General features: G+C 41.6%; 4 protein-coding genes across 4 annotated transcripts in view; all 4 read right to left on the bottom strand.

The window, feature by feature from the left end:
* The window catches only part of LOC149281000 (vomeronasal type-2 receptor 26-like), a 6,969-nt gene extending 2,492 nt beyond the window's left edge, over nt 1-4,477 (bottom strand). Inside the window, exons 1-3 of the mRNA XM_089499816.1 lie at nt 4,137-4,477; nt 2,684-2,969; nt 2,352-2,542 (exon numbers count right to left, since the gene is read on the bottom strand). Of these exons, the coding sequence (XP_089355942.1) occupies nt 2,352-2,542; nt 2,684-2,969; nt 4,137-4,477 (818 nt within the window). The remainder of the gene's footprint in view (nt 1-2,351; nt 2,543-2,683; nt 2,970-4,136) is intronic.
* Nucleotides 4,478-26,134: 21,657 nt separating this feature from the next.
* On the bottom strand, nt 26,135-30,101 carry LOC149280999 (vomeronasal type-2 receptor 26-like). Its single transcript, XM_089499815.1, has 4 exons — nt 30,093-30,101; nt 29,368-29,592; nt 28,121-28,244; nt 26,135-27,051 (listed from the first exon to the last, which is right to left on the bottom strand). Exons 1-4 carry the CDS (start codon nt 30,099-30,101, stop codon nt 26,135-26,137), a joined length of 1,275 nt encoding a protein of 424 aa, XP_089355941.1.
* Nucleotides 30,102-30,659: 558 nt separating this feature from the next.
* On the bottom strand, nt 30,660-39,881 carry LOC149280998 (vomeronasal type-2 receptor 1-like). Its single transcript, XM_089499814.1, has 4 exons — nt 39,724-39,881; nt 34,880-35,171; nt 33,932-34,738; nt 30,660-30,758 (listed from the first exon to the last, which is right to left on the bottom strand). The coding sequence occupies exons 1-4, from the start codon at nt 39,879-39,881 to the stop codon at nt 30,660-30,662; spliced, it is 1,356 nt and encodes a 451-aa protein (XP_089355940.1).
* A 9,703-nt stretch (nt 39,882-49,584) lies between these two features.
* LOC149280997 (vomeronasal type-2 receptor 26-like) lies at nt 49,585-58,097 on the bottom strand. Its single transcript, XM_089499813.1, has 6 exons — nt 57,940-58,097; nt 56,356-56,647; nt 55,408-56,214; nt 53,252-53,470; nt 51,031-51,154; nt 49,585-50,501 (listed from the first exon to the last, which is right to left on the bottom strand). Exons 1-6 carry the CDS (start codon nt 58,095-58,097, stop codon nt 49,585-49,587), a joined length of 2,517 nt encoding a protein of 838 aa, XP_089355939.1.
* Between the last annotated feature and the right edge of the window lie 13,992 nt (nt 58,098-72,089).

Below are 72,089 nucleotides of genomic sequence, written 5' to 3'. Positions count from 1 at the left end.
ACAAGGTGCTGGAAACATTCCTCAGAGGTTTTGGTCCATATGCACAATGAAGGCATGATACAAACTGTTCCACCACATCCCAAAGGTGCCCTATTAGATTGAGATCTGGTGACTGTGAAGGCCATTGGAGTTCAGTAAACTCATGGCCATGTTTAAGAAACCAGTTTGAGAGGATTATTATTATTATTATTATTATTATTATTATTATCTTTTATTTCCAACAATTTATGCTGCACTTAATAAAATACATATATTCAAGGGGTATGACAAGACGAGAATTGCCAGACTAACTGATACATGAAGGGGAGAGGGCCCTGCTCGCAAGCTTACAATCTTGATGGAATGGGGTGGAACAAGCATAAGGCACAGATAAAGAGTGTGAGGTAGTGTGGGGTTGTATCAGTGACAGGGAAGTGGGTTTTGAGATGTTTCTTGAATGGTGGGAGGGTGAATGCTGAAGGTTCGGTGAAAGTAGATTCCAGAGATATGGGGCAGCCCTATTCTTATGAAGATAGCTTTGCTACTTGCATTATCCTACTGGAAGTAGCCATCAGAAGATGGGTACACTGTGGTCATAAAGGGATGACATGGTCAGCAACAATATTGGGGTAGGCTGTCACATTTAAACAATGCCAAGTTTGCCAAGAAAATTTCCCCCACACCATTACACCACCCCCAGCCTGAATCGTTGATACAAGGCAGGATGGATCCATGCTTTCTTGTTGTTTACATCAAACTCTGACCCTGCCACCTGAATGTCGCACCTGGTGTCAAGACTCATCAGAGTGGCATATAGGGGTATAAGACATTTCTGGAGGCAGAGTGGCATATAGGGGGTATAAGGCATATAGGGGGTTAAAAGGTATATAATGGGGCAAAGCGGCACATAGAAGAGTATAAGGCATATCAGGGAGGCAGACTGTCATATGGGGGGTATAAGGCATTTCTAGGGGCAGAGTGGCAATCCTGGGGGCAGATGTGCATTACTGGGGGGGGCAGGTTGGCAAATAAAAAGAAATAAAAAAACAAACATTTCTCAATCAAAGCTTTTATTAAATATGAAAAAATAGTTTACATGATAATTAATAATAAATTAATAAAGAAATAAAAGTTTTTTGAAAAGAATATCGTTAAGAATTATGTGATCTCTGTTTTGTTCCACTGAATAAAATGGAACTTTTTCATCTATAAATGTTTGCAGTAGCAAATGTTTTGATTCCAACATCAAAGGAGGGAGGCTAACATTAGCCTTTTTTAATAAAAAAAAAATTTTTGCTGCTGTGGATTACTCTTCCAATGATGCTCAGCCGGCATTATGGTGGACACCGGGCTGGCTGAGAATCATAGGAATTTTAGTTCACAGCTAGCATCTGCAGCTTTACTGTTACTGCACTTCCCATGACGCTCAGCCAGCATCATGGAAGTAGTATATCTGGCTGAGCCTTATGGGAATTCAATTCAATGTGTTGGTTATTTTTAATACGCATGACTGTGCTGACAAAAATGAAGCTTGTTTTGATGGCGATGCGAACGCGACATTTTAAAGTGTGATTGCTTGTATTGGTTCCACGAGATTTAAAAAAAAAAAAAGTGCCCCTCTTTCACATTTTGAAATGTTGGGAGGTATGAGGTGTAAAGGCTGACCAGAATTCATATTCTTAAATAAAGCCTTAGAAATTCTTCCTGTATGTCCGTCAGCGTCTGACACGTGAAGCAGTCTGTATTTCATACATACCTGGTGTTTATAGATGTTTTGGATTGTATTTCCTTTTGTTTTCTTGTTATAAAATAAGTGCATGTCATGCAAAGCTTTAGCTAAAGCACTCACTGAAATAAACACCCGAGGAGAAACACCAGCCGTCAGATGATCTTTAACAAATAATTTAGGTTTCCCGCTGCAGTTACACAGAGATATTTCATAGATCTCTTCATAAAGCCTATTCTTTTCAGAATTTTCTGATAAACATTTATAATACAATGTCCATATATCTTCGAGAAGCTTGTCTGCTGGACGGTTTGAAGGATGGATATTATCAAAGAAACTTCCGGTATCCGGTAGCATTAGAGCATTCAGTTCTATGGCCAGACTGCCATTCAGGGGTTCTACAAAGTAATCTGTGAGATATTCATTGTAAGCCCAGGCAGGAGGAAGGATTAATGTTATATCTTTATGTTTGAGACACAGAGTTAAAATGTCAATAATCCTGGTGCTGAAAGAGCCGCAGAGTATAATAATCCGAGCCGATGACATTAAAACAGTTTCTGACATCATTTTCATATTTTCAGAGGGTTCTTGTGATAAAATAATTTTTACAGTGAAGGAAATACAAATTCCATAACTGGTCAGATACGCTCTCAGAGCCTGACTCTCTGTCTCTCCGGTGTCATCATCAACCGTGAGTATTCCCACCCAGGTCCATCCGAAATGTTTTAGAATCTTCAATATAATTTTATTATAGACACGATAATTTTGAACAGAGCGGAAGAAATGCGGATAAACACGTCTATCACTCAGCACATAGTCTGTCGCTCCATAACTGATCTACAAGATGGAAGAGAAAAGTGTAACCATTCTGCAGTAAAGGTTTCTAATAACAGCTTGGAGTTGGACATGGTTGTGATCTCACCATGAAACTGAATGCTAATGTCAGACAATACATGGAAGACCATTCAGTTTACTCACCTGTGCGTATCCATACACCCCTAGTAACTGTGCTATGGGAATGGTAGTAGTAGAATGGTGATCGCCAATAAATCCAGCCACGTTGTTAGAATTCACACAAGAGTAATTAGGGACGGTCATGCCGCGGCCAGACAAAATCTGAAGAATGCTTTTCACAGCTTTTCTTTCATCTAAACAGGAATCATATATATGATAACCCAGGGTAATATTTGGTAAAATGTTTGGGTCGTTGTTCAATGTTTCAATGGCGAAAAGAAAGACCAGTAAATTGATGTAATCCATGAGGCTTGGGCTGTAAAGGTAGATGAATTAGATTAAAGCAGAAGAACATAGTCAGAGGTCTCCCAGATAAAAACACTTATTAAGACTTTGTAGGAATACCATGTTACCATCAACTGACAAAGGTTCTAGATTTAAACAAATGGCAAAACAGGTCATGGGTCAGTAGAGAGTACTAGAATGAGTGCCGTAATTACCCTCACGTATTTATTTAACGTAGGGCATGTCTTGTGGAAGACAAATCAAGGACCTTTGTGAAATATTTCTGTCTCAAGCCCATTCCTAGCCCAGCCTGAGATGGTTGCAAATGTCTGAATACAGTGGACAGTGGTGGTCATGGCTGAGTCTGGTCCCACCCAGTACAACATGTGGCCCCTCTTCACAGATTGAAAATGTCTATTTATTTTTTTTAAAAAGACAAATCTACATAATAAAGACATCAAAAATTCACCTTATACACTTCTTTTGAAGAGAAAAATCTTATCAAATATAGGAATCCTTGGGAGGTACATAGTATAGTCCCTCTATTTCTGTCTGTTCCCTCCTCAAACTCTCAATCTCTTTTTCTCTTGTGCATTCTAATGTGTTTTAATTTTCTTGCCAATTCTACATAGTGTCAGTCCTAATGTTTCACGTGTTTCAAGAATTGGTTTAATAAAATAAAAAATAGTCAACAATTCGGTTAACCTTTGTAGCCATTAGCATGCATTTATCATGTTCTCAAAAGGGGATGTCAGCTCCTTTGTGTAAAACACAATGACCTCTGTTTTACAGATACGTATTTTCTCCAATATCCTCATAATATTTTTTTAAATCTATATGTGTAGATTTACAAAAAGATATTAACTCTCCCAATCAAGTCAACAGCATAAAAGTCATAATATAATAAGAAAAAAACACATCTTACATTGTGTAAAGTTAATTTCACAAAACAGCCTAATAAAAAGTAATAATAAAAAGTCATAAATATGTATATATTTACCTCAAAATAGCACTAGAGCATGTGTGCAAGTTATACCACGCAGGGGGAAATAAAAAATATAATGTATAAAAACAGCTGGACAGCAACTGGATTAACCGCTTAACATAGTCACTTCCCTTAGTAGTTTTGGGCTCTCTATAAAATGAATTTGTTCTGCAGATATTATTTTTATGGTTAGTTGTGGGAACTTACATGACACAGACTATTTGGGGGGAAAAATGATCCTGTCCAGAAAAAAAAAAATTCCTCATTTGATTATTCACCGTGAGAACTCCTCCAATTATAATGTCCCCATCTTTAAAATACTCAAAGTCTTCAAATGGTTCGATGACTTGCAGATGACAGGCCGGTGCTGGGCTCTGGATCTCAGATTTGCAGGGCGTCACACACAGGAGCAACAAACAAACGAGACGTTTCAATGGAAGAGACCCAGCGATCAGCATCATGCAGCCCAGTAACCTGCCGAGTGCCAGAGAGTGTCTGCCGGGTTCGGTGGAGTCGAGCACCGTGTGGGTCAGTGCCATCTGCTGCATCTGATATCATTGTAATGAACCTGAACATCTCGGCTCTTTTTATACAGTGCGGTCTCATACATTGCAATGGAGTCTCAATATAGATGCAGGACTTTGTGTTTTGGGATTGCAATTCTATGTTGGTTTTAAATTATAAGAAAAACCGCAGAGCGCCGGTAATTATCTGCATGGACAGAAATATACAAACGCAGACTTTAATCAAATGTCTTTAGAGTATTAGTTAGTTTTAGAAGGAAGTTTCATTCATCGGCAGTTTTATGCCCTTTAATAATATTTATCGTTTTCTCAGATGTAAATGTTATTCAGCACTTTTAATTTATCATTGATTTTTGTGCATATTTTTTTTAAATTTAATTCACGGAGGTGATTGGATATGATTTTATTCTATTTGAATTTTAAATAATATGATTTAATACAGAAATGCACATTTGTGTTAATGTACCTTTTGTATTCTAGTTATATTCATATTATCCAGCTCTGACATCCACCATTAGCATAGCGGGGACATTTTTTTAATAAAATGTCCGTCACTTCCTATAATCCCCAGGAAGTAATAACCCACTTCCTGGACTCTCCCTGCATTATATCAGAAGACTGAGCACAAGCCTATAGCGCTAGAGGTTGTTTACTTTGTGAAGCTGTTTCCAGAAATATCTTTGGTCAAAACATCAAACAGCCATCACATTCAGCACTTCAGACGTGTCTTTTAATTAAGACTCAAGTTTGCAATGTAAGCAAATTGATAACTTGAGTTGCTGTAAGAATTTAGCAGTTAGGATAGCGTTCTGGGTCTTCTCCAGATGAGTGAAGCTGGAGCCTTTGTACAACTTCTCTGGAAAAAAGACTCACTTGAGATGGCAGTCATAACTGTGCTATGGGAATGGTAGCACCTGATTGGTGATCACTAATAAATCCATCCACCTTATTATCATTCACACAAGAGTAATTAGGGATGTTGCGGCCATACAAAATCAGTTTTTGGAAACACCTCATATGCCTGTTTTTTCATTTATTTTGGCACTTACAGGGTTAAATATGAATGACGCGCATCTCTGTTTCTTGGGGAGTTGCACCCCAATAGTGGCCAAAAAAAGAGAAACTGCTCAACAAAAGTATATATTTTTTGAAAGATGACATCCCAAAGTATTTAACTTGGGGCATTTCAACACTTTATATTTAACCATTTTAGTGCAAGTCCGTCCTAAACATTGCAGTAACATTTTTTTTTCATTTTTAACAAACCCATTCTATCCAAACAAAGTATTTCAGTATGTTTTACCCTGGTTACATAAAATTACTGAAACAACTTGTGATTTGTATTCAGAAACACCCCTCGAGTACAGGAATACCGCATATACATTATTATTATTATTATACTTTATTTATAAAGCGCCAACAGATTCTGCAGCGCTGTACAAGGTAAAAATTTTACAGATAACGACAAGTACAAAATGACAAGCAATTGACATACACAAACAGGAGGAATGGAGGGCCCTGTTCCTGTAGGAATTTACATTCTAGGTGGATAAGGGGTGAGAAACAGGAGGTGAGGACTGCATGGTAGTGAATTATGTTATTGTGGGGCAAGATAAGGGTTGTAAGTGGGTGTCAGGATCAAGGTGAGGAACCCGATATCCAGGAAAACCCAGCAAGGTCCAAATCAAACCAAAGGTTTAGCAGCGTAGCCGGTAACAATAGCCAGAGGGTCAGGATAGGAGACAGCAACGTAGTCGGTAACAATAGCCAAAGGGTCAGGGTTGGAGATAGCAGCGTAGTCGGTATCAATAGCCAAAGGGTTAATAACAGGAATCAGGAGAGAACAACAAAGTATCTCTTAACAGCACAATAACTGAGCACTGAATGATTCTCAGTGCTCATTTTTAAATCTACCACCAGAGGTCGCCCTTCCCCCTGTACGTGCTGACGGTGGTGTGTGTTCCCCGCCCTCTCCATTCAGGAGTGAATAAGGAGAGGTGGGGGCGCGGGCACGCGCGCTCTTTGAGACCGGCATCGTGGCAGGAGCGGTGAGAGCGGCGGCGTGGGAGCTGGTACCCGCCGTCAGCGGGTACTCAGGTGAGTGACTGCGCTGGGGGGTTTTCTGTGGACCCTGACAGTGGGTGAGAGAGAAGTTTTGATGTTTATATCAGTGGTAGGCTTCCCTGAAGAGAAAAGGTTTTAGGGAGCGTTTGAAGGAGGGTAGAGTTGGTAGCACGGGGAAGAGAGTTCCAGAGGGTTGGTGCTGCGCGAGAGAAGTCCTGTAGGTGGGCATGGGAGGAGGTGATGAGTGAAGATGCAAGGAGCAGGTCATTGTTGGATCTTAGAGGGCGGGCTGGTGTATATTTGTTTCTGAGGGAGGACAGGTAGAGGGGAGCGGTGTTAGTGAGAGCTTTGTAGGATAGAGTGAGTATTTTGAATTTAATTCTGCTATAGATGGGGAGCCAGTGGTGGGACTCGCAGAGAGGTGCGGCAGATGCAGAGCGTCGGGTGAGATAGATTAGCCTGGCAGATGCATTGAGCACAGATTGAAGAGGGGATAGTCGGGAGAGAGGGAGGCCGGTAAGTAGGTTGTTGCAATAGTCTAGACGGCAGATTACGAGGGAGAGGATTAGTTGTTTGTGGTGCTGACAGTCAGGAAAGGACGAATTTTTTAAATGTTACGCAGTTGGAAGTGGCAAGATTTAGAGAGTGATTTGATGTGAGGGATGAAAGATTGTTTAGAGTCTAGGGTCCCTCCGAGGCAGCGGACATGTGGTGATGGCACCATCAACAGTGATAGAAAGGTCAAAGAGGGGAATAGAGTTAGAGCGAGGGATTAGAAGGAGCTCAGTCTTAGACATATTTATTTTGAGGTGGTGAGAGGCCATCCAGGAAGAGATGTCAGGGGCAATTTTTTGTGGATGTAACAGGCTGACAAACACCTAGGTGCCAGGACAAATTTCTCTGTCGCCATGGCGACCTGGCGCCTGGGATTTGTCGAGCCCTGCCCTAGATGACCCCTCTCTCTTTCTAAGGCAGGATCATCCAGGGGCTGTCGTAATGATCAGATTACTCCTATTGGCCAGGAGTGATCTGATAATCATCTGCCCACTTTTGACAGTTTTTAATGCTGCAGTTACTTAACTCACAGCATTTGACCTGGAATCACCCTGGACATTCAGGTCAGTGCTGTTATTTTGTTAACTCAAGCTTGTGGGGACAAATATTAACCCCTGCAATGCTGCGATGGCATTCAACAACACAGAACACTCACCCCAAAACGCATTGTGACCACTCGGGAGAGCACAACCACCATTGCGAGTGATTTTGCCACTCGCAATATGGCAGCGTGTCCTTTAAAAAAAATAACAATGTGCAGTTTCAATACAGGTACTGCATTCAACCATGCAAGTCAATGGGGCCCAGCTTTCTAATCATAATGTGATTAGTAAAAATTTGAAATAATAATTAAAAAAACATAAAAAATAATTATGCATCCAGTTCCAGCAAAATGTAAAAAAAAGTCCAAAATAAAAAAATAAAGTTTTGGTGAAGTTAGCACTGTATCTTCCCCAAAATCTGGAAAGAGTTAAAGTAAAAGCATTTCAGATACCCAAGGGGTAAATTGGAGTGGCCGGGTTCAAAGATAGGGCGTAGACACAGACTGACCAAAATGGGGGGAAAAGTGCACTTCCCAAATGTGGCCTTTTCACTCCCAAACACCAGGCAAACCCATGCATGGGTGGTATCACTGTTCTCGGGAAATGTTGCTGAACACATATTGAGGTGTTGTTTGATAATAACGTATACCTGGAGCTATAAATTTATACCTATAGAGTAGTTTGTGTGAAAAAATGAATAGCACAAACTATGGCAAAGGCTGGTGGTAGAATCTCATGCATGGAAGGTGTTACAGTACTGGCATTTGAAATACCTTGAGGTGTCTAGTTTTCAAAAATATATGGTTTGATGGGGTAAATTGCATTGGCCAGCTTCAAAGATACCCAAAATAGAACATGAGGGAAGAATTACTAGATTTGGAAACAAATTGGTTTTGAACTAATTGCCCAATAACTTGTAGAAAAAAGCAAAAAAAACCCATGAAAACATTAGGTATTTCTAAACTCAGGACAAATAGTATAATCTAAACATTAGGTCTGTCACTTTAAATCATCCCTGTAACTATGGAAACCAAACATTAACCCTTTTGTACTAATTTGATATATATCTGTATAAATATATACATGGTCATGCATACAAACAAAGGGAACACTGCTACCCAGCTATACATCTCTCCACACCAGCAGCAAACGGGTTAAATATTACCCTAACCGCAGTGGAGCATAAAGCGAGCTAAGAGAATCTGCCCGTCGGATACAATCTGCCCTGTGCAGGAGCATACTCTTCCAAAATGATTGGAAAGTGGTGAATCTCTTCTTTTCATAACCTTATTTCCTGCTCACAAGCTCCTCCCCTGTGACTAGTTTCCTGTTCATACCCACTGACCTGAACCCCTTGCTCTGCATATGTTAATGATATTCCATGTACATTCCATGTAATGATGTTCCATGACCAGAGCTGATACACTACAGGGCCGGAGCGATTTTGATGTTTTTGCTATGTTTTTGTCCATCCGTTATTTCCCTTTTTCTTATTATTATTTATATAAGCTTAATAAAATTTAAAAACATTGGTACATAAATTCTATATGCAGCTAGTATAAATGGGAAAGTAAACCCTAAAATATAGTTGTTAATTTGCCCTGAGGGTCCTTAGGGTCACAAAGAGGTTAATAAAGGGTTGTACCTGTGATTAGCCAGAAGAGGGCAGTCATAAGGGAGCCCACCATAGTCTACATAGACCATCTGGTGTCTCAACACTTTATGCTGAGTGTCGCTACACATGATCGGTCAACGTGAAATCAGTAATGCAGACTTCAGTCTGTCACTGAAAATGTCTCGCTGGTGCAAATATTGATATAAGCTATTTCACTTAAGATGTCATAGCAAACCCTTTGGGTATTAAGACATTAAATTCCGCGATTGTATTAACCTTTATTATATCTACAGATTGTTATTCCTGCTATAAAATTATATAACATTTTGCAAAAGATATACATCCTAAAAGTCCAGCACTTGAAGCCAGTATGGCAAAAATTTCTACGGTCACCATGTTCTTTCCTTTCGTGCTCAGATAGGCCGGGATCATCCAATTCAAACTCTGCAGAACACCAGCATGCTGAAGGTGATGTACTTGGCCTCATTAAAACTGTCCGGTAATGTCCTGGCTAAAAAAGCTATAATAAAACTAACGGCTGCCAGAAGCCCCATATAACCCAGGACACAGTAGAAGGCGATAACCAGGCCCTCATTACACTGAATGATGATCTTTCCCTGATAAGAGTGCATGTCCAGCTCCTGAAATGGGAGTGAAATGGACAACCAAAAAATAAAAATTAAAACTTGGACAGATGAGCCAAACAAGACAACACAACCAGACAGCTTGATTCCAAGACATTTTCTCCAGACACTGCCAGGTTTAGTGGCTTTAAAAGCAACACAAATCATGATAGTCTTGGCCAGCACAGAAGACACGGCTAATGAGAAGGCAACTCCAAAAACAGTTTGGCGTAGTATGCAGGGTATATCCAAAGGACGACCAAGGAACAGAAAGACACAAAGGATGCTCGTCATGATGGGGACCAGGAGGATCAGGCTGATGCTCCAATTATTGGCTTTTACAATTGGGGTATTTTTATATGAAACAAAAATCCCTGATACTGTTAACAGTTAGAAGACAAAATAAATTTGAGATTGATGTAAATGCTATAGCAACAGTATCATCATAGGACAAAAACTCTTCTAATTTGGGAAGACACAGATCCTTCTTCTCATTGGGCCATTCATTGTGATGGGTTCACACCTTTCCTCCCATGTAATGTCTTAAAAAGAGGTTATTCTCCACCCTAAGTGATAAGTTACCAAATTTCAATTTCATACATGTGGATAGGTCTCATATTCAATAGATGAAATCGTGAGCACAAGTATAAGAAAGGACTGAGAATTCAAAATAGTCATTATTTATTAAAAATAATAAAAATTACATAAATCCAAAATTAAAACAGAGTATAACATAGAATGCCTATTAAAGCTTATATGCATAAAAAAATGTAAAAAAACATACCAGTCAGTCTCGATATGAAGTCTAGCTTCAGTGTCTCGGTCTGGGTCACGCATCGTGCGACTCACCTAGCCGTCTCGTCGTCGTCTGCCTGCCGGTGGAGGTCCCGCCTCTATGATGACGGGGGCGAGTCCTCCACCATATGCCCCATCTCCCCGGCAACCAAGGATGCCAGGGGGAGGGCTCAAGTGAGGGGCCGACCCCGACACTCTGTACCACGTCTCCGCGGCGATCTAAGACGCCAAGGAGACATATCAGATAGGGGACCATTCCCCGCAACCCACGTATCGTCTCCCTGGCGGCCCCCACACTCAGTATACCGCCTCCCTGGCGTCTGTGGTTGCCGGGGAGACGGACACGGTTGTTCATGGTCTCCACAGGTGTTCAGGTTTCCTGAATGAACCCTGGACACCTACAGAGACTAATTGCAGCAGTCAGGGGGTGGAGTTCCACCCTTTAAAAACCCTGAACAACTGAGCTATCATTGCTCAGTTGTTCTGTGCTATTTGCTAGAGTTACTGTGCTCCTGTTGTGCTATAAAGCCTTTTTCATGTTACCTGACCCTTGGCCTGTCTTCACCGTTTCCGATCCTGTGCTGCTTGGTATACTGACCCTTGGACCTGTTTGACCACGATTTTTGCCTGACCCCTACTTTATCGAGTTCCTACCAGTATCTGTGCGAGAGCTGCTCCTGGGTTCCTACCTGTGATCCTGACATAACAACTGAGCCCTAACATGGAACCCGTGGATCTCGCCGACGTTATTCATGCCATGACCCAACAAATGGCTGCGCTGCACCAATCAGTGCGGGAGCTACAGCAGGATCAACAACAGCTGTAAGCCCAGGTACAAACCATGCGTGCCTGTGGCTGCTCTTAACCCAGAACGACCTGTTGGGGCTCCCCTGGACCCTGAACCCGCTACACTGTTACCTGATCGCTTCTCAGGGGATAGAAAGTTGTACAGAGGGTTTATGATGGACTGTCAATTATTGTTCGCTATGAAGCCCCGTACCTATCATAACGACGACGTAAAAATCAGAACTGTGATCTCCCTGCTGTCTGGTGAGCCTCGCGCCTGGCCTTGGATGCCTTGTACGAGGATCCCAACCGCCTGGCCACTGCCCAGGCTGCCATACGGAACAGCAGACAAGGCAGGAGGGCCGTGGAGGAGTACGCACGTTCAAGGGCATAGCTATAGAAACCAGATGGAGCGGGATCACTTTAATCGACCAATTCCGGTTAGGACTCTCTGAGAACCTGAAGGACGAGCTTGCACGGGTGGGGGTTCCGAACACCCTGGAGGCCCTCATCCAGCTGTCTATCCAATTGGATCGGCGACTCAGAGAACGTCGACGAGAGAGCCTGTGCATTTCCCACCACCGGTAGAACCACATTCACAGCCTCCTCTACAGCTGCCTCACGTTCCGTTGCTACGGATGAACCGATGCAGATCGGACTCGTAAAGAGACATCTCCACCCTGATGAGTTATCCAGACGCAAAACCAATAGACTCTGCCTTTATTGCGGTAACTCCAACCACATGGTGAGGAACTGTCCAGAAAAAGCAGCCCGTGACGGTAAGGCCATTTTAAACTCGAGGCCGTCCGCCTACCCGTCAGGTACTGCACCTCACTTATCACTCCCTCTTCTTTTACAGTGGAACAAGAAGAGCGTGACATCCACTGCAATGATCGATTCCGGAGCAAGCGGTTGTTTTTGAGACCACACCTATCACCGTCACCATAGGCAGGTGTCACAGAGAGACACTACAATTTGATTTAGTCGCTTCGCCTTTATTTCCTATCATCCTAGGCCTGCCCTGGTTACAAAAACATGACCCAAGCATACAATGGTCCACAGGAAGGGTGTTGTTTTCATCTCACTTTTGCAAACGGAGTTGCCTGTCCCCACTCCGAGCTACACTGCATATCCATTCTATCCTTGACATCAACAAACAAGACAAAAGGGTTATTCTCCCCGCTACCTACCACGATTACATGGACATCTTCGGTGAAAAGGTGTGAAAACATTACCCCCAGGAAGAGACTATGATTGTCCCATTGATTTGTTTCCGGGTGCCCCCATTCCCTTTGGGCGCATCTACCCTCTGTCAGGGCCTGAATTGCACGTCCTCAAGGAATACATCCGTGAACAACTGGCAAAAGGGTTTCTACGACCCTCCACTTCACCTGCTGGAGCTGGCATTTTCTTTGTCAGGAAAAAAGACGGGGGTTTACGCCCTTTCGTGGATTATCGTGACTTAAACAAAATCACATTAAAAAAACGGTACCCACTACCTTTGATCCCCGAATTACTAGAACGCCTGCAAACCGCCTCTGTCTACACCAAATTGGATTTACGGGGTGCATACAACCTACTCCGAGTACGAAAAGAAGACGAATGGAAAACCGCATTCCGGACCAGATATGGTCATTTCGAGTATCTAGTGATGCCCTATGGGCTCTGCAACACCCCGGCCTCCTTTCAGCACCTGGTCAACGATGTCCTCCGTGATCTCCTAGACCGGTTTGTAGTCTTATATCTGGACGACATCCTGAGCTTCTCCTCTTCTCTAACTGAACACAAAAAACACGTACGCACAGTGTTGGAACGGCTACGCCAGCATCACCTCCTTGTGAAACTGGAAAAATGCACCTTCCACGCCACCCGTATCGAATTCCTAGGCTTTATCATAACCCCAGGCCAACTGGAGATGGACCCAGAAAAGGTGAAAGCCATTACCGATTGGCCCCCTCCGCAGAACAAAAAAGAAGTACAAAAGTTTCTTGGTTTTGCTAACTTCTACAGGAAGTTTATTCATAATTTCTCACGAGTGGCCCAACCTCTGACCCATCTCACCAAGAACCAGTCGAAATTCGTCTGGACAGAAGACGCACAAAAATCGTTTACAAACCTCAAGGGTCACTTCACCACAGCCCCCATACTAGCGCTTCCAGATCCTGATAAGCCGTACTACCTGGAAGTGGATGCCTCCGAATTGGCCACCGGGGCTATATTGTCCCAAAGAGGTGAAATGGACGACCATCTCCATCCAATCGCATTCTACTCCAAGAGGCTTAGCCTGGCCGAATGTAATTATGACATAGCCGACAAAGAACTTCTAGCGATTAAGCGTGCATTGGAGGAATGGTGTCATCTTTTGGAGTACCTCAAAACCAGGGCTGGCCCTACAATGGAGCCGAGTGGGGCAATTGCCCCAGGCGGCACTTTTAAAGAGGCGGCACTTTGCCGCCCCAAGCATTTTTTTTTATTTATTTATTTTTTAAAGCGGAGGGGAGAGAGGGGCGCTGTGTGGTTTTCGCTTACCTGCTCGGCACCCCTCTCCTCTGCGAGCCCTCTAGCTCGGTCTCGGTGCCGGCTTGTAATGCTGAGCGCCGGAAGTGACGTCAATTTCCGGCACTCAGCATTACAAGCCGGCACCGTGGCAGAGCAGGGAGACTCGCCGCAGGACTGTCTAACGGTAAGTACAAAGGGGGGGGATAGGGTAGATAATGGAGCCGGCATTATGTCTTGGGCCGGCCCTGCTCAGAACGGCCAAGAGACTGCGCCCCCGACAAGCCAGGTGGGCTCTTTTCTTTTCCCGTTTCCTGTTCCACGTCACGTACAGACCCGGATCAAAAAACGGCAAAGCAGACGCCCTATCCCGCATGCCTTGTCCTTCGAAGTTACAAGACACTGCTCCCGAACCTATTCTCCACGAAGGACATTTCTTAGCCACACGTTCCTGTCTGATGGTGAAAATAAAGAGGATGTCTCCCCCATGTCCAATTCCTTCTCCCAAACCGGGACTATTATACGTTCCTGAACCTGTTCGGATAGATGTATTACGTCATTGTCATGATTCTCCTCTCTATGGTAACGGAGGCCAGAGACAGACCTATGACCTTGCATAACGTTCCTTTTGGTGGCCCACCTTGAAACAAGATGTACTAGATTACGTGAGGGCCTGTCCTGTTTGTTCCCATCACAAAAAACCTGTTACACGACCAGCTGGGCTCCCACAACCCATTGCTGCTCCTTCTCGCCCATGGTCTCATCTGACTGTGGACTTCATAGTGGAATTGCCCCCATCTCAGAAACATACAACGATCATGGTTGCTGTGGATAGACTCATGAAAATGGCTCACTTTATCCCAACCAAAACCATTCCCACAGCCAAACACAGCGCTCTGTTGTTCTATAAGGCTATATTCAGACTCCACGGTGTCCCCGCTTCCATCATATCAGACAGAGGCACTCAGTTCATATCGAAGTTATGGAAAGCCTTCTGCGAACAACTACAAATCAAAATACGCCTCTCCACGTCCTTTCACCCACAAACAAACGGCCAGACGGAACGTACAAACCAAACGCTGGAACAATACCTGCAGTGCTACACAACCCATTTACAAGACGATTGGTTGAACCTGCTTCCTGCTGCTGAATTTGCCTACAACACACATGTGCACAGTTCCATCCACACTTCACCCTTCTTTGTCAACTATGGGTACCACCTGTCTACCCTCCCTGATCTGCAGAGTCCCTGTCCTGTACCATGGGTTGAACAACTGGTTCCCAACCTCCAACAAGGATTTCTCAGAGCAAAACTTTGTCTGCAGGACACCCAAAAGAGACAAAAACACCAGGCTGACAGACATCGACACCCTGCTCCGTCTTACCAGAAAGGACAAAAGGTCTGGCTATCCACTGGCATCTCGCCAGCATCTGGCATCTCGCACTGTCCTGCCCGTCCCGTAAACTAGGACCCAAATATATTGGTCCTTTTTCCATTGCCTCAGTTCTATCCCCTGTGACGGTTCGATTGGAACTACCTGCCTCTCTCCGCATTCATCCTGTTTTCCATGTGTCCCTGTTGAAGCCCTACGTAACGGATCGTTTCACCTGTCATCAACCAACCAACCCTGGTCCTCTCCAGGTCGATGGGGAACCGGAATACGAGGTGGAATGTATACTCGACTCTTGCATCCGTTATCGTCGATTGGAATACCTCTGAAGGGCTATGGGCCTGAGGAGTGATCCTGGGAACCTGCCACGCAGGTGCATGCCCCCTTACGGATCCGCTCCTTCCACCGTCGCCACCCTGATAAACCGGCGCCTCGACACCTCTGGAGGCTGTGTCCTTGGAGGGGGGTTCTGTCACGCATCGCGCAACTAACCCAGCCGTCTCGTCCTCATCGTCTGCCTGCCGGTGCAGGTCCCGCCTCTATGATGACGGGGGCGGGTCCTCTACCATATGCCCCGTCTCCCCGGGAACCAAGGACACAGGGGAGACGTGACGGCAGAAGAGCCGGCCCCCACGCTCAGCGTCCCATCTCCCCGACAACCAAGGATGCCGGGGGGGCTCAAGCGAGGGGCCGACCCCGACACTCGGTACCACGTGTCCACGGCGATCTAAGACGCCAAGGAGACATATCAGATAGGGGACCGTTCCCAGCAACCCAGGTATCGTCTCCCTAGCGGTCACTGACACCAGGGAGGTGTACCAGGAGGAAGATCGACCCCCACACTCAGTATACCGCCTCCCTGGCGTCTGTGGTTGCCGGGGAGATGGACACGGTTGTTCATGGTCTCCACAGGTGTTCAGGTTTCCTGAATGAACCCTGGACACCCGCAGAGACTAATTGCAGCAGTCAGGGGGTGGAGTTCCACCCTTTAAAAACCCTGAGCAACTGAGCTATCATTGCTCAGTTGTTCTGTGCTATTTGCTAGAGTTACTGTGCTCCTGTTGTGCTATAAAGCCTTTTTCCTGTTACCTGACCCTTGGCCTGTCTTTACCGTTTCCGATCCTGTGCTGCCTGGTATACTGACCCTTGGACCTGTTTGACCACAATTTTTTACTGACCCCTACTTTATCGAGTTTCTACCAGTATCTGTGCGAGAGCTGCTCCTGGGTTCCTACCTGTGATCCTGACAGTCTGCCCCAGAGTATAAACAAAGGTCTGCATGTATATAAGGTTTTGTAACTAGACCTGCGTATCGCTACCTCAAAAAGAGTACTAACAGTCATAAAATACTCAGGAGAGAATCAGGAGAGGAAAATCACCAAGGCCAAGCTGTTGATCATTTTTACAGAATAGCAAAAACATTCTAATCTTAAAACATAAAAAAATCTTATGTAACAGAAACTACTAGTACTGCGTAGTTAAATCCTTAACTTCTACTGAGGCCTGTAACAGTCATTAACCTTAACGTCTACTGAGGCCTGTAACAGTCATTAACCTTAACTTCTACTGAGGCCTGTAACAGTCCCTCCCCTTTAGCTGGGCAGAAGAATCGTGATTACTCGGTCCAGCAAATAGCATTAACTTAAACGAATCAACAAAATTAGAATCACCACATTCTAAATCTATTGGTGAAAAAGAAATAGAAAGGTGTTTTTGCAAAATCATGAAACACAAAGCATTTACAATGTGAACACCATACATGATCACAAGTTATATTTTCATGAGAACTCTGCAATTGATAAAAATCACCCAACTGAAATACATAAGACTCTGTATACAGATGCAACAAAGTATTTCTCCATATCCCACCAAAACAAGTCTCATGAGGAGGTCCACTGCAAGCAAGCAAAACTGTGCAACCAAAAGTTCCATGGCTTACAATATTAAGAAGTCCTTCTTGTTTAGTTTGTAATATCAATTGGAAAATGTGTTTGTCTTTATTGACACATTGAAAGAACGATGGATTAGAAAAATTCCTCGAACCCATGAGTTGCCAAAAAATGTAGTTGGTCTTGAGATTCCTCGAAAGTAAAGTTCCCTTCGGTGTCCGAATCAACAACGGACCCACTGACTGTACCAGGAGGTGATATAGGAAATCTTTCATATTCACTGGAGTCTGTATCTTATTCACCGCTGGAGACAGCTGTAGATATGAGTACTCTGCTGTCTCCTGAACCTTGAGATTCTGTCTCCGTGGGACTCTGTGGGAGGCTTTGTAATTCCGTTTGTTGTGAGGATGTGTCATTGCAGCGACTATAATGATTCCAAAGAATGTCCCAATATCTCTGTGATATGATGGGAATTATGACTAATCCTACAAGATTATCAAACACATAAGGATTATTAACGTCACTTATTTTGGTGTTACATATCCTGCAGCGGTAAAACGGGTCATACGTTATGTGACAGGGAACAGGGCATTGTGGTGGATAACATGTACATTTCCCACAAAATACTGCAGTGCAATGTATTTGATAACCCCAGGGAGACTGTTTTGTTACCAGCAAAGTAATGGTAATGTTGTAGTTATGTTTGGGTCCCTGGGGTGGAGCATTTGGAGAGAAGGGAGGGCCAGTGCTCCACTCCACAGTTTACTTGCAGCAGGTGATGCAGCCAGTCCAGGAGTTCTGGTTCAGAGATTTACTCACCTGTTACCAATGAGCAGCAGGGGGCTGCTACAAAAAGGAGCCCTGTGAGTTAGTCAGGTGAGAAACATACAAGCAGTGAGTGAGACTGCATTTTCTCCTAAACAAATCTGCTGAACGCTTCCTAAACGAAAAAGGTCTGTGCTAAATGTTTTTTTGTTGGTAGCGGGTAAGCCGTCCAACGATAGTTAGTTTTTTGTTTGTCAGTAAGTGCTCAGAGAGCAAGGCTTTTCTTTTTGTTTGTTTTATTTATGTTTGTTTACAGACCTTTTAATAAAAAGGACTACAATTCTAAAAATAATTCAGCCTTATGTGGTATTTCAAACCTTAAGACTGTGTGGTTACATGATCCCAGCTCACAGTTACTACATCTGGATTCCTTCTAACTTCCACACCCAACAGGAAGTGTATCCACACATCCACTACTATCCTGGAACTTGTTTACCTTTAGGCAAAAGAGAAAATAATCGCCATATAACACCAAATAAAAATAATCCAAATATTAGCAGTAACAGTGGTTTTAAGTACCCAAAAATACTCAATATGTTACCAATGCTACTAAAGATACCATTTCCCATTTTTCCTGATCCTTCTCCTACAGAAGAAATAGCTTTTCCAATTCCAGGCCATAATGATTTTAAAGCTTTACCAAGGTTCTGCATCCATTGAGGAAAATCTCCTTCATGAACTGCAATACACTCCTCCATCTTCCCCACAACAACTGAAGCCTAAGCAAACCTTCATACTTTGCTAAAAGGTATACAGACTGGACCAAGAGATCGCCATAATTATCTGTTATTTGTTTTCTGTATTGTTATTATAATTTTCCTGTTTCTGTTGCCCTTTTCTGTCTATCTGTGCTTTATGGCCTAGGAATGCCCATACAGTGGGCCCCGGAGACACAAACATCAAAGAAGGGGCCGCATGATCAGGCCTGGATCATGCTAGGGGGGCATGATCACCTCATGGCTAGGTTGCCATAGGTCAAAAGTTTATGGTGGGGGTGGGGTTAAGGGTCTTTAAAAGTGGCTGTTTTCTCTGACCCTCTACCATTTTTCTTTAAACAGGAAGGAGAGGCAGTGAGAAGCGTTTCCCTCCCACCCTCCCCTTGTGTTTTTTCTGACGGTTTTTGGTGTGGCGGGGAACTGAGGTTCCCGTCAGGTTTTATGGTCGGTTTATTCATGGTACGGGGTGAAATTGTCGCGGTTTTCATCCGAGGTATGGAATCCGTGGTTATTGTGAGTTATGGTGGGCCTTTTTTCCACGGGCAGGGTCCCATGGGAAAGGGAGGGCCTTCGTTTACACCACGAGCTAGTGCAGCTTTACGGCTTGTGGTTGGTGTACGCGGCAACATGTTGGTGTGAGTTACCTGTGTTGAGGTATCGATGTTAAGCACTTAGTTGTCGCACGGTCGGTGGTTGTAACCTCCTTGATTCTAAAGGGTTAAGTCTGGCGGTTCGTACGCTAAGGTTGGAGGTTACACAAGTTTAAGAAAATGTATGTTTTAAAGTTTGAATAAAGTTTTTTACGTGTCACAGTATTTCATAAATAAAACTGTGGCCTTTCAAAATCCAATTTGGTGTCTCTGTCGTTATTTATTGAACATACACTCTCCACATGACCCACAAATGTATCTAGTGCCTTGATCATGGGAATTGCAGCATTTTTTCACTGATTTTTTATTTGGTAAAATGTATATGATGCCGGTCACTACTTAAGTGTGTTATATTTTACTTTCTATCTTTCTGCTCCACTAACCCCTTATCTCCTATATCTGCCCTCTTACTGCCCCCATCCACTTTAACACTATTTAACACTCTCTATTACAGCCCTCAAAGCCTGCAATACACTCCTCCATCTTCCCCACAACAACTGACTTTTTGCCCACCCTCCCTGCCCCTCTCCCACTAGCCCCAGTGTTGTCCTAATATATAGACAGTTAATTACCAGACCTATTTAAACATGCCAGTAGAGGGCACCAACACTTTGGATCCCTTCAGTACCCACTTCTCCCCATTAAACCATTCCAAATACCATCCCTCTCCATCTCTCTGCCATCACAGCTATCCCAGTACCTCTACACTAACCTTTATATGTGAAACCTGCCTGAGTTTGCTCTGCTACTCCTGTCCCCCACATATTCCTCCCTATTCCTATCACTCGCAACCACCAAACTTAACCAACATGGTCAACCTAACCAATTATATTCCTATCATCTCCAACCATAAACTCCCTCCAGTCCTTAATTGTTCCCTAACAAAGGCTCTCCTCCTCACTTATCACCTCTTCCTTTTCCCGTCTACAAGATTTCACTCGAGCTGCCCCATATCTCTGGAATCTAAAACCCACTTCTTCAGAGAAGCATTCCACCTTAGCTGCTAGAACTTCCTTGTCATTGAGACAACCACCACACTACCTCTCACCCTTTCTCTGTGCCTTATACCCTCCCACACTACCTCTCACCCGTCACTGATACCCCCCGCACCACTTCTCACCCTTTCTCTGTGCCTTATGTTTGTCACCCCATTCCCTCAAGATTGTAAGCTTGCGAGCCGGGCTCTTTCCACCTAATGTATCGGTTTGTCTTATTCTGTCAATTCTCGTCTTGTCATACCCCTTGAACTTATGTATTGTATTAAGCGCTGCGTAAATTGTTGGAGCTATATAAATAAAAGATAATAATAATAATAATGAATATCTATACGTAATAACTCGGAATGTAACTTTTGCGTTAATACATCTATACATCGAGTATAGGGAGCAATTACCGGATGTACAGTAATTTCACAATCAGCTCCACAAGGTAAAACACTATAAATTTCACCACATACAAGATATCCCATCTCTGTACATTTCTCAACTTTAACATAAAAGTGTTCTCCACATTTATAGGAAATGTAATCATATGGCTGTTTAATTTGCATTAAAGCTAAATCATCAGCAGTATCAATCAAACGTCCAAAGTTATCAAGTTCCCCGTTAGTAGTATAAACATCACCAGGGATAATCAATTCATAGAAAAAACCAATTCCCACTGACTATCATCAGGATTTCTCATTCGTCTATGCTTAAGTTCGTTAATATCATAAACCCTGAGTTTCGATATATGAGCTAAAACTTCAGTTTGTCTTTCACTCGAGCCTAATTGTTTTTGAATCCATGTCACATTTCATAATGTGGTATCAATTTGTTCCCCTTGAAGGGTTAATCTCATAGCTGTTAACTTATTAAGTACCATTAATGCTCTTAGTTCTTCTGCTAAAACAGCAAAATCTGACATTGCTCCAGATATAAAAATTATTAAATGATCTTTTAACAGCAAAACTTTCTTTCTTAACTCTTCATCATTAGCACCGGAGACGTGGCTAATAATAGAAACAGCATCACTTAGCACATGACCAGCTGTTACTGAAACTTTATTTAACAACCGTCGTGTCGTTAACAAAACATTTTCACATTCATCACTTTTTTGTGTAATACTGTGTTGATAATGTATATTTGCAAATGTGTTATTTGTTCCCCACACTGCTTCAGCATATGGCATATCAGCGATATTTTTTGTTTTACACTGTATATACTCACATGGTTTGTCATCAGTACCAATATATACGTTCATTTTATCCTGTATACCTTTTATCACAGATTCCACATTTTGTACCTCAACATGTAGTTTCTTCATCAAGGTATCATAGCCATCATCATCATAAAGTTCTGGTTTCCACCATTCTGAGTAAAGCAAATTAGAACACAAAACAGCACCTTTATAAAGTCTTACACCTCCAGGAAATCGATATTCCTCCTCTTCTGCATCTTCTCAAAAATCAATACGTGTGTCACTCCTTCTGAAGGGGACAAATCCTTTTTGAGTAGTTTGTCCTGTATTCAAATAAAAAATAGGATAACCTTTATATGTTACCTTGTCCTGTGTAGTACATTGACGGGGACACTGATCAGCCTTTATTTCCGGTGTTGGCCAGATTCGTACGCCTTGAAAATCAACAAAATAACAATTTCCAAGAGAAGCATAACACATCTTTTCTCTATATGTTTGTTGTTTCCGGTGGTCCTGTAAAGGCAACTTATATGGCAGGGTAACAGCTTGTACCTTTTTTTAATAAGTACCACTTGGGATATACCCAGGACTTTCTACTCTTCCATTGAGTGTTGGATATGGTTTCCAGTACAGACCTTGTTCGAGTCCTGTAACCTGTACATTCTTTTTTTTTCTTAATATAGTCTTTATTGAATTTTATAGAAAAAACAATACAATAAAAAAGACAACACAGACATATATTACATAAAAGACTAATAAAAAATTCCTCATATTCAGGTATTTACGGGGAATAACCCCAAATATATAATATAGCATATCAAGTATATAAAGCTCTTAATCATACAGTGTCTCCAACTTTATCTTAATAGAAAAAGGCTCCAGGCACTCAAGGGTTCCATCAGACAGATTTATTGAAGGAAACGGACAACAACGTTTGGACCTCACAACGAGGTCTTTATCAACTTGATAAAGACCTCATTGTGAGGTCGAAACGTTGTTGTCCGTTTCCTTCAATAAATCTGTCTGATGGAACCCTTGAGTGCCTGGAGCCTTTTTCTATTTTGATTTACTAGGGAGCTGGCCCTTCCCGGCACAGCTAAGCACCTGAGTTCCTGTGGGGAGTGAGTGCTGATTCCTGATTCTGGTGTCCAACTTTATCTTGACTTTACTACCATACCATCTCGTGTGGCTGCATGAGGTAGAAAAACATATAACAAATAGTGTTGATGGAAAAAACAGGAAATAGGTAAATAGATACAGTCTTACTCGTTGGCCGTTAAAGATTTTCTTTTTCTCTTTGGGGGGAAAATTGTTTCAGTCCAGGGGTTAATTATTATAAGAAAAAAGACTAGATGTTATGATATCATATTCAAACAACTTTCTCAAATCCGATGTTTTTTAAATGATGTGGAGTTATTCCTACACACCCCTAATTCCATTTTAAGTTTAAGTTCTAATTGTTTCTTAAATTTAGTCCATTCAAAATCCCCATTCTGTTTCCACTCTCTGGCGATAATTTTTTTTACTGCCACACAGCTGTGGATTGCAAGGGCCATTTTCGGTTGGGACATTGTAGGCCAAGATAAATGTAATAAAACTGATATAGGGGTGCTAGGAATACTAATGTTGGCTACAGCCTTCAAGTATTTTATAACTCTATTCCAAAATGTTATCAATTTTTTACATCCCCACCAAATATGTAGGTATGAACCACAAGATTCCTCACAACGCCACCAAATGTTATTTGTGGCGGGAAACATCCGGGCTAAAGTGGCAGGTACGTAATACCATCTATTAATAACTTTATAATGTGCTTCCACAAGAGATAGATCGTGGACCCATTTGGTAAGTTTAATAAATGATAAGTGCCAATCTTCTAATGATATCAAAGTATTCAAATCCTTCTCCCACTTCGAAATATTAACATTTGATGGTGATGGGGAATCTTTTAAAGTAATACATTTGACACATTTAGCATATGTCTTTTTAACATCAGGTTTTTGAAATATTTTAGCAATTTCTTCTTTTAGTTCTCCCCCAGAGGAATCCAAATGATTTTTTAGACAATTTTTTATCCTAAGATATTTAAAAATATTTCTATTAGAAAGGTTGTATTGGAGATTTAAAGTTGTAAAGGGCATGATCTTCTCCTCTATTAATAAATCATCTAAGTAGGTAATCCCAGCTTGTTCCCACTCTATAAGTGTAATATCTTCAATAACAGATTCAAGTATATGTATTTTCAAAGATTTAATTAATTTATCCTTTAGACCAATCTTTTATTTCTTTATGGCTCTTTCCGCCATGTGTATATATATATATATATATATATATTACCTATATATTTATTTAATCGTCCAAAATTGGGGTAAGGGACTCACCCACATCCCAAAGACGCCACCAGGGAGAGACCGAGGAGGAAGACAAGGCAGCGGCGGTCAGCACAGCAATCAACACGGCAATAACCGGGGGAGCGAGGATACACCAGCAAGCCGAAACAAACCAGGACCGGCTCAGCAAGGTCCGAGGAAGCGGCGATGGAGCGAGAGGTATTGTTTGGCAATATCTGCGGCATTTACGGGTGTAATAGCCCGTTATCACGGCGTCTTACTCGCCATCCTGCTGGGAGCCATCAGTCAGAGGGGGAAGCAGTCACCCCCGCCTCCTGGAACGTAGCGCGTCACGCGTGCGTTACGTCATCTCGTTCCCTCCCAGCACTGGAACATATTGACCCTGTAACCTGTACATTCACAGGAATATTATTAGACATCAAAGCTCTTTTATGTACATGTTTAGCATTCCCAATACCTGGATGAATTTGGGTCTGATTCCATGTCAGGGTGGTTCCAGGGCCTTGTGTGATAAAATGCCACTGAATGCGAAGAATTGCAACACAGATTGTAGTTATCAACAACAACAGGATGAAAAATGCAAGAAAAAAGTAACCCAGTTTTCTCCGACTTACTGGGGTCTTATTGTAAAATCCACAGACGTGTTTTTGGAGTCTTTGTACAGTATTTGTAATTCTAAACTCTCCATTTTACTGCTCATTAGTCTTTTCTTCAGACTCTGGTGAAGGGGAATCTGAGGTTCTCTTTATCTTATTTACCTTTTTAGTGGCGGCGGGTATAGCTGCGGATGCTGTAACCCTTTCTTCTACTCTGCCCTCCCTTTCAGCAGATCTGTTAGACGAAGCAATTTGGGATCTCTCAAGCTCAGGAGAGAATCAGGAGAGGAAAATCACCAAGGCCAAGCTGTTGATCATTTTTACAGAATAGCAAAAACATTCTAATCTTAAAACATAAAAAAAAATCTTATGTAACAGAAACTACTAGTACGGCGAAGTTAAATCCTTAACCTTAACTCCTACTGAGGCCTGTAACAGTCATTAACCTTAACGTCTACTGAGGCCTGTAACAGGTTTACTTAATGTCTGACTGAGGGATGGATACATGAAGTCTGCATCATCTGAATTCCAATAAGGGAATCTTTTAATTGTTCTGAATGCAGTCATTAACTCATTTATACTGATACGATGGGCATAGACATTATATCTACACTATGTCTATGTAAGGTCCCGGGTTTGTGGTCAGACGGCTACCATGACCCAGAGCAGGGGTCATTGCGCAGAAGCGGAGTGGTCAGGGCCTGATGCAGGACGACCGCACCCTCCAGGGCGCCGAGCACTCAGGGTTGTGCAGCCACATACCAGCACCCTGAGATAGCAGCGGATGTTGTCCAGTTCAGAGTAATAACCTGCAGGCACCCTGGAGCAGGTATGAGACATAAAACATAGAAATGGGCAGGATGCTGCAGGCTAGGAGTAGGGAAGCTGAGCAGAGTACAGGAGAAACATAGCAAGCAAGGGGGACAGAGTGAGCATGGGGGATAGAGCGAGCAAGGGGGATAGAGCGAGGAGCAAGGGACAGGGAGACCAAACAAGAAACATAACCAGACAAGACATACATGATACAGGGCACAACACAGGACAGGGAACAAGGCAAAGAACACAGGGGATGGAGTGAGGAGCCAGAATCCTCGGACGCTTCTCCTTTAAGCAAGGATAGGACATATTAACTGGGACACGGGGAGAGGAACCGAACTCCTCAGGTGCTTCAGGGAAAGGAGGGCAAATGTACACAAAACACTGACACACATGGATAAAGGACTAGCCTAGGACTATAAGATAACAAATGGAGATTCTGTCTCATCATATGGCCATCGTATGCTTAGCCCACCACTACGCCAAAGGACAGAGCATAGGGAAATGCAGGAATGGATTACTGCAAAGGGAGAACTAAAGCAAGGACCAGGGAAACTGTAGCAAGGACTAGGAAACTAAAGACATGCAGCTCGGCAGCCTGGATGGGGCCTGACAGAAGGATAGAAGGGTTAAAATAGTTGCCTGTTATATATGCTTCTTAAAAGTCCAGGACATTGGGGTATTGTATGCAAACGTGTCTTGTGATGTCCAGAAAACTAATTCAAGTTTCTAAAATTGGCCATTGACAGTTATAAGATAATAAAACATATAATTCAGAATATGGTTCTTATAACTATTTGTTTAAACCTTTAATTCTGCTTCCAAGTAAATATGTTTTTGTATTCAATTTCTGTCTAAAAACAATTACATAGCATTTTGGAATAAATATACATCCTACAAGTCCTGCACTTGAAGCCACTATGGCAAAAATTTCTACGGCCACCATGTTCTTCCCTTTGGTGCTCAGATAGGCCGGGATCATCGCAATCCAAACACTGCAGAACACCAGCATGCTGAAGGTGATGTACTTGGCCTCATTAAAACTGTCCGGTAATGTCCTGGCTAAAAAAGCTATAATAAAACTAACAGCTGCCAGAAGCCCCATATAACCCAGGACACAGTAGAAGGCGATAACCAAGCCCTCGTTACACTGAACGATGATCTTTCCCTGATAAGAGTGCATGTCCAGCTCCTGGAATGGGGGGGAAATGGCCAACCAGGAAATATTAATGATAACTTGAATGGATGAGCAGAGCAGTACTATAGAATTGGAGACTTTCACACTGACCCAGTTTGCCCAGGAGCTGCCGGGTTTCGCGGCTCTGAAAACAATATAGATCATGATTGTTTTGCTTAAAATACAAGACACGGCTAATGAGAAGAGGACTCCAAAAGCAGTTTGGCGCAGCATGCAGGTTACATCCTCAGGACGACCGAGGAACAGAAACACACAGAGAAAGCTCAGCATGATGGAGACCAAGAGGAGGAAGCTGAGGTTCTTGTTATTGGCTTTCACAATTGGGGTATCTCTGAACACAATGAAGATCAGTAATATTACAACAGTTACAAGACAAAACAGAATTGATGTAAAGGATAAAACAGCAGCAACTGCATCCAAATATGATAGAAACTCCACCGATTTTGGAATACATCGATCCCTTTTCTCATTAGACCATTTATCACTTGGGCAAACAATGCAGTTCTCACTGTCTGAAAAATAACGCAAAGTAACATTATGTCTCAATATGTAAATTAAAATAAAATATAATATAGTATATAGTTCCCTCCCACTAAGTGTATCCATATTAACTAATGTTAAATTACTTCTTTTTGTTTACATTTCTTAGATTTGAACTGAAAATAAAAAACAAAAATAGCCCCAAATCTAATCGCCCCAATTTTTCTTCGCCTTGTTTTAGTTTCAGGAATCATATGCCTATCCCATGCGTGTTTCAAGTCACTTGCTGCACTAACCTCTACCACTTTTGCCAAGAATCTGGTCCACTCATCTCACATGGAAGTAAATATAACGGAGGAGCTCAAAGACCAAACAAGGAACAAAAACAAAACCCCACTATAAGTAGATTTCTTGAGTAAATGTACAGTTCCTAAACCCATTGAAAACAATGCATTTTGAGCCTGTACATGTATGGGCTTTGTCATTAAGGGGTTAAACCGTTACTACTTTTTATGTTTTTAATGGGGGGGTTTTAGTACACTGAGGCGCATTTGTGAAAGTGAACCAGCTGTGTGCAGAAGCATGGAGGTTGGAGCTTGTGTAAAAAGGTCTTTCACATAATATCTGTAAGGTGATTGGTATCACAGCTGGTTGTCGGCTGCCAGGTAGCTTTTCTGCTCCCCCCGGGTGGGAGAGGTTATGCCCAGCTCTAGTCAACCCATGCCTGTCTTGTTTGTCTATTATTGTGATCACTTATAGCTACACCTGCCCCTCCGTGTGGCTCTCAATACCCCCCAACTCCACCCATGGGCGTAAGAACCCCCAGTAACTCATGCAGGGGGGGACCGATAATGAAGAAATCCCCCCCAGGGGGGTAGTTAGTGTGAGAGGGCTTACATAGTGTGAGAAGGGGGAGATGGGGTAGATAGTGTGAGAGATGGGGAGAAAGTGGGGATCTGATGGGGGAAAATGCTGTCCCCCCCAGATTTTAGGGGCTCCTACGCCCATGACTCCACCCTCTACCTTACCAGGAGCAGGCTTTCATTCCTACCCACCTACTCTGAGTAAATTATGTGTATGATTCTATATAATCTATTATACCAGATCTATTGGATATCTCTCCCTCTGAGCACCGGACACAGTCATAGCAGCAGATTTGTGTTCCAGGTCTCAGGACTTTTCGATATCCAGGCAAACAGTTCTCTGAACACTGAGACCTTGGAATCTACAAACAGAAAAAAATAATTCTTGTTTTAGCCACTCTTATAAATTAGTAAAGAATAAAGAAGCACAATCACAGAATAATAGATATATCTACAAAAATATTCTAAATAAAGATGTAATTCCTTTGTTTTGAAAAATACATTCGGAGTAGAACATGATTGGATGATTAGATAATTAGAAAATCATTCAACAAGATCAGAATAATTCATTGCCTTAGAATCTAGAAAAAGTAATATCCTAAAAGCGCCTAGTATTCCCTATTCTAATACATTTATGCAATAACCGTGCAAACAGCAGCATATGAAAGTGTTCTCCAAGGACAGTATAATAAGTGCACATGCAGTGGACATTGTCCATGTGGTGGCTCCACATAAAGTGCAATCATAAACCTGAAGGTGCCGCGAAGATGCGGACGAAGAAGAAAATGCATGAGTGAGAATGTGAGAGAGTGAGTGAATGTGGATCCAGAAATGTTGCTTTTTGCATTGTTTTCGGGGGAGGGTCTGGCCTCATTTTCTCATTAAAGCCTCATTAAAGCTTGCTGCTGTGTTTTCTTTAGGACTTAGGACTGTATATACAGAGAGCTTGGATCCATGCAGGCTTTTCTAAGAGGCTAGAGCTTTGCAGGATCCAGTCTATGATTCCTATGTGGTCTGCATCAGGCATAGGTGCTGGGCATTAAAACCTGGAGCCTGGCGATCAGAGACTGTTGTGGAAAGAAGAATTGTCCTCTATGCTCCCAGGGCAAGGAGATCCCCTAAAAAAGACCTGAGGTATCCCTGAGGTAAGGGAGGAAATACTTGCCTGGACATTTGTGTGTTGTCTGGGGGAGGTTTTCCAGCGCCTGGCTTAGCGAGGTCTGGCTGGGAGGTCTGGTTAGTGGGTGTTTAGGATGGTCAGTCTTAAGTGTGACGTTTATGGCTCTCAGGCTACAGGGTTTTTCACAAGTTAGAACCATTGCACCTTCAAAGTGGTTTTGTTTTACCATCTTTAGGATGTATGGTGCTGGTGAGTATATATTATTTCTGTTAAATTATTTTTAATATACTCTATGCCTGTAAAGTTTATAGAAATGTAGCTTAATTCTAATGTAGGAAAACAAAAACAATAATCCCCCCCCTTACCTGGTTGTCTTTGTTCCTCCATATTGCTAAATGCGAGTCAATGATTAGCTGCTGGCCCTCTGGAGCCCACTCAGTGAAGTTACCCACAATGTTTTTCAATGCAGACTTATTTGATAAAAACACCCAATTTGTAATTATGTAATGGTATGCAAATTCTCCATGTTCATCGTATAATGTACGGTCCAACTGTGATGCAATTGTTATCCTTTTTATATAGCGATGCAACTGTTAAAAATGATTTAGAACAAAACAAGAGGACATTCATAGTCACAATGTAGGAGAGTTTTCTTCTGTCTTTAATCAAGAAAATAAAAATACCTCCTATTTTACAACAGAACCCACCCAAACACTCAATTAAAATAGACCTACAGCTGACCTCTAATAACTAGATGTTATTCATCTACTAGAACTTCATATGATTAACTAGAATCAACCTTTCATAAAATCTACGACAGAACCGTCCATCACTGGGGCCACTGGAGAGGTCTGACTGCCAGCCCCCTCTCTATTGACTATGGGCCCTGACTTTGTAAAGACGTCTGTGTCCACCCCAGCAGTATCATCTCATCAGTTGCTGAGGGGATTATCTCTGGCAGACAGCCAGGATCTGCAACCAGGGAGTGTCCACCATTGTTTTACTTTGATATCAGACCCCCCCCACCCCATGGAGCACTACTATGTTGTCCCCCCCCCTTCCCCCCATTTCCACCACTACAGACATTTACCCGGGCCATCCCTGATAGTGGAGGTTGGGACCCCTTTTGTATTGTTAATTCCTTTACTGTCCCTGTTGTCTCTGGAAGGCAGATTAAGGGGGTGGTTTGTATCCCAATATCTTGTTTTATGTTAATGTGTTTTTTGCTGGATATATCCAGCCCTGTGTGTCTAAAATAAATCAGTCTTCGTTTGGTTTTACCCTACACTGAGTCTCGGCTAGGGACTGGGGAACCGGGGAAAGTGTGTTGTCCCAAGCTAAGGGAGCACAAGTCAGCGGAGGTAGTCGGTCGGACTAGCCAGATCTGTGACAGCATCAAACTACAGCACATCATTAGAACCAAAACAACCAGGGTCATCGAGGCACAATTTAGGAGAAAGTATTGTTCTTTGATGAATAATTGTAACAACTTTGTATTTTGCATGTGAGCTACAATTAGTGTTAGAATGGTAATATAACTTAAGAAGTAACAATTAGAAAACAAAATTATAAAATATACGATATACAACATAAAGGCTTGTAATAAGTTGCAGTCATTTGCAAGAAACTCAAACATTAAATGCTGTTTCACTTCTCCTCAGTGCTGCATGTGCTGCATTTGTCGGCCCACATCCATGATGCAAATCTCCTGTTCCACCACATCCCAAAGGTACTCTATTAGATTGAGATCTGGAGACTGTGGGGGCCATTGGAGTTCAGTGAAACCAGTTTGAGAGGATTATTATTGTCTTTTATTTCCAACAATTTATGCAGCCCTAAATACAATACATATATTTAAGGGGTATGAGAAGACGATCATTGACAGACAAACTGATACATTAGGTGGAGAGGGCCCTGCTCGCAAGCTTACAATCTTGAGGGAATGAAGTGAGAACATAAGGTACAGAGAAAGGGTGAGAGGTAGTGTGGGGTTGTATCAGTCACATGGAAGTTCTAGCAGCTAAAAGGTTATGCTTCTCTGAAGAAGTGGGTTTTGAGATGTTTCTTGAATGTTGGGAGGGTGAATGCTGAAGGTTCGGTGAAAGTAGATTCCAGAGATATGGGGCAGCCCTATTTTTTTGATGATAGGTTTCTGACTTAAAGGGATAGACATGGTCAAGATTTAAATGATGCTCAATTAGTACTAAGGGGCCCGAAGCCTGCCAAGAAAATGTCCCCCACACCATTACACCACCACCAGCCTGAATCATTGATACAAGGCAGGATTGATCCATGCTATCGTGTTGTTTACACCAAAGTCTGACCCTGCCACCTGAATGTCGCACCTGGTGTCGAGACTCATCAGACCAGGCAATGTTCTTCCAGTCTTCCATTGTCCAATTTTGTATGTATGTTTTGTATGAAAATTTTCCGGATGTATGTGTTCCATTACTGCAGTGCCCGTTCAAAGAGTATTACTGTTGCTCCGGGTTATTGTGTTTCTAGTACTTGTGCTATATATGTGTCTATTGTGTACCCAACCTTTGCTTGTCTTCTGACCTTGATCCTGTGGGGCCTGCCCCAACCTCGGATATCCTCAACTTTGCTTCTGTGCCTTTTCCCTATTTTTGGCTTTGTCTTCGCTTCCTTGTGAGTCCACTTTACCGTCTCTGCAACATGGGTTCAGCTACCTGTGCTACCCCAGGGCCCTGCGTAACAGCTGAGCCTGTATGAATTGTAGCCTCAGTTTCCTGTTCTTAGCTGACAGGAGCGGCACCCTTTGGGGTTTTCTGCTGCTGTTGCCTGTCTACTTCAAGGTTCGCCATGTTGTGGGATTCTGCATACCTTGGTTGTAACGAGTGGTTATTTGAGTTACTGTTGCCTTTCTGTCATGTTAAACCAGTCTGCCCATTCTCCTCTGGCCTCTGACACCAACGAGGCATTTTCGTCACACAACTGCCGCTCACTGGATAAACCCTAGAGATGGTTGTGTGTGAAAATCCCAATAGATCAGCAGTTTCCGAAATACTCAGACCAGCCTGTTTGGTACCAACAATCATGCCATGTTCAAAGTCACTTAAATCCCCTTTCTTCCCTATTCTAATGCTCGGTTTGAACTTCAGCAAGTTGGGTGTACCTAATAAAGGGTATATGTATATCTATATCAAATCATTATTTAATTACACTAAACATAAAAAGGTGAATTGTGAGTGAAAATATAGTAACCATGGCAATATAAGCTTTAGATACTATGATGGGAAAACCCTCAGTCTTGAAGTGGTTAAGGCGGATGCTTTATGGATTTCATTCCAGCAGAATTGTGTAAATAATCATTTAACATATACTTTAACATGCATTCATTCTCTACACTTAAGCTATTTGGTGGTAGACAGGTTATTGAATCAAACCCATCTTCTAGGAAACCATACTAAAAGGTATCAGTATAACATTTACTAAGATGCTGCACGTTTACATTTGCCTCCTATTAATCTTTCTCAAGGCCATGGTCTAGATATTATTGCTGCAACTTGATTTCAGACATTGAATCATAAACCATCCTGTTTCCATCTTGGTTTTCACCATTGGACGATTTCAGGGATCACTGAACCCGTCTCTATGTGTCATATATTTATCAGTAGCTATAAAGGCTGACAAGAATTCATATTCTTAACCCCTTCAATCCCAGGGGTTTTTGGTACCTCAAAGCCCAGAGCAATTTTGCCATTTTTGGGGCATGTCGGTTTAGCGATGATTCTCTTTTCCTGTGAATAGTGTACCCATGTAAACTATATATTGTTTTTTCAAGGAGAGATAGAACTTTCGTTTGATACCATAGTTGGATGATTAGCTGAAAATTTAGAATGAGAAATTTAGTAAAAACTAGCGAAGATTAGAAAAATAAACATTTTTTTTTACATTTTCCATCTGAATCCTCACAAAATTAGGTAAAGTGATGGAAAATCCCCTCCATGTTTATCAATTCAGGTGTCCTGATTTCAGAAATACCTAATTTATATAGATTTTCCAGACTTTCCCAGCACCAGGGAGCATACTATTAGGTGTACAATTTTGTATAATTTTTATGCCTATGGCTTAACGGGTTTGGGGGTTGTGAACAGGGGCAGGAGGGTTATACTGGCTAGATGTTATGCTAGGGCAATGGGATGTAAGGTTTTTTTAAGAATTTTTTTATATATTTTTTTTTATTTTAATTTTTTTTTAATTTTTTGTATTTTTTAAATTTTTTTTTTTTATACAGTAATGGTTAGAGGTCCTCCTAGGGACCTCCTGAACATACCAGTGATGTCACAGTGACATCACAGCTCATATTATAATTTTTTTTAGTATTATTTATATTATTATTTTAATGATTTATTTAATATTATTTTTAAATGACTAACCGTTTTTTTTCCCAGCTTTTCTCTTACAGGCCGGGAGGGGGAGTGAGAGAGATGGTTTCTCACTCCCCTCCCCGCGATCCCCCTGTGATCTCTATGCAGGTCCTCACAGACCTGCATAGAGATCGCAGCGTCTCTGTGCCTCATCGGAGGGCAGGATATCCCCGCAGGAATGCGTTTGCAACTGCACGATCGCGCGATCGGGCAGTTTACCGGTAACAGCTTACCGGCTTTCATGCCGGAAGCTGTTACAGGCGATCGGACAGCAGAAAGCCGGCAAAGCCGGCTTCTGCTGTCAGTGGGGAGTCCAGGCTGTCAAACGACAGCCTGGTCTCCCGTGCAGCGGCAGGGATGTGTCCCTGACGCTGCACGAAGGGCTGGACGTACCGGGACGTCCATAGGGGTTTCTTTGTGGGCGTTTTTTGGACGTCCCGGTACGTCTATAGGGGATTGAAGGGGTTAAAGCCTTAGAAATTCTTCCTGTATGTCCGTCAGTGTCTGACACGTGAAGCCGTCTGTATTTCATACATACCTGGTGTCTATTGATGTTTTCAATTATATTTCCTTTTGCGTTCTCGTTATAAAATAAGTGCATGTCATGAAAAGCTTTAGCTAAAGCACTCACTGAAATAAACACCCGAGGAGAAACACCAACCATCAAATGATTTTTAACAAATAATATACGTTTCCCACTGCAGTTACACAGAGATATTTTATAGATCTCTTCATAAAGCCTATTCTTTTCAGAATTTTCTGATAAACATTTATAATGCAATGCCCATATATCTTCGAGAAGCTTGTCTGCTGGACGGTTTGAAGGATGGATATTATCAAAGAAACTTCCGATATCCGGCAGCGCTAGAGCATGCAGTTCTATGGCCAGACTGCTATTCAGGGGTTCTACAAAGAAATCTGTGAGATATTCATTGGAAGCCCAGGCAGGAGGAAGGATTAATGTTATATCTTTATGTTTGAGACACAGAGTTAAAATGTCAATAATTCTGGTGCTGAAAGAGCCGCAGAGTATAATAATCCGAGCCGATGACATTAAAACAGTTTCTGACATCATTTTCATATTTTCAGAGAGTTCTTGTGATAAAATAATTTTTACAGTGAAGGAAATACAAATTCCATAACTGGTCAGATACGCTCTCAGAGCCTGACTCTCTGTCTCTCCGGTGTCATCATCAACCGTGAGAATTCCCACCCAGGTCCATCCGAAATGTTTTAGAATCTTCAATATAATTTTATTATAGACAAGATAATTTTGAACAGAGCGGAAGAAATGCGGATAAACACGTCTATCACTCAGCGCATAGTCTGTCGCTCCATAACTGATCTACAAAACGGAAGAGAAAAGTGTAAACATTCTGCAGTAAAGGTTTCTAATAACAGCTTGGAGTCAGACATGGTTGTGATCTCACCATGAAACTGAATGCTAATGTCAGACAATACATGGAAGACCATTCAGTTTACTCACCTGTGCGTATCCATACACCCCTAGTAACTGTGCTACGGGAATGGTAGTACTTGAATGGTGATCGCCAATAAATCCAGCCACGTTGTTAGAATTCACACAAGAGTAATTAGGGACGGTCATGCCGCGGCCAGACAAAATCTGAAGAATGCTTTTCACAGCTTTTCTTTCATCTAAACAGGAATCATATATATGATAACCCAGGGTAATATTTGGTAAAATGTTTGGGTCGTTGTTCAATATTTCAATAGTGAAAAGAAAGACCAGTAAATTGATGTAATCCATGAGGCTTGGCCTGTAAAGGTAGAAGAATTAGATTAAAGCAGAAGAACATAGTCAGAGGTCTGCCAGATAAAAACACTTATTAAGACTTTGTAGGAATACCATGTTACCATCAACTGGCAAAGGTTCTAGATTTAAACAAATGGCAAAACAGGTCATGGATCAGTAGAGAGTACTAGCCTGAGTGCCGTAATTACCCTCACATATTTATTTAATGTAGGGTATGTCATGCCCTGCACCTTTGTGAGAAAGATTTCTGTCTCAAGCCCTGCCTGAGATGGTTGCAAATGTCTGAATACAGTGGACAGTGGTGGTCATGGCTGAGTCTGGTCCCACCCAATACAACATGTGGCCCCTCTTCACAGATTGAAAATGTCTATTTATTTGTTTTTTAAAAAGATACATCTACAAGATATAGAAAATTCACCTTATATACTTCTTTTGAATAGAAAAATCGTATGAAATATAGGAATCCTTGGGAGGTACATAGTATAGTCCCTCTATTTCTGTCTGTTCCCTCCTCAAACTCTCAATCTCTTTTTTTTTTTTGCGCATCCTAATGTATTTTAATTTTCTTGCTAATTCTACATAGTGTCAGTCCTAATGTTTCATGAAATGGAATAAATGCAAATCCTTTGTGAAAGTAAAAAGTAAGAGTTGGTTTAATAAATAAAAAAAGTCAATATTTTGTTTAACCCTTGTCATGCATTTATCATGTTCTCAAAAGGGGGATATCAGCTCCTTAGTGTAAAACACAATGACCTCTGTTTTACAGATACGTATTTTCTCCAATATCCTCATAATATTTTTTTTAATCTATATGGGTAGATTTACAAAAAGATATTAACTCTAACAATCAAGTCAATAGCATAAAATTCATAATATTGCAAGAAAAAAACAACACATCTTACATTGTGTAAAGTTAATTTCACAAAACAGCCTAATAAAAAGTAATAAATATGTATATATTGACCTCAAAATAGCACTAGAGCCTGTGTGCAAGTTATACCACGCAGGGGGAAATAAAAAATGTAATGTATGAAAACAGCTGGACAGCAACTGGATTTACTGCTTAACACAGTCACTGGGTTAGTTGCTTTAGGCTCTCTATAACATCAGATATTTCTTCATTTGTTTTGCAGATATTATTTTTATGGTTAGTTGTGGGAACTTACATGACACAGACGATTTTGGGTAAATCATGATCCTGTCCAAAAAAAATAAAATTCTTCATTTGATTATTCACCGTGAGAACTCCTCCAATTATAAGGTCCCCATCTTTAAAATACTCAAAGTCTTCCAATGGTCTGATGACTTGTAAATGACAGGCCGGTGCTGGGCTCTGGATCTCAGATCTGCAGGGCGTCATACAAAGGAGCAACAAACAAACGAGACGTTTCAATGGAAGAGACCCAGCGGTCAGCATCATGCAGCTCAGTAACCTGTCGTGTGCCAGAGAGTGTCTGCCGGGTTCGGTGGAATCGAGCACCGTGTGGGTCAGTGGCATCTGCTGCATCTGATATCATTGTAATGAACCTGAACATCTCGGCTCTTTTTATACAGTGCGGTCTCATTCATTGCAATGGAGTCTCAATATAGATGCAGGACTTTGTGTTTTGGGATCGGAATTCTATGTTGGTTTTAAATTATAAGAAAACCGCAGAGCGCCGGCAATTGTCTGCATGGACAGAAATATACAAACACAGACTTTAATCAAATGTCTTTAGATTATTAGTTAGTTATAGCAGGAAGTTTCACTCATCGGCAGTTTTGTGCTCCATAATAATATTTATAAAGTTCTCTCAGACGTAAATGCCTTTCAAAACTTTTTAACTTTATCATTGATCTTTTAGCATATGTAATCTTTTGCTCCCTATGCATTTTTTTATTAAATATAATTCATGTAGGTCTTCATATATTTTGTTTTTTGGTGCGATTATATTCTATCTTACTATTTTAAAGGAAAAGTTTGAAAAGTTCGTACAGAAAATGCATCACTTGTCGTAAAGTTATTTTTTTTCTAATTATGCATTACTTCCTATAATCCCCAGTGTATATCGCATCAGAATCCCAATGTAAGTCAAAACAGGAAGTAATAACCCACTTCCTGGACTCTCCCTGCATTGTATCCAAAGACTGCGCACATGCCTTAAACAGCCATAATTTACAAAACAGTCTTTCAATTAGTTTGCAATGTAAGCAATAGTTGCCAAGTATGCAAATCTAACTTGAGTTGTTACAAGAGATTCACAGTTAAGATGGTGTTCTGGGTCTTCACCATATGAATGAAGCTGGAACCTTTGTACCACTTGTCTGGTCTGGAGACTGGAGATAGTGGGTCATAACTGTCCTATGGGAATGTCAGTACTTGAACGGCGATCACCAAAAAATCCAGCCACGTTGTTAGAATTCGCACAAGAGTAATTAGGGACGGTCATGCCACGGCGAGACAAAACACGAAGAATGTTTTTTGCAGTTTTTCTATGATCTAGACAGAAATCTTATATATGATAACTCATGACAGGAGTAGTCTCGACTCTCGGGCTATGCCACGTCCAATAATCACACAAATAAACACAGACACCAATGGGGGATGATAAGGCCACAGCCGATTTCCTAACAAAGTCATTGCATGCAACATGTGAACATAAAAAGTGCGTTAACACGACAATGACCCAAAACCATTTACATAGGAAACAGGATCAACAAACGGTGATGCCCCGGCCGAGGTACCACCAGTTATAACACCACATGACACAAGTCCTATTCCCACCCCCTCTCACTCTCTTCTACTTCTTCTAGCTTCTGGGGATATCTCCCCAAACCCTCCTTTGGTGCTCTCTTCCTCATCCTCTCCCAGTCAACATTCCAGAAACCTCAATAATCTTTTCCACATATCCTGCCGCTCTTCTTACCCCCCCATTTACCTTTGCACTCTGGAAAGTCTACTTTGTCTCTAGTTCCTTACACCTTCTCTCTCTAACTGAAACCTGGCTAACCTCTTTGGACACTGCTTCTCCCGCTGCTCCCTCCTATGGTGGCCTACACCTCACTCACACTCCCAGACCTGATGACAGGAAGGGTGGAGGGGTAGGCTTCCTACTCTCCCCTACTTGTACTTTTCAACCTATTCCCTCTGCTCCATCACTCTCTTTCTCCTCATTTGAAGTCCATGCTATCCGACTATTTTATCCCATCTCCATACGCATTGCTGTTATATATCGCCCCCCCCCCCTGGCCCGGCTAACATCTTTCTTGATCACTTCTCCTCATGGCTTCCTCTCTTCTGAGGTTCCTTCTGTTGTCCTTGGGGATTTCAACATCCCAGTTGACACCCCATTGAGTCCCATGGCTTCAAAATTTCTTTCTATTACCTCCTTGTTTGATCTCCAACAACATATTAACTCCCCTACTTATGATGATGGTAACACCCTGGACCTTACTTTTCTAGCATATGCTCTCTCACTAACCTTTCTAATTCCCCTTTCCCCCTCTCTAACCTTGCCTCATACTCGCTCCCTTGCACCCCTAACCAGATACCTCAGCTCTATTAATCTTCAGAATTTCTCAATCAATTTACTCCCTCTCACCTCTGCAATCTCAAACATGTCATGCCCTAACAATGCTACCTCTATCTATAACTTTACCCTCCCTTCTGCTCTGGAGCATGTAGGCACACGACTGTAACCCGAAACCTACGACGATGTTCCCGCACTGCTGAACGTAGTTGGGGAAAGTCTCATTCCATGTCTGACTTATAAATTATTGCTACGTTCCTACTACTCTGCTCTCAACCTTGCTAAAGAAACCTACTTCACCCCCTTCATCTCCTCCCTGTCTCACAACCCTAAACGACTCTTTAATACTTTCAATTCCCTGCTTCGACCAATCCCTACTACCCCTTCCACTAACCTTAATGCATCTGACTTTGCCACATTCTTCAATAATAAAATTCAAACTATCAGAGATGACATATCTGCACAGTCACGGCCCTGCCCTCACCCTCCCTCTGACTATGCGCCCCGCTACCCACTGAACTCTTCTCACTTCACTACATTAACTCATTTCTCTGCTGTCACCGAAGAGGATGTACATGCTCTTCTTCTTTTATTCTTGTCCAACCACATGCCCCCTTGACGCGATCCCTTCCCATCTCACCCAGTCTCTCTCATCTACCCTTGTCCCTACTCTAACTCATACCTTCAACCTCTCCCTCTGTCACGGTCCGCGTCACGGACCGCAACGTAGCGATTCCACCGAGTACCCGCGGCTAGCGGGTACTCGAAACTTACCTCTCACGCGGCTCCGGGACCTTGCTTCGAGGTGCCAGCATCCAGCAAGCACCCGGGGCAGGTCCTTCTCGGTATCCCCATCGCAAGTGATGGGCGGTACGTACGGGGGCGAACCACGCCCCTCTCTTATAGCTTGCCTCCCTGGAGACTAACGTTACGTCACCCGTTGGGGGCGGAGCCTGGTCTAAGCGGCAGATTCAAAAGCCGAGCACTGACTTCCATTCAGTGCTCGGTTATTGTTCCTGCTGAGTAGTGCATTATAGTTATACTTACCTGATTGTCTCTCCGTTGCTGAACTGTGCCTGTTCTTGACTTCGCTGCCTTCTCCACCCCTGACCTGGCTTGTCTGATAACCATCTCTGTTGCTGTCCCGTGCCTGTCCCTGACTTCGCTGCCTTCTCCACTCCTGATCCGGCTTGTATGATAATCATCTCCGTTGCTGACCTGTGCCTGTTCCTGACTTCGCTGCCTTCTCTACTCCTGACCTGGCTTGTCTGACGATTCTTGATACATCAGTGCCTTTGCTGCATACTGGGTTCCTCACTTGTATTCTCAAGAACTTTGTGACACCCTCACTACTGGATCTGTCCCATCCTCCTTCAAGCATGCTACCATTACTCTGTTGGATCAACAGCAACAAATTAACAGATATAGCCTTTTTTCAGCCTATATAACTATGTAACTCTTATCTTGAAAAAGTCCTCCCTCGCCCCGACTGATCTCTCCAATTAAGATCCCATCTCTCTGCTCTCTCAGTTGGGGTACCCCAAGGCTCAGTTTTAGGACCCCTTCTGTTTTCTCTTTACACTTCCTCCCTTGGCAAACTTATCTCATCCTTCGGTTTTACACTACCACCTGTATGCTGATGACACCCAGATCTATCTATCCTCCCCTGATCTCTCCCCCTCTGTCTTAGATTATGTAACTAACTGGCTTGCATCTGTCTCTACCTGGATGTCTGCACGTTTCTTGAAATTTAACCTCTCCAAATCTTCCCTCCCTCCAATGCTAAGATTCCCCCATCTATCTCCCTTAATGTTAGTGGCGCTATCATCTCCCTGTCTACTCACGCACGGTGCCATACTCAGTCTGTCTCTAAAAACTGTCGTCTCCATCTTAAAAATATTGCCCGTATCCGTCCCTTCCTAATACAGCATGCCACTAAGGCTCTTAGATTACTGTAACTCTGTCTTAGCTGGTCTCCCTTCTTAACCGTCTTACCCCTCTACAATCCACCATGAATGCTGCTGCCAGACTTATCTTCTCTCAAGTCACTTCACTAATTCCTCTTCCCTCTGTCTTCCTCTCAGTCTCTTCACTGACTGCCTGTGTGCTTCAGGATTCATTTCAAAGTCCTCACTCTTACTTTCAAACACAGTGGTTCCCCTCCAGGGGAGGGCTGGCAGCCTAAGGCCTGGGGGGCAAGTCTAGTCAACTGGCCCATTGCACCATCAAAGTGGCTGCGAGCGACATTGAAAGTGGCCGTCGTGCGGCAGTCACTCCACCAGCGCCTAATGAAATTAAAGTGGCCGGCGTGCACACACTGCATGCCTCAGCTCTTCATCACACCCCTTTTAAGACGTGGGAAGAGGAGCTGAGGCATGGCCGTTGGGTCTGACAGCCGCATGATGCAGGGGCGTACCTAGAGTATTTGGCACCTGTGGCAGACCCTGTATGTGGCACCCCCCCCACACACACTTTAAAACTGCATAGTTTCTATGGTTAGGCAAACATTGACAGGGGTACAGCAAAATTGTTATCATTATATACTTAGGGATTACGCAGCACCACCGTCAATGTGTGTCTATACATTGAGCCAGACACTGACAACCCCTATCACTATATACTAAGCCAAACATTGATGTGGTGTAGGCTTACCACTTTAGTGACTGGCATAGTGTATATAGTAGGGATGCACCGAAATGAAAATTCTGGACTGAAACTAAAAATTCAGCATTCACTTGGCCAAAACTGAAAAAAAAACAAAACAAAAAAAAACTTTAAAATACTTTATTAAAAGTAACACCAAAATTAGACAAAAAAAATCAACATTAACATATATATATATATATATATATATATATATATCTATATATACATATATATAACAACAATCACAATCCTATCATGCCCAGGTTCTAGCATGTGCTGGCTGACTTAGCATGATAGGAGTGTGATTGCTGTTTGCAATTATATATATATATATATATATATTTTAATACTGTCATTGAATTATTCTGTCCAATAAAAGTGTTAACACACCGAAGTTGGACCAAAAAATAATTTATAACAGCAATCACACTCCTATCATGGCTAGGCAGCCACTACATGCTGGAATCTGGGCATGAAAGGAATGTGATTACGGACTCCCTATGCCAAGCTATCCCCCAACACTTACACATCCATGCTATCTGAAACCCTCATTCACAAACATTTAGCATAACACCCATCACTCTCACACACTTACATTCAGAATATTACCCATCACTCTCACACACTTACATTCAGCATAACACCCATCACTCTCACACACTTACATTCAGCATAACACCCATCACTCTCACACACACTTACATTCAGCATAACACCCATCACTCTCACACACTTACATTCAGCATTACACCCATCACTCTCACACACTTACTAATCCACTCTCTCCTACCTTTTCTTCTTTCACTCTCACTTTTCCTCCTCTTCTTCTTCTTCTTCCTGTCCTGTGCACTGAGCGCGGAAGACGGTGGGCTTGGCTTCAGTGTTGTGCGCCGGGATTTGACATCAAGTCCCGGTGCACAGCCACAGTTGCTGCGCGCATCGTTTCTGAAGGCGTGCCGGCATGGTGGCACCCCTCAGATGAGGGGACCGCCCGCCCCCCCCCCCCCCAGGTACGCATGACGGCCGCATTTAATCCTGCTCGCGGCCGCTTAGTTTTTAACTTTGCGGCCGCAGCGGCATTGAATGCTCGTCTGCCGGTCATCCGTCCGGCCTACCGGCCCGGATTTAGGGCGGCCTGGGGGGCAATTGCCCCCCAGCCCAGCCCGCCCCTGTTCCCCTCCCTACATCTCCTCACTTATCTCTAAATACACTCCTAACAGGTCTCTCCGCTCATCCAATGATCTTCTTCTACCCTCTCCTCTTTCTCCAGGGCTGCCCCTATCCTCTGCAATGCTCTCCCCTGGCCTATCCGTCTTTATCTGCACCGTTATTCCTTCAAAAAATCCCTCAAGACCCACTTTTGTAAGGACGCTTACAACATAGCACATTAACGCCCTCCCATATCCCTTTAGCTTGCCTTTCCTAGTCCCTCTCCTGCAATCTTTTACTAGTGTGGCTGGTCTATCCCTAACAACGGCACTTTTACCTATTGTGTAATACAACCTAAATCCCTCTAGACTGTAAGCTTCTTTGAGCAGGGCCCTCCTCACCTGTTGTCTCTGTTAGTCAATTTGTTATGTTACATACTACTTGTTATGTCCTGTCTACCCATTGTACAGCGCTATGGAATTTGATGGCGCTATATAAAACAATAAATAATAATAATGACTAGCCCTGGCTACCTGGCAAACTACCGCACCCTGGCTATAACAGAAACAGAGAGAAGATATTATTCAGGAACAAAACCAGAAACATAGCAACAAAAAACAGCTCACATATAAGGGAGGGATGGTGGAACAAACACACAGGGTAAGCTGGCAAAACAAAACATCCCCAATCCTCCTTTTTATATTCCCATCAACTTCCTCCCCCTCTTATCTGAATTTTGACCCCTCTGTATTGCTGTCAAGGACCCCTTTAGTTTATGCATCGATATCCACAATATTTCCTGAATGTCACCATTAACAATTGTAACCCCTGTTTGGCCAGGAGTGTCACACTTACCGCCCTTCCATGTTAGCACTTTGGCAGATTGTGGTACTTAGGCTGGCAGTCATTTATATAAATGAGTAGCATTATGCTTATACTTTCTTTTCTAACAGCAGCAAAGAAAAGTTACAGAACATATATGGTTAATATATACATACTCACTATCCCTTAGAAGCACACAATTCATTTTGCACCCCAGTGCTTGTATTGCGGGTAACACTGCTTGAAGGTCTCTTCTTTGCCCAAATAGAATGTAAAAGTAGCCCACTTCCCTGCATAAATAAAATGGGATAAAAAGCAGTGGACCCCATAAGGACTTAGAAGTAGGGTTTTTTTTTAACATTTACCCCTTTCACCCCCCTCCAGCAATTTTAAGAGAATGGTGATGTAAAAGTGGATTGAGGTAGTGCTGCTTCTTTTAAATGTAAATGCAGGGCAGGTGGTGCATGGGTAACGGCTGCCTACCAGTTTGACTCACTGGCAGACTCCTTCTGAGCAGATATCAGGAACCTTCCCTCAGCACTCACTCTGCAGACGCAAGGCACTCAGGGCTGGGGAGGACTGTGAAGCTGATGCAGCCTCACTGGGTCCTTTCTGTTAAGGAGGATACTTACAGCTTCTCTAAAACACTTAAAGGGAGAGCATTAAAATCTAATCAGGGCTCACTTTGGGCCTACTCCTGAACTCTGTCAGCCTAAAATTCCTTCCTTCAAGCTTCATTCTCTACCCTCCAGCCACCTACATCCTCTAGCAAAAACAAACAGAAAGTCTCACTGTCACCTGATTGGTGCAGCTAATCACATGACCTGCTTGCTGGGGCGGATGGGAAGAACAGCTAGCGCCTCCATTTTAAGTCCCGGCAGTGGCTGGGTGACCCATCAGCAGCAATAAAAGTGTGGAAATGTAGAGGGCCACATAAAGATCAGGTAAGAACCGGCTTAGACTCATTTGTGCTACGAGGACAGTTGTAAAGGTTCCTTGGGGGTCAGATGCCTTCTTCTATCTTAAATGCAGTGAGATGGGGGCTAAAAGTAAATGAAGGGGTTAATTAACAAGGGAGCCAATATTAGTGGTGGGCACTGTAGATCAAATGAAAATCACATGCAAACTTAGCACTGAAGGTATCAAATACATAGAAAGCCTAGATTACAGGCATACATCACTGGTTGCACACCCCAAAAGCCAGATTGCGTCCACAGTACATGCCCCAGCATCCAGATTGCATCCACGCACTTACATACATTTTCAAAACACAAACTCTCCCCTTTCTCTTTTTTTCCCTGGCCAAAGATGAGTGTGTGTTGGGGAATCAGTGCAGGAGATAAACGAGAATGTCAATCAGATGTTAGCAAATATTACATCTTCTGTAGTAAAGACTGATGCTCTGCCTGTACTAATATTACGCTTATGCTGGGCTTGTAATGGGTATACAGGAAGATATGCACACGATAAGAATATTATAAAAAAAAAAAAGGATCTGTGGAAGATTGCTGCATCCTACGTCTTAAAGTTTCCCTTAATATGAACTCTCCCTGCTTTATCTTTTCTTGGATAGCTGAATACGCTTTTCTTATGCTACATAATAAACATATTTGAAAAATAATACATATACAAGATGCAAATAAGACAATAATAAATGGGTGTAACAACACATTTGTGATAGCAGATGATTTTGCCATAATTTCTGTTGATTTAGCAAAATGTTTCCACCAAGATATGCCTGAAACTATTGATCATTCATGCTCTATGTTTTTGAGTTTGCATGAAATGGACTTGATTCTCCAAAGATTTTGTTTTCACACACAGATATAACAGTAACGCTTACATCTACACATCTCCTTTCAAAATGTTTCAATCTTAAACAACTGATAATTCCCACTGCTATTGAGACTAGGCCGGTCTTGATGATATGTAAATCTCTTCTCAGACCATTCTACTCTACCTACTAGACCTCTGTGTCTTATACTCGGATTTGCATTGGAAAAACTTCCCAGATACTCATCATCCTTAGTCCATGTCTTTAAAGACTCAGTACTACATGTTAACACTAATTGATCCCTTCCTTCTTGGATCTCTATAGAATTAGGAAATACTTCTATATCAGGAATAATCAAATCCGTTAGTTATTTCCATTTCCACATTTACAAACGTTGAATCCCAAACGCTCGTATTTTCCATACTATAGGTGTATTTGATATGTTACAAAAGTAAGTGAGGACATTCTGCAAAATGTCTTAAAAAATGCTCTATAACTATTTGGTTAGACCAAGTAAATAACAAAAAAAGAACCTATGCACACTCGATCGGATTCAAGTATTCTAGGAAAACCCCATCTGCTGAAGATATAACAAACTTTGTGTTTCTCCTCGGGTGTTTATTTCAGTGAGTGCTTTAGCTAAATCTTTACATGACATGCACTTAGTCTATAACCTGCAGCAATAACATGTAAAATGGGAAACCTACTATCCAGGGGGGGTCACATCTCTTACCCCCACTCTGCATGCAGTGCTACAGGGGATAATTATATAAGCATGAAAGGTACAGTGCCTAATTATACCTCCTCAACCTCATCTTACCTACCCTAAAAAACAGACTTTTGGGAGAATTCATTTAACCCCACCCCCTGGAAGATGATGGTTTACAAACTCCTAAAAACCCTATGGAGGAGCATGAACCCATATCATGCCTCCCGCTCTCTCTCCTTGTCTGCCCTGTGGAACAGAGGGGCTAAAAAAAGGAAAACAAGTCCAAAAGATTAAGGAAGGGAACAGGCTTACGTCCATTCAAAATCACCATTAACCCTCTTCAACCCGTGGCAAAGAAGAATCATCACTAACTTTTCAGGGCCAATCCTGTAATGATTTGCAAGGCCATCGATCCTCATTTTTAGCCCAAGGAAAGATTCTGCACAGAAATTAAAACAAACAGGACAGAAAGAAATCCAGGATTTCGACACCAGCCAAACAGAACATTTTTTAATAACTAGTTCAGTATAATTAAGGAATTATAACAATGAAAACATTTGCGTTGTATCAATATCCCTGAGGAGCTCTGTGTTCTCAATAACTGAAGTTGATGTGGGGTAAATAACCTAAAGTGTATGTGCTTTAGATTACACTGATCTTATCACTTATGTTAAGGATTAAAAAACATTAACTTCTGTCACTTTTTTCTACCTCAGTTTTGCCAGTTTTTGTGAGATCTGAAAATATATTTTTGCCGACACTCCCATTAAATATAACTCAGCCATACTGCATGCTTCCTGTAGATGTGTATCTTTTGTTCTACCTTCCAGTCAGTTCTATTTTTTCCCTCTTTGCCACTTATAGCAGTGATTGCTGCTGTGTCACTGACTCACCTGCAGTTCTTATGGAGTGACCAGCAGATGGCGAACTGCAAAGCACATGGATGAGGTTTAAAAGGGGCTATTGGATGTTTTGCAGAGAGGGGTTCCGAGTTGGATGCCAGAGGTGAAGGACCCTTGCTGAGAGAGAGTGAGAGAGGCCTAGGAACAGAGGGCTGCTTGAAATCCACGATCAGAGGAGAGCTGCAGCATCCTGGCAGAATCTTCCAGCAGACAGAGATACAGAGCTGTTTGCAGCAGAGTTGGCAGTGAAGAGGTTAAAAGCTGAACTGTCCTTATAGCAGACTGTGGAGTGGTAAGCCTAAAATCTCTCCCCCTGTCACCACAACAGGGCACCCTGAACTTAGTCACACAAATAAAAGATATACTGACATACTGAAAGTGTTCCATATAATCCAACCCATACTGTGGAGTCAGATACTTATGGGCCCCAACTGTGTTATGTGCACCAACTAAAGGTACCCAACGGCCGCTAGGGCGAAGATTAGGGTGGGCCGCAGTGATTGTTGTGGGTGGGTGACCCTCATATTGCATATTATGTATATTTCATGTGTTCTGTTATATTAATGCATAGTGTTTTGCTGTACAATACAAAGTTAATTTTAAGTTAGTGCCCTGTGTCAGTTTTATTAATCACTCGGCTGTTCCCAACGGGAGCTCATATCCATACCCTGGATGCTTGGTTGGGTGGAGGTGCTGCCGCAGTTATGTACCCCAGCTCCCAGGTAGCGGAGGCTCAGGATTGGCCTGCAGAGCGCAAAGAGGTAACTGGGGTAAAAACCCGTTACACGCACATAAAAGATCCAGTATATAATTATATATGGCTACTCGGGAGATGCCAACAAACATAAAATAATAACTTATTACGTCTATAGCTTTATGAAAACAGCTGTAAGAAATAATTTTTATACTTTTATTCTGTCACACACTTTAGACTTGAATGCAACTTGAGTACTACGAACATATGCTTTTAAACATGTGATATAGCTATCAGGGTATAGGGCAAGGTCTCTTTCTCTTTCACCTTCATCTCACCAAGAATACTGAAGAGAGTGACACAACAAATGCCATGTCAAGCGAAGATCAATCGTTTTATCGATCTATCTTAGTCCGTCAATTCTAGTCTTGTCATACCTTAAATTAATATATTGTATGAAGCGCTGCGTAAATAGTTGGCGCTATAAAAATAAAAGATAATAATAATACTACTGCTTCTCCTCTTTGACCTTCCTTAACCCTCAGTTTTTTTTATTTCTATAATGAAATCAGTGTCTAGAAGGTGCCAGGCACCCCCCTTTTGGGAATGCCCCCCAAATGTCATTCTGAGGTAAAAAAGACCTACACATTTTCTCCAAAATGAACAGCTGTCAGGTACAGTGAGGTACCAGTAGTGTGTAAGAAGGAGCCCAATACGCAGGGGTGACTAGAGAGTCCGTGACAAATGGGACGGTCAAAGAGGCAAAGTCAGGTTACAGACAGCGGTCCAAAAAGCTAAGGTCAATATTCAATCTGACGTCGGTTGGCCGTCCTGGCCGCGTCCCACAAGGTCTCAGGTACGGAAATTAGACACAGTGAGAAATAGTAGCCCAAGGCTGACCAATTCTCACACAGAAGAATCTCATTTCTCAGTTTTCTCTCTGTAAATGCCCCGACGCAGCTCAGCAGTGTCACATAAAGCAGTCACATTCATGTGTTTTGACATCCAAAGCCAAAGAATGTAATTTGTTTTGATTCTCTTCTAGGGAACCCGATCCGAGAGGGTAATAGATAAATGCAATAACCTCCCATCAGTTACGGTAGGGGCTAATACAGTTAGCAAAGTTAAGCATCCATGCAAGAGGCATTGAGCTGTTCGGAATCTAAGACAAGGTCAAGGACTGATCAAGACCAAAGTCTTACATCAGGAAAAACAGGCCAAATAAATGAGCCAAATAGTTCTTCTCTGCTGTGAAATTACCTGTTTCTATGAATAGAGTCAAGAGTGACAGAGTTAAGTTGTATAGTAAGTAATTGAGCCTATCCTAGTGCTTTATCAGTGAAGTTATCATACGAATCTGTTGGTTGACTCAGCAGTTAATGTTAATGGAGTTCAAGGTCATAAATGTGAGTAGGCAGCCAGGTCATCCCTAGTTAGATTGAGCTCTGGTTATACTGGCAAATAAGCTCACATTGGTATAGGTGAGTTTTTTGGCAAACTATGTTTGGAAGGGTCACAAAACAGACTGTTGTAACAATACCTTTAGTGACATAGTATTTATTCCATAATAAAAAAGGATATCATAATAAAGTGTAGTATCAGATGAGATTCACTGGCCAACCAAGCTTTGTTTTTTTACTTCCCAAATGAACACGAATAGTATAAACATGATCTGGAATATATTTTATTTTATTAGATATTAGTGTCCTTTAAAATATTTTCAACTATCAGTATGCAAATGATCAAGTGCAGAAGGAAATACAAAATAATTTAGGGATTCATGTTTGATTCATTGTCTTTTTCAGGGATGGATATGAAGTCTGGAGGGTCCATCATCTCAATTCCAATCATGGAATATTTTAATTGTCCCGAATCCAGACATTGACTAATTTATACTAATAAACATTATATCTACAAAATGTCTATAGAGGTTTATTTTAATCCTGTTGTGTGTGTTTTGCTTTGTGTGCTGCTGAGTTTCTCACCGTGGACTTCTCACCTTTGCTGTAACTAATAAAAGATAGAAGGGTTAACATAGTTGCTTTTTATAAGTAGGATCAGACTTAAATATATGCTTCTTAAAAGTCCACGATATTGAGTATTGTGTGCAATAATGTGTTTTAATGTCTAGAAAACAAATTCAGATTTCTGAAATTGACCATTGACAGTTATAAGATAATCCAACTTACAATGCAGAATATGTTTCTTATAACTATTTGGTTAAACCTTTAATTCTGCTTCCAAGTAAATATGTTTTTGTATTCAATTCCTGTCTAAAAAGAATTACATAGCATTTTGGAATAAATATACATCCTACAAGTCCTGCACTTGAAGCCACTATAGCAAAAATCTCTACGGCCACCATGTTTTTCCCTTTGGTGCTCAGGTAGGCCGGGATCATCGCAATCCAAACGCTGCAGAACACCAGCATGCTGAAGGTGATGTACTTGGCCTCATTAAAACTGTTCGGTAATGTCCTGGCTAAAAAAGCTATAATAAAACTAACAGCTGCCAGAAGCCCCATATAACCCAGGACACAGTAGAAGGCGATAACCGAGCCCTCATTACACTGAACGATGATCTTTCCCTGATAAGAGTGCATGTCCAGCTCCTGAAATGGGGGTGAAATAGCCAACCAGGAAATATTAATGATAACTTGAATGGATGAGCAGAGCAGTACTATAGAATTGGAGACTTTCACACTGACCCAGTTTGCCCAGGAGCTGCCGGGTTTTGCGGCTCTGAAAACAATATAGATCATGATTGTTTTGCTTAAAATACAAGACACGGCTAATGAGAAGAGGACTCCAAAAGCAGTTTGGCGCAGCATGCAGGTTACATCCTCAGGACGACCGAGGAACAGAAACACACAGAGGAAGCTCAGCATGATGGAGATCAAGAGGAGGAAGCTGAGGTTCTTGTTATTGGCTTTCACAATTGGGGTATCTCTGAAGACAATGAAGATCAGTAATATTACAACAGTTACAAGACAAAACAGAATTGATGCAAATGATAAAACTGCAGCAACTGCATCCAAATATGATAGAAACTCCACCGATTTTGGAATACATCGATCCCTTTTCTCATTAGACCATTTATCACTTGGGCAAACAATGCAGTTCTCACTGTCTGAAAAACAGCACAATTTAAATCAGAAATGCTGTCTACTAATTATAAGTATAATATATTCTTTGTTTAATTATCACATAAAATCTTTGTTTAATCTCAAAAGGTGCAACATGAGTCAAAAACATTGTTCTTTGAATGTTACTGGTTTCAATTCAGAATCAACTTTCTTTGTATCAAACATTCTCTTGGACAATATGAAGTATTCTCCATGACTTATGGTAGACTAGAGCTACTTCCATAGGTCCCTCCAACTAATGTGTATTCAGATTAACTGATGCTAAATTATTTCTCTGTCTTACAGAGATTTTAACTAAAGATTGCCCCTGGTGTTGGGGAGGTGATGTCCAGCTCCAGCCAACCCATGCCTGTCTTGTCCATTATTTGCTCTTTCATAGGTACACCTGCCCCTCCTTCTGGCTCTCAATATCCCCCAGCCCAACTCAACTCTCTACCCGACCAGGAGCAGGCGTTCATTCCCACACACATACTATGGGTATAAAATTTGTACGTTTTATGTAATCTGTTTTACCAGATCTATTGGATATCTCTCCCTCTGAGCACCGGACACAGTCGTAGCAGCAGGTTTGTGTTCCTGGTCTGAGGGCTTTTCGAAATCCAAGCAAACAGTTCTCTGAACACTGAGACCTTGGAATCTACAAACAGAAAAATATAACATGATGATGATAGTTTAGATAACTTTGAAGTCCTGTAAACCTATACCTTTCATATTTGTCAAGCTCATGTGAGGGAATATTAAGGTCTAGATTTCCTCTCCCATCAGTGGCCGTGCGCTGCTTATGAGTGATGGAGCAGATATAACATCACAGTTCCTTAATTCGCTACAGAGCAACTGTTTTGTTGTCTTTTTACACTAGAACAATAGACATTATGACCACTAACCACCCTGCCGACTACTATGCTAGTGTGCGCAACAAGCAGGGAGGAGAATGGTAATATTCAGGAATGTGAGTAAATTGTGTAATTATTAATGTTTTATTAATTTAATTTTTTGATTACTTTTACTTGTATGGAATTGCCAGAATATAGCAGTTTTAAGTTGGAGTCATATATAAAAAAAGCATCATCTTAAAGAACAGACTGGGGACCTGTTTATTAAAATTCATATTAAAGGTATTTTAACTACTTCAGGGCTTTTCATGTCCTAAAGACAGGAGCTTTTTGCCCCTTTTACCAAATGTTGATTCAGGCATGATCCTCATTTTTGTGAATAGTTTACCCACACAAACTATATATATGTATATATATATATATATATATATATATTTTAAGGATAAATAGGATTCCATGGGATAAAATCTTTTATGTGTAGTTAAACTGTTATTATGAAAAAAGGATACACAATTATAAATAAAGCACCACTATTAAATTAGCAAAAACAACTTTAAAGTGTAATACTTAAGAACTTCTATACATTTTTGGTAATTATAACTTGCAATATGGCAGTGCTTTCAGTGACGTATAGGATTGGGAGAGGACGTCATTGCAAGCACCACTATTTTGGCGGACGTTACAGCACTGTTATGTCCGCATTTGGTTTGCTTGGTTTGTCACAGGAATATTAAACAAACAAAAAATAAATTAATTAAAAACTCAAATTGTATTTATTTTGACACTAAGTATTTCTCATTACTCCTATCACATCTCACTCTAATCATACCTCATTCCCATCACACACCACTCCTACGACCTCCAGCCAGCACATCTAATGCCCATTACACCCAGCCACCACACATCATAACCCACTCCTATCATACCCAGCCACCACACATCACAACCCACTCCTATCACACCCAGCCACCACACATCACAACTCACTCCCATCACACCCAGCCACCGTACACCACAACTCACTCCCATCACACCCAGCCACCACACATCACAACTCACTCCTATCACACCCAGCCACCACACATCAAAACTCACTCTTATCACACCCAGGCATCACATATCAGGCCCATCATACCCAGCTATTACACATTACACCTCACTACTATCACTCCCAGACAGCTTATTTCTTCCTCCTCCGTCTTGTTACCTTGAGCAGAGCTAGAAACTCCAGAAGATGCAAAAAGGGGCGGGCCAGACGAGCGGTAGCAGGCCAGGAACGGAAAGGAAGGGCCGTGTCAAGATAGAGACACTTGGGGGAGTGGCTGGGAGGATGAGAGAGATGGTAGATGGCAAGATAGTCTCTCCTCTGTCTCTATTGGTGCTGGCTGCTGCAGGACAAGCTCCGCCCTTTTGAGCAGGTCTGTTGCCGGTTCCCCGTCACAACCGGGCTGCACGTTGGATGCCCCTGACCTAAGCGCCAGGACAAAATTCTCAGTCACCATGGTGACCTGGCACCTGGGATTTGTGGAGCCCTGACTTACTGCCCTATAACTTGCAAAAAAACATAAAACATTGGGTATTTCTAAACTCCGGTTAAATACTAGAATCTATTTAATGTTTTTTTTTTAATTAGCTTTCAAACTTTTTTAAATAAAAGTCAGAAAGTGCTTTTTTCCATGTACATCATATTTTATAAATATATATATATATATGTATAGTAATATTAAACATTACAGTGAATTAGATGATATGATCAAAATGATTATATCCAAAGAAAGCCCTTGCCCTGAAAAAAAACAATATTTAATTGTAGGGGTTTAGTAAATGAGAACATTACAACAAAACACAAACACTGCAGAAATGTTAAGACAGCCATTGTCATGAAGGGTCCACAACCTTACCTGGTTGTCTTTGTTCCTCCATTTTACTGAATGCGAGTCAACGATGAGCTGCTCTGGAGCCCACTCAGTGAAGTTACCCACAATGTTTTTAAATGCAGACTTATTTTCTAACAACACCCAATTTATAATTAAGTAATGGTATGCAAATTCTCCATATTCATCGTATAATGTGCGGTCCAATTGTGATGCAATTGTTATTCTTTTTATATAGCGATGCAACTATTAAAATGTATTTTCAAAAAAATAAAAGAACATTCAGTCACAATGTAGAGTTTTTTTTATAAACCAAGAAAAGGAAAAAATACCTCCCATTTTAAAACAACCCACCAAAACACTAAAATAAACACATCATTAGAACCAAAACCACCATAGTCACTATGAAGGCACAATATAGGAGAAAATATAGTTATTTGTTGAATAATTTTAAATTATGCAATTAGTGTTAGAATGGTAATATAACTTAAGAGGTAGCAAGTAACGATTGGAAAACAGAATTATAAAATATACAATGATATACAACTGTCGCGTCTGCCCACACCTGTGAGGGTTTAGGATGAGGAACCCGATATGCAGGATACTCCACAGTCAATAAAGCAGGTAGGGGTGGATCCACTAAGTGCAGCGAGATCCAGGTATGAAGCCAAATCAGGACTACACAAACACAGTCCAGTAAACGAAGCCAGGGTGAAACTCAGTGCTGGTTTTTAAATCCACCACCAGAGGTATGTCGCCCTGTCCCTGTATTCCGCGTCATAGGTGCATGTTCCCCGCCATTCAGGATAGGTTAAATTGAGGTGGGGGCTGACCGAGCTGGAGCGGCAGCATCGCACCTGGCACTCGCGGGTCATCCAGTGAGTTACTTCGTCTGCGTCTTGGCTGTGGACTTACAGCGTAATTATTCTTCCCAGAATATGACCACCAAGGGAAAGCTGCCCCTTGAGCCTGCAGTTCCGACTGGGCCCGCTAAGCAGGGGCCTGCTATAATAATATGTAGCTGTTTGGGGGCAGAGATGCCACAGGCACTAAAAGAGGGACTGGCTGGGTGTCAATGAATACACAATGTGGTGCTGGGTGGGTGCAAAACACAAGGGTGTGGGGGAATTAATTCACAAGGGGGTTCTGGCTGGGGCATCAGATAAATCAATACTAAAGGGGGGCTGTCTGGTGGGATAAATATACAATGTGGGGCTGGCTGGGGACATAACTAAACAATGGGAAGCTCGGTGGAGTGCACAAATACAGGTGGCGACTGGACGCATCAATACATAAGGTAGGCAGCTGGGGCCATCATATAAATCAATACCAAAGGCAGGGGCAGGCTAGGGGCATAAATACACATAGGGCTGGCTGGAGGCGATACACAAGGGAGAAAAAACACAAAAGACATAAGCAGTGTAAAAAAAAATATATATATATTGTGTTTTTTAGCTGTGTGTGTCGGTGTGGCAGAGCCTGTCCTGGTGTGTGTATGTTTGGATGTTGGTGTGGCAGAGCCTGTCCTTGTGTGTGTTTCGGCGTGTGTCGGTGTGGCAGAGCCACTTCTCTTCAGAGCTGCATATGTAATACCCTAAAACCTTATCATACCTACTTTTTGATGATCATGCCCCTTCCTATGTGAAATGGTAATAAATAATAATAAATAATGTCACAAGGATTTTTTATTTATTTAAAATAACCATTTTAAATATCCATTCTCTGCCCCAAATTCAAAATTGTGTAACATTTAAGATAGCATTTTAATCTAATGAGATTATCAAAATCTAACTTTGTGGGAGTTATATTCTCTGGGGATGTTTCTGAACATAAATCAGATGTGATGGGCTATACACATTAAAGTCATATCAAAAATGATTTTGTATATATACATAGAAAGGCCTTTGCCTATATAAATATATATATTTGTTCTGGGTAATGTTTGTGGAGAGGCGGACGGAAAAAGAAGATATCAGATTAAGAATTGAAGATTGAATGGATAAGAGAAGAGAGAAGATAGCAGCAAAAAGATGAAGAAGATGCAGAAGAAGGTGAGGGAACGGAAGTGGTCGGCCGAAGTGAAAGAAGTCAGCAGAGAAAGTAGGGAAACTTTCAAAAAGTGTGAGAGAGTAAACGAGAATAAGAATGCGAGAGAAAATTCTGAGTTTAACAGTCATACGTACCTGTTGTTTATTGATGTTTTGGATTGTATTTCCTTTTGCTTTCTGATTATAAAATAAGTGCATGTCATGCAAAGCTTTAGCTAAAACACTCACTGAAATAAACACCCGGGGAGAAACACCAGCCGTCAGATGATTTTGAAGCAGTAATGTATGTTTCCCGCTGCAGTTACACAGAGATATTTCATAGATCTCTTCATAAAGCCTATTCTTTTCAGAATTTTCTGATAAACATTTATAATACAATATCCATATATCTTCGAGAAGCTTGTCTGCTGGACGGTTTGAAGGATGGATATTATCAAAGAAACTTCCGGTATCCGGTAGCGCTAGAGGATGTGGTTTTATGGCCAGACTGCCATTCAGGGGTTCTACAAAGAAATCTGTGAGATATTCATTGGAAGCCCAGGCAGGAGGAAGGATTAATGTTATATCTTTATGTTTGAGACACAGAGTTAAAATATCAATAATTCTGATGCTGAAAGAACCGCAGAGTATAATAATTCGAGCCGATGACATTAAAACAGTTTCTGACATCATTTTCATATTTTCAGAGGGTTCTTGTGATAAACTAATTTTTACAGTAAAGGAAATACAAATTCCATAACTGGTCAGATACGCTCTCAGAGCCTGACTCTCTGTCTCTCCGGTGTCATCATCAACCGTGAGAATTCCCACCCAGGTCCATCCGAAATGTTTTAGAATCTTCAATATAATTTTATTATAGACAAGATAATTTTGAACAGAGCGGAAGAAATGCGGATAAACACGTCTATCACTCAGCGCATAGTCTGTCGCTCCATAACTGATCTACAAAATGGAAGAGAAAAGTGTAAACATTCTGCAGTAAAGGTTTCTAATAACAGCTTGGAGTCAGACATGGTTGTGATCTCACCATGAAACTGAATGCTAATGTCAGACAATACATGGAAGACCATTCAGTTTACTCACCTGTGCGTATCCATACACCCCTAGTAACTGTGCTATGGGAATGGTAGTAGTAGAATGGTGATCGCCAATAAATCCAGCCACGTTGTTAGAATTCGCACAAGAGTAATTAGGGACGGTCATGCGGGGGCCAGACAAAATCTGAAGAATGCTTTTCACAGCTTTTCTTTCATCTAAACAGGAATCATATATATGATAACCCAGGGTAATATTTGGTAAAACGTTTGGGTCGTTGTTTAAAATTTCAATGGTGAAAAAAAAGACCAGTAAATTGATGTAATCCATGGGGCTTGGGCTGTGAAGGTAGAAGAATGAGATTAAAGCAGAAGAACATAGTCAGAGGTCTGCCAGATAAAAACAATTATTGAGACTTTATAGCAGTACCATGTTACCATTAACTGGGGAAGGTTCTAGATCATGGGTCGGTGGAGAGTACTAGCAGTGTGCCCTAAACAGGATCCTTACCCACCTCATATGAGTATGATATCTGTCTTCAGTCCATTCTTAGCCCTGTCTGAGATGGTTGCACATGTCTGAATACAGTAGACAGTGGTAGTCATGTCCATGGACTCTAGTCCAACTCAGCACATCATGTGACTCCTCTTTACAGATTGACATTTTAGGTTTAATTTTTTTTCAAAACATTCAGTAGAGAATTCATCTTATACAACTTTTTGGAAAAAAAAGAAAACTCATTTGATATCTAGGAACCACATAGTATAGTCCCTGTCTTTCTGTCTTTTCCCTCCTCAACATCTCAAGCTCTTTTTCTTTTGTGCATCCTAAAATGTTTTTTGCCATTTCTGCATATTGCCAGTCAATGTTTTATGTGCTTTGGAATAAATGCAAAATATAGAATGAATGACAAAATAGGTTTGCATAAAAGAACTTCCACTCCTCATTCTTTTAATAAAATATCCAAAAAAAGCTGTAGTCAACATTTCGGTTAACTCTTGGAGCATTTACCAAGCTTTTATCATGGTCTCAAAATGAGGTTTCAGTTCCTTAGTGTAAACCTGCTTTTTTTATATTTCTATATACATTTTATATAAGAAAATATATTGTCTTCTATATTTTCCTTTGTCCTTTACACCCCCCCCATAAATCATAAATGATTAAGCCTCACAATTACCTCTGTTTTACAGATACTTATTTTCTTGTATAGTAATGCAAGAAAAAAAAAACATTGTATAAAGTTAATTTCATGAAACAGCCTAATAAAGAGTAATTAATATACATATATTGACCTCTAATTAACAGACAGTAAAATGTGTGTGCGAGTTATATCTCTGAGAAAACTCAGCTGAAACTTTAAGTACCAAAATAATCTGTTTTGCAGATATTTCCTTCCTTTATGGTTAGTTGTGGGAACTTACGTGACACAGACTATTTTGGGGGAAAAATGATCCTGTCCAGAAAAAAAAAAATTCCTCATTTGATTATTCACCGTGAGAACTCCTCCAATTATAAGGTCCCCATCTTTAAAATACTCAAAGTCTTCAAATGGTTTGATGGCTTGCAGATGACAGGCCGGTGCTGGGCTCTGGATCTCAGATCTGCAGGGCTTCACACACAGGAGCAACAAACAAACGAGACATTTCAATGGAAGAGACCCAGCGATCAGCATCATGCAGCCCAGTAACCTGCCGAGTGCCAGAGAGTGTCTGCCGGGTTCGGTGGAGTCGAGCCCCGTGTGGGTCAGTGGCATCTGCTGCATCTGATATCATTGTAATGAACCTGAACATCTCGGCTCTTTTTATACAGTGCGGTCTCATACATTGCAATGGAGTCTCAATATAGATGCAGGACTTTGTGTTTTGGGATCGCAATTCTATGTTGGTTTTAAATTATAGGAAAAGTGCAGAGCGCCGGTAATTATCTGCATGGACAGAAATATACAAACACAGACTTTAATCAAATGTCTTTAGAGTATTAGTTAGTTTTAGAAGGACATTTTAGTCATGGCAGTTTTGTGCTCTTTAATTATATTTATACAGTTTTCTTAGCTATAAATGTTATTCAGCACTTTTTAATTTATCATTGATTTTGCTGCATATCATTTCTATTAAATATAATTCATGGAGGTCTTCTGATTGGATATGATTATATTCTATTTTAATTTGTATTTACAATAATATGATAATTTAGCACAGAAATGCACAATTTGTGTTAATGTACTATATTTATAATATTTATTTTATCCAGCTCTGACATCCACCATTAGCATAATCAGGACATGTTTTTTTATAAAATGTCTGCCACTTCCTATAACCCCCAGTGCATATTGCATCAGGATCCAAAACAGGAAGTAATAACAACACACTTCCTGGACTCTCCCTGCATTATATCAGAAGGCCGTGCAAGAGCCTCTAGCACTAGAGTTTGTTTACTTTGTGATGCTGTTTCCACAAACATCTTTGGACAAAACGTTAAACAGCCATCACTTACAGCACTTCGAGCAGCTCGTTCAATTAAGATTCAAATTTGCAATGTAAGCAATAATAGTGGAAAGGAGAAATATAGATATAAAGGTTCCATTCGGTCTGCGATATGACAAAACCAACATACCAGGTGGGCCTAGAAGAGGTCCACTCCGAGTTAAAAAAAATGAAAGAAAGGACAGAGAAAGGAAGAGAAGAGCCATAAAAAATGAGGGGGCACAAAGGAGGGCAGCCACGAGATGCTGCAACATAGCTGTGGGAGGATCAGGCGTTGATTAAATTACCACAGCCCCTCCCACAACTACAGGCTAATGCAATTAGCCTTAATATTTGTGGTAGGGGGAGATGAATAGGATTAATGGAATGGAAAATTATAGATATAAAGGGTTCATACGGTCTGAGGTATGCTAAAACTCCTTGATACTGTCCTTCTGGTTCTGATCCGGGCTGCCTGTCTACGTCTGCTCTACCTGAGCGTGTGTCTTCTCTGAGGACCTTCCAGCCGTGTGTGTCTGGATCCCTGTCTGAGGACCTTCCAGCCGTGTGTCTGGTTCCCTGTCTGAGGACCTTCCAGCCGTGTGTCCAGTTCGCTTTCTAAAGACCTTCCAGCCGTGTGTCTGGTTCCCTGCCTGAGGACCTTGCAGCCGTGTGTCCAGTTCCCTGCCTGAGGACCTTGCAGCCGTGTGTCCGTTTCCCTGTCTGAGGACCTTGCAGCCGTGTGTCCAGTTCCCTGCCTGAGGACCTTGCAGCCGTGTGTCCGTTTCCCTGTCTGAGGACCTTCCAGCCGTGTGTCCGGTTCCCTGTCTGAGGACCTTCCATACGTGTGTTCGGTTCCATTTGGGGACCTTCCAGCCACCTATCCGAGGCGCCTGTCCCCTTTCCATGTTCCTTCTAGCCACAGCACCCTGTCAAGAGACTTACAGCCTGTACATACCTGTCTTGTCGGCTTCTCCAATACAGACCATATCTGATTACTATTCAGCCTGTGGTGTGTTTCATTTCACCTGTCTGTACCCTCTTTCTGGATGTTAAGGGGTTAATATGCATTATATTAGTACATTATATAAAAATCTTGGAATGTTGGGAATAAAACTTCTATGTGGAGCTACACCTTTAGGATGGTATGTAAGAGGTCCACTACGTTAAAAGGGGCCTCAGAAGTCACTCTGAAGAAGATTGTATAATATAGATAGGTATATTTTCTTAATGTTAATCTTATAAAGGCTGATGATCCATTAAAATAATTACTTTAAGTCAGGGCTTGACAAATCCTGGTCACCATGAGGACAAGAAATCCCTCACTGGCACTTGGGATGTATGTCAGGTAATGGTTTATGTGTGTGTTGTAATATGTGTGTATGTATGGTGCCTGGTTAAGTATCAATGACCTAGCTGTATAACGGATAACTAATGCTGTAACAATAAAACGGTGAAGCTGAAAATCATTCCCCAGTCTCAGATACTCTTCAGAATAATATCGGTGTGCTGCAGCTTGGTATTCACCCTGTTTTGTGAGTGAGCACCTGCCAAGTCATTTACATGCCCATGGTCCGCTTACACGAGGAGTAGTGGTCATCCCAATTGGTGGACCTTTAAGTGGAGCCCAGTGACAATGCCCTCACAAAAGCCCCTTTGGCTTCATCAGCCATTGGACATTAGATGTCATCTTCCCAACAACTAGGCCTGAAACCACTGTTGTGGACTTTCACAAAGCTTTATTGACATTAAGATGTGGATTCCCAAAGCTATAAATTATGGTATAAGCCTCACATTCTACACCCCTTTATTTGCATATGAGAAAGGCCTATAAAAAGGATTCTTTTTCTCCATAAACTAATCTGAAAATATCAAAGCTAAGATTAAGCTACTCTAATAATTCAACATTAAGACACATGCCATATCATTCATTATAAAAGTAAATATAGAGAGGTGTCACAGTATTTTTATTGTTACATTGGCAATCAATTAATAAGGCAGCTATTTCTAACCTAATTCTATAATTTTTCTAGATTAAATTTAGGAAAGAAAACCTAATTCTCATATGTCCTCCTGTGCCACCGTCAGGTTAAAGTGAGCGACCCCTCTCCACGTGCCCTCGATGTTTGTTTCATAGCCAAAAAGGGTGCGGACCTTGGCGCGATACGGCATTTCCATTTCTGCCTTCCTGACTGACGCTATGACCCGGATGGCTTTACCTTCTGGGACCTCCACGTCACTGCTTGAGGAAAATGAAACCTGAGAGAAAGGGATAATCACAATTTTAAATGTACCCAGGTATTTACACAAATACCTTGATTTCCAATGTTCTCACCACCTCTCCCATTTTAATGTTACTGACTGTTCTTTAACAAAGTTAAAACATGTTATAAATGGATGATATGTATATCAAACTATGGGTTAGATGGGTTAAAAGTGGGTAAAAAGAGGAGATTCCCTAAGAAGGAAAAGGGAAAAATTGAAAATTAAGGGGAATGGTGGAACAAGATGTTTTCTTGTCTTTCCAGCGATTCTTTAGTGGTTTAAGAATCAAAAGGAGTGTGGCTTGAGAGTCAAAAAATGACAACATTTCTGCAGCCTCTAAACTCATTTGGTCTCCTGAACGCCCTCCAAAGATGTGTCTTCCATCACTGATGATCAATGCTATTGATTATGAGCATTATCAGCAGTGCTATGAATATAAATGTGTCATTATGTGTTGCCCCATACCTCGGTCTCATTGGTCTCGGTGAAGTTCCAGTTGTGGGTTGTGCTCATGTTGATAGAAAGTGTTAGTCCGGATTCAGCGAGTCCTGGAATTCCTGCTTTAAAAGTCATCTCGGAACCAATTTCCAATGTGAATCCGTGTTCGTGGGAAAATTCACTCGACTCCTTAATGGTTTTAGTGAATCTGAAATGAATAAATACGCTTTAAACTTTAGGACTTTGTAAGAGTTCTCATGTGTTATGACTAGATTGAAATTTAGGATTGGGTAAAACTGGATACAGGACTGAATTCCCTAAAGTTCTAAGGTAAGAATCCAATAATTTATTCCATAATAACAAAATATAGAAAAAAATCCCTACCTTACCCATGGAGAGTGACTTGGCCGTTGTATTACTTGCCTTACCTTTTCTTTTAATACATGTTAATGCTGTTACTGTAACGTATTGTAGTTATTTATTGTGTTCCTGCCTGAGAAACCCAACCATACACTGAGTACTTGGGTGGCGGTGGCACTGCCATGTACAAGTACCCCAACTGCAGGAGGCCAGAGGGTAGTCAAGGCAGTAACCAGTAGGGGGCGATGACAGCCATAATCAGAACATTACACTTAAATGAGACTTCTTTTTAGGTCAATGGCCGATACAAACTTGCAAATTAAGCTCACAAGAAAATTCAGGATTAATGAAAACAGAAGAAATTGCTCCTGAAAGTATATAGTGCAACAGTGAATATTCCAGTCAAACTCAAGGTTGTCGCTGACAACCCTTTCTACGTGCATTTTAGTGAATAGACATTAGTGATTTATGATGTCATCAGTATAATGTGCATTTTCAATGTCTAAATCTGACACAGTATTACACTTACGAAAAGCTGTGTTTCAATGGAACGGAGCTCCTTTTGTTGTCGTAGGTCTTTTCCTGGACTACCTCGAGGTTTTCTGAGATCACTTTACCCAAATCAGGAAGGAATTCCAATTTTATTATTCGCTTGATTGTTTTATCTCTTGTGAAAGCATTTAATCTATTTAAGTTATAATTCCACCCAACTTTTTTTGCATGATAAACGCCGATTCCAGCGACTGGTGGATCTGCATAGTAAATGTTACCATTATCTTTTTGGACACACCACAGTTTTCCATCGGGGGTGAAAGACATAAAATGGGTTAATCCACGCCAGTTTCCATGTCCGATCATTATACTTGTGCCGATCCAGTACTCATCAACAGAGGTTGGTGGACTTCTTTTCACAAACCTGTCATCACTGGTCACCGCATACATCATGCCTTCTGGGTCAAAGAAAACAGCTTCTAACGTGTGCCAGCCTCGTCCTATCTTGGTAGCTTTTCCATAAAGCCAGGAGACATATTCATTATCTGGTGCCGGGCCTTTGAACAAACCCCCATCTTTTGTAATTACGTAGAGATCCCCTTTGGGATGAAATAAGGGTTTTGACATTCTTCCAGTCGACTCTGCCCACTCTTCTAGCAACAGAGAACCAGTCCTTCCCGGCAGAAGGCATAGGCCCCGCGTACAGATCTTCTCCACGGACAGCATACAGCTTCCCTTCAGGACTGAAAGCAATAGCACTGACGCCCCCAAATCTCCCCAGCTGGGCTGCTCTTTCATAGAAGTTATCCATTTCCTGTTTAGGTGGCGGCCCAGCTCGGATCGTATCATCATTGTGCACGGTAAAGAAAATAGTCTCTGAAATGTAAAGAAAACACAATATTGTCATAATTTGCATTATAAATGCAAAAGATTATGACATTTCTTTACTATAATTTTTCAATTGTAATTGCAACCTTTTTCGGCTACTCAAAAAAGTGTCTATTCACTAAAGAGCAGATGAATGCTAAAAATTCTATATAAAAGAAAGGTTAGGTTACATATCCACATTAACTATGAAATACTGGGGTGGGGGACATTCAATATTAAGAATGTGGGGTTAATTGTAAACTATGTAGTATAAAATGTCATTTTGTATATTAAGTACAATATTTATATATAATAATAATAATAATATACACTATATATATATATATATATATATATATATATATATATAAATTAAAATATATATTTATCATCTCTCACCAATGACAAGGAGGACTACTAAATGGTAACGGGTCTGTAGGATAAAAATGATCAGGAAAGATTAAGGGGTCTCGATACATTCGTCTTGGGAAGAGAAGTGAGAGAGAAGGGATGGGATGAACACATACAAAGGTATTAAAAAAAAAAAAAAAGGACAGGAGGGAAGTTTATTTCAAAGGAAGAGACCATAATATAACACTAGAGGGTCAGAAGCTGAGATGGAATTTAAGGGAGTTTCAATTTACTGAATAGGTGGTAGATAAATGTAACAGCCTAACATAGATAGTGTAAGAGGCTAATTTAGTGAAGGAATCTAAGGAACTTTTTTCTCTGGCTCATTTTGGATACCTTTACTGGTAGGTAAACCAGCAATCTTAGCAAAAACACAGCAAGCGATCCTTATAATTCTTTATTGTGTCTGTAGGTTGAGGTACTACCTGTAGGAACTAAAGATATTATATCCCACCAATTCATGATTGGAATGAAAGAACAATGAGCATCATCTTTACAGCTGGCACCGTCTAATCAAATGTATGAAGAACACCCAACATTTTAAGTACCCAGAAGAAGAGGAATCTGCATAAATCTATCCACATCCTAATCTGATTTTTACCCTAATCTTAACCAGTCCTGTGAATACCTCTAACAAAATAATCCCAGTAATAAAGTTAAAAGCTCCGCAGCCAAGCAACGCATTTTAAACTAAAGAGTATGTTCTTACCAGGTTCTGACATGTTTGTGGGATCCTTTCCGTCAGCTCCTACGTGACAGTCTGTGATATCGAATGCTACACCCCATCGATGATATTCTCTTTTATAAGATTTATTTGTTATTTTTTTTTATTTAGATATTTCTTTATCTTTCATGTGAATATTAAACATGCCCTCAAAACGTATCAGCTATTCAGTAAACTTCATTAATGTGCCCCCTGAGCATCTTTACTCAGCAGCAGGTGAAGACAGCGTGATCGTTAGGTAATTACTGTATGGTTTCTTTTAATCAGTTTTTATTTTCTAAAGCCATGTAAAACGAATTGTTGGAATGGGACATACGGTGGGATATTATTCATTTATTATACTATGATTCCTATGTTCTAGATCTGAGAACGCATAGAAATAGAAGTAACAGAGTTACGCGAGACAAATACAGAGTGGGCCTGGCAAGTAATACTTGGGCTTTGACTTTTGGTTTCTCAAGTCTTTTTTTGACAACTCACTCAGATCCTTCACAATCTGTGCAAATAGGAGATGTCCAAAAGACAGTCCTGCTCCTGAGCAAAGGATGAAAGTAACTCTGTTGTTGTACTTGTGTACTCCTTAAGGTTCCAGCTCCATCTGTGTCAGGATTCTATACTGAGGACAGGATAGTTAAAGTTTTACCCTTCGTTTGCTATAATGAATGTGCTGTGTATTTCTGTTCAGCTGTGTTTTGTTATACCATTACCCCTGCCTCTCACCTGAAGCCTAGACCACTCACACCTGACCTAATGAACAGGCTTTATATCCCTGCCTCCCAGTAACAGAGGTGTGAGTTAATTAAGTTCTTTGGAGCCACAGTTCATGCCAGACTCTGGATCTGTCTGTTGGCTTTACCTGCCTGCCTGTTACCTTTTTGACCCGGACTGCCTTTTGGATTTACCATTTTGCCAGCCTGTTACCTGTTTCACCTGGACTGCCTACTGGATTTCCCCTTTTTTGCTTGCTACCTGTAACAGAACCTTTTGGATACTTATCTGGACTTTTCTACCCTCATACTCCCCAGCAGTCTGTATACATGATATGCCTCCTACTCTGCTGCTTATGGTGGGATGTCTGATTTGCTTTGTTTAATATAACCTATAACCTAACATTCTGCTTGTGTCCTTTGTGAAGTTTGTCTCTATCGCTGCGTTCTTACACTCCTGTGCTCTGGACTCCAACATCCAGTTAATGGCTGCAATATGATGAGCCTGACAATCTGATTTAGTTATCAAGGAATCTGAGCAAAAGGCTGTAAGAGACTGACTGGATGATAACCTGTCTAAAATAAAATATGTATCTGTTCGTTCACCTGTGTCAGGAACTGGGTCCATACAGATGACTGTAATGACCAAGAGCACCCAAAGATGGAGTTCAGGAGTTACTGCGCAGTAGCGGAGTTGGAAAGGGCCTGGTGCAGGGCAGCTGCGCTCTCCAGGGTGGGCATCCAGGGTTGTGCGGCCACATACCAGGGCCCTGACAGCAGCGGATGTTGTCCAGAACAAAACAAAATGTGCTGATATCCTGTAGGCACCCTGGAGCAGGCATGAGACATAGCTCCCCAGACGGATGTGCAGGATGCTGCAGGCTGGGAGTAGGGAAGCTAAGCAGAGTAACAGCAGAAACAGAACACGGAAGGGGGGCAGAGCGAGCAAGGGACAGGGAGACCGAGCTAGAAACATAGCCAGACAAGACATACATGTACAGGACACAACAAAGGACAAAGGATGGAGCGAGGAGCTGAGATCCTCAGACGCTTCTCCTTTAAGCAAGGATACGATATCTTAACTGGGACATGGGGAGAGGAGAGAGGAACTGAAATCCTTAAATGATTCAGGGAAGAGAGGGCAAAAGGAACATAAATACAGGACTAGCCTAGGACTATGTAAGGGTAATCAAGGGTGACCCAGAAGAGGAAGTCCAGGTTTAAGTAGGGACAGGTGGAGGTGTGTCCTGCATTAAGAGGTCATCTTAGGTTATAAGAACACGTTACAGATGTAATATTATGTTTTGACCACACGGTGGCGCTGTGCTATCTGTTTGCCGCGTGGTCGGTGAAGACGCCGACCGGGTAGCGGTGGTACTCGCTGCCCGGGAAACCGTCTGAGGAGGAAGCGTTGCGGGCAGTGTTCCCTCTAAGCTGTGCACTTGTGCGCGCGCACATCACTTTTCGAGGGAGCGCACACGTTCTAACATTGTGCGCACAGTACCTAAGGGGGAGCGGGCAGTCCGTCCAGGGTGACACTGGCACTCCTCCAGAGACGGACATTAATGTCCGCCGCTGGAGGAGCAAGCTCGGTTGGGGAGATCAAAAATCTCACCCCAACCGGCTTCAAATCAATCAAGGGAGCGGGAGGTCTGTTAATGCAGACCTCCGATCCTGCTGCCTTGCTATGCCCGCGGCAACTGATGCTGTGCGTCGGGATTTGATGTCAGATCCCGGCACACAGCACTGAAGCCACGCCCACCTTTACTGCACCGGAAGGACAGGACACAGAAGAAGAAGAAGAAGAGTCAAGAGGAAGAACGAAGAGGAGGAGGAAAAGTAACAGAGGAAAGGTAGGAAAACATTAAGTGAGAGTGGATTAGTAAGTGTGTGAGAGTGATGGGTGTTCTGCTGTAGTTTATGCTGAATGTTTGTGAATGAGTGTGTGTGTGTGTGATAGCATGGATGTGTAAGGGGGTGGATAGCATGGCATAGGGAGGCTGTAATCACATTAATATGATGCCCAGGTTCCAGCATGAACTGGCTGCCTGGGCATGATAGGAGTGTGATTGCTGTTAGCAATTTACCGTATTGGCTCGGATATAGGCCGCCCCGGGATTCTGCTCCGGTAAGTCGGGGGTGGGCAGAGACAACCTCCCGTGCCGAAACCTCCCGTGTGAAAATGAGCACACTGCCACATTTTTTGTATTAAACCATTACACGAAAGGATCATGGGAATATATTTTATTTGAATAAATGAAAATGAGCACACTGCCACATATGGCTAATATATGTTCGGACAGAATGCTGCCCTCTGTTGGTTATACATTGAGTAGCATTGTTCCATATGCTTGAAATCCAGTTATTTTTTATGCTACTCAATGTAAAACCAACAGAGGGCAGCATTCTGTCCGAACATATATTAGCCATATGTAGCAGTGTGCTCATTTTCATTTATTCAAATAAAATATTTTCCCATGATCCTTTCGTGTAATGGTTTAATACAAAAAAAACAAAATGAATAGAAAAAAAAGAGTTTGCAAGTTCGACAGAATTAATGTCTGCGAGTGCGGACATTTAACTGTTGCAGCGGGGAGACCAGCGGATCATGGGGATATATTTTATTTAAATAATAAATGAAAATGAGCATACTACCACATATGGCTAATATATCATCGGACAGAATGCTGCCCTCTGTTGGTTATACATTGAGTAGCATAATAATTTATTAAACTACTCAATGTATCGTACCAATAGAGGGCAGCATTGTGTGCGAAGTTATAATTTATTTTATTATGCTAAGTTAAATGTCCGTACCGGTGACTTTGTTGGTCGCTGGCACGGACTTTTAACTGTGGCAGCAGGGTCCCAAGTTTTTTTTTGTTTTTGTTTTTTTTTTCTGCATAGCAACTAGTGGTAAGGGGCCGTGCGAGTGAGCCTGTTGGTCCCTTGCACGGCCCTTTAACCTACGGATTCCTGCTCCCATTATCCAACGCAGCATCGCAGGGGTTAACGGGAGCGGAAATCAGGAGTTAAAAAGGATGTGCGAGTGAGCTGTAACCTCTGACGGCGAACCTGCGGATTTCCGCTTCAGTCAACTCCTGCGATGCCGTGAAGATAAGGTAGGCTAGATGGGGAAGGGCCGGGGAGATTAGTAGACGAAGACGATCACGAAGATTCTTCATGTGTGAGTCTTCGTCTTCGCCTACGTTTTACCTGCACTGTATTCTCTTCTACGTTTCTTTGGAACAAACAAAAAACGGACTCTTCGTGTTTTCATGTTCGCCCGAAGATGAATGCACAAGTCTACTCTAAACATAACTGCAAACAGACAAGGCGACGGTCTTCAGGATTTCTTTATTAATGAGTATAAAGACGAGGTCCCGGAATGGTACATTAGAATACAGATAGTGTTGTTGTGTGTGTGGCGTTATAGAATGTTTAACCCCTTAACGTTCATTGCCGGGTCAGGCACGCCATGCAAAACGGTCACTTAACGACCTATGACGTGCCTGACACGTCATCAGACTTAAACAAGCTTAGAAAGTGATCAACGATCACTTTCTAAGCTTAAACGGTGTTGCTGTAATGCCTCGATGTCGAGGCATTCAGCAACACCGAGATCGGCATGATGGGCCATGTCTGGCCCCTCCCCGGGGCGTCAACAGCCGCCATACATTGTATGGCGGCGGACGCCCGTTTTAAAAGCGTTTAGGAGGCGATCAACGATCACCTCCTAAACTTCAATGGTGTCGCTGGAATGCCTCGATCAGGAGGCATCCAGCGACACCAAACACTTACCTCTTGATGGACTGTGACCGCTCCGGAGAGGGATCACAGCCGCAGCTGCACGCAGTCTTCACCATCCGCAAGATGGCGGCGGCCCGGGAAAACAAATAATAAAGTTTTAAAAGTTGGCTAGACGGTCTCCAGACCGTCTAGAGAACTCTGGCTCCACTTGCAGGTTGAATACAGGTACTGCATTCAACCATACAAGTCAATGGAGCCCAGCTTTCTAATCACTATGTGATTAGTAAAATATTTAAAAAAAAATAGAAAAAAAGAAAAAGCTTAAAAAAAACATGGTAACATTTAAAAATTATTATGCTTTAGAGGAACTATCCAGTTCCAGCAAAATGTAAAAAAAAAGTCCAAAAAGAGTAAAATAAAAAAAAAATAAAAATAAAGTTTATTATTATGAGCAAGTGCTAAAATTAGCGCTGTATCTTCCCAAAAATCCTGACGTGGAAAAATTTAAATAAAAGCATTTCAAATACCCAAGGGGTGTCTAATTTAAAAAAATGAATGGTTTGATGGGGTAAATTGGAGTGGCCGGGCTCAAAGATAAGGCATAGGCACAGACTGACCGAAATAGGGGGAAAAAAAGCGCACTTCCAAAATGTGGCATTTTAACCTCAAACAACAGACAAACCCATACATGTGGGGTATGACTGAACTCGGGAGATGTTCCTGAACACATATTAGGGTGTTGTTTGATAGTGACGGATACCTGGAGCTATAAATTTATACCCAAAGTACAATTTGTGTGAAAAAAATACAAAAAAAAATACTACCACAAAGTGTGGCAAAGGCTGGTGGTAGAATCTGATGCATGGAAAGGGTTAAATACTACCATTTTAAGTACCTTGGGGTGTCTAGTTTTCAAAAATATATGGTTTTATGAGGTAAATTGTAGTGGCCAGGCTCAAAGATAGGGCAAAGGCACAGACTGACCAAAATAGGGGGAAAAAAGCGCACTTCCCAAATGTGGCCTTTTAACCCCAAACAGCAGTCAAACCCATGCATGGGTGGTATCACTGTACTCGAGAGATGTTATTGAACACATATCAGGGTGTTGTTTGATAGTGACGTATACCTGGAGCTATAAATGTATACCCAAAGTACAATTTGTGTAAAAAAAAATACCAAAAAAATACTAACACAAAGTGTGGCAAAGGCTGGTGGTAGAATCTCATGCATGGAAAGGGTTAAAATACTAGCATTTGAAATACCTTGGGGTGTCTAGTTTTCAAAAATATATGATTTGATGGGGTAAATTGCATTGGCCGGCTTCAAAGATACCCGAAATGGCACATGGGGGGAAGAATTACCAGATTTGGAAAAAATGGTTTTGAAATAGCAAAACGCTACCTGTACTTAATGCTCCATAACGTGCAGAAAAAAGCAAAAAAACATAAAAACATTGGGTATTTCTAAACTCAGGACAAATAGTAGAATATATTTAGTAGGTTTTTTCATTAGCTTTTTTGGATGAGTAAAAGATTTTTGGGGTAAAAGTCAGAAAATGTGGGGGTTTTTTACATTTTTCATCATATTTTATTATTTTTTTATGGGAAATTAGATAATATGATTAAAACAATGGTATCTGAAGAAAGCCCTTCTTGTCCTGAAAAAACAACATATAATTTGTGTGGGTTCACTAAATGAGTGAAGAGAAAATTACATCTAAACACGAACACCGCAAAAGTGTTAAAACAGCCTCGGTCCCAATGGTACAAAAGGTAAAACACAGCCTGGTCCTTAAGGGGTTAAAAGTATCCAATCAGTAGAACCGTGTGCAGTGGTTTAGAAACATAGATACATTTATTAAAACAAATACAAAAAATAAATACAAAAAATAGGGTCAGCTGCAGGGCCCTTGCAGCTAGACTCTAAAATAAATTGCATAAAATAACTTTCCTATAAGATAGGGTATCTCCTGATGATAAAAATTGAAAAATAGGTATAAAATGGGGAAAAAACTGGTTATCGAAATGACATAATATGCTCAAGGCAGTTGATTATTGCATCAAGAGATAATGTCTTTCTCATGTGAAATATGTACAAATTTCATATAGTTGGTTTCTATAAATATATCAGCGACCGAGTGGATGACACAATAGTACTGCTGTTTGTTATGTAAAGTATTTCAAATATAGTCCTCTGTGGAGAAAGAGTATTTCATATTATTCACAGTTTGTAGGTGATATCGCTTATCAGTGTTCTGCGAAGACTTCTTTAGCGAGCCTTTCTATGAAAAGGTTTTTAGATACCGTGTGTCTTTATTGTGATTTTTCGGGAGAATTAAATATGGTGCAGTGCACCTCTCACCGATCTTCTTATGCTGCGTCCCGCGGAGCTCTCCCTGTAGGCCTTATCGACCGTGCCTAGCCGCTGCCGAGTTAGGGGGTTGCTGGCAGTTGTGGGCGCAGGGAGGGAGAGGTCTGCTGAGTAGGTTGATGGAGGTCCTTGGTGTCAGCAGTGTTATCCTCGTGTGTGATGGGCACGATACAGATTAAAAAATAAATAAAATAAATTGTTGATTTAACAAGTCAATCTTACTCGGTCCGGAGTGCCGTGAGCAGAGTTGATATTGATGCAGATTATGCACAGGGGGAATTGCAGGCTAAACGCGTTTTGAAGCTCACTTGGCTTCTTTTTCAATAGCTCTGTTAGTAAATGAAAAATGTGGGCCTTATATGTGGATCTGAATGCACGTGATTGGATACTTGCTAATGGGTGTTAAAAAATTATGGAATGGATTAACAAGGGATGGGGGGGGACCCAACTGGATTAGAGGAATCTTCTTAGATCAGTTACAGTTCTATAAATTGAATGAATGACATGAGTAGTGGAATAGTGGAATATGAAAATGGAGATCATGAATATTAATAACAATAATAATAGGCATAAATGAAATATACACAAAGATGAAATATACATAAAAATGGAGAAAACATTTGTAGGAGAGGGTAGGCCCTCGTGCGGGGGGAGTCAAGGCGCTGGGTAATCAATCCGAGGTCTGAGAAATGCCTCAGTAGCAAGGCAGTCACCCTAGATCAACATTTTTCCTGAAAAGATCATGTGATCGCTTTGGTGGCCAATCAAGGTGATTGCAAGCTTCAAACTTCTGCAGCTGTACGCCTCAGTCTGTTGCGATATGGAGGAGTGAGACAACCAGCTGCTTACATTGCGTTCCACGTGGAACACTGTAAATATTTCAGGGCTAACCCAGTGAATACCATATATATATATATATAGTACTTGTCCATTCGG

The sequence above is a fragment of the Sceloporus occidentalis genome, unplaced genomic scaffold (genome assembly GCF_023333645.1).
Source record: "Sceloporus occidentalis isolate IW3139 unplaced genomic scaffold, rSceOcc1.0.p SCAF_140, whole genome shotgun sequence".
NCBI lineage: Eukaryota > Metazoa > Chordata > Lepidosauria > Squamata > Phrynosomatidae > Sceloporus > Sceloporus occidentalis.
This window is presented reverse-complemented; position numbering and strand designations above follow the sequence as displayed.

Excerpts from the sequence above, each read along its gene's own strand:
- LOC149280998 (XM_089499814.1), bottom strand. The coding sequence starts at position 39,881 with ATGATTATCATACAAGCCGGATCAGGAGTGGAGAAGGCAGCGAAGTCA. Across the intron at positions 34,739-34,879 it reads GGGTGTATGGATACGCACAG|ATCAGTTATGGAGCGACAGA; the intron begins GTGAGTAAACTG and ends TCCGTTTTGTAG. Across the intron at positions 30,759-33,931 it reads AAAACATCAATAGACACCAG|TCTCCAGATCTCAATCTAAT; the intron begins GTATGTATGAAA and ends TGGCCCCCACAG.
- LOC149280999 (XM_089499815.1), bottom strand. Across the intron at positions 28,245-29,367 it reads GGAGGAACAAAGACAACCAG|ATTCCAAGGTCTCAGTGTTC; the intron begins GTAAGGGGGGGG and ends TTCTGTTTGTAG. Across the intron at positions 27,052-28,120 it reads AGAGATATCCAATAGATCTG|ACAGTGAGAACTGCATTGTT; the intron begins GTATAATAGATT and ends GTTATTTTTCAG.
- LOC149280997 (XM_089499813.1), bottom strand. The coding sequence starts at position 58,097 with ATGTTCAGGTTCATTACAATGATATCAGATGCAGCAGATGCCACTGAC. Across the intron at positions 56,215-56,355 it reads GGGTGTATGGATACGCACAG|ATCAGTTATGGAGCGACAGA; the intron begins GTGAGTAAACTG and ends TCCATTTTGTAG. Across the intron at positions 53,471-55,407 it reads AAAACATCAATAAACAACAG|TTGCATCGCTATATAAAAAG; the intron begins GTACGTATGACT and ends ACATTTTAATAG.